The 72,089-nt window shown below is 43.5% G+C and overlaps 1 protein-coding gene across 7 annotated transcripts; it reads right to left on the reverse strand.

Annotated features, from left to right (window-relative positions):
• Positions 1–1,637: 1,637 nt before the first annotated feature.
• USP40 (ubiquitin specific peptidase 40) lies at positions 1,638–50,857 on the reverse strand. 7 transcript variants are annotated; one of them, XM_006263233.4, is made up of 32 exons: positions 50,759–50,857; positions 50,372–50,589; positions 48,024–48,091; positions 46,987–47,100; positions 45,831–45,995; positions 45,046–45,192; positions 42,479–42,622; positions 40,733–40,861; positions 40,094–40,195; positions 39,549–39,656; positions 36,569–36,893; positions 36,065–36,146; positions 34,734–34,905; positions 33,573–33,657; positions 32,233–32,303; positions 31,381–31,700; positions 28,653–28,779; positions 27,923–27,980; positions 27,182–27,235; positions 24,485–24,573; positions 22,916–23,002; positions 19,421–19,457; positions 17,067–17,131; positions 16,425–16,499; positions 14,736–14,862; positions 12,576–12,670; positions 11,297–11,415; positions 10,878–10,943; positions 10,406–10,616; positions 6,224–6,319; positions 5,109–5,203; positions 1,638–4,621 (listed from the first exon to the last, which is right to left on the reverse strand). In XM_006263233.4, the coding sequence occupies exons 2-32, from the start codon at positions 50,568–50,570 to the stop codon at positions 4,513–4,515; spliced, it is 3,741 nt and encodes a 1,246-aa protein (XP_006263295.2). In that variant the 5' UTR covers positions 50,571–50,589; positions 50,759–50,857; the 3' UTR covers positions 1,638–4,512. The 7 variants fall into 7 exon arrangements, 6 of the variants coding, with proteins under 6 accessions (XP_006263295.2, XP_059583144.1, XP_019347619.1 ...); XM_059727161.1 differs by having other exon boundaries at positions 50,432–50,589; positions 50,759–50,856; XM_019492074.2 differs by lacking the exon at positions 50,759–50,857 and having other exon boundaries at positions 49,855–50,462.
• Between the last annotated feature and the right edge of the window lie 21,232 nt (positions 50,858–72,089).

Raw genomic sequence — 72,089 nt, forward strand, 5'->3', positions numbered from 1 at the left:
AATAACATTTTTGAAAGTGATGAAAGAAGCACAATGGCTTGAGGCCATTTTTTTACTTTTTACGCGTTTTCCCAAATTAGAAAGGGAATTTTAGTAAAAGCAGGAGTTTACCCACTCCTGAGCACCATAGGAATATGGCCATTGAAACTAGTAAGTACCTCGAAAATCAGTTTAGGGTTCAGTTAAAATGTATTAAACAATGCCTTTCCCCCTGCGCCTACTCCAAAGAAGACCACCACCTTTAGGATATAGAAGGTTACATATTTGCTTTAAGTTTCTTGGCAAGAAAAAGCATTCTTGCAACTTATTTTCTAAGATGATCACAACTCTTTATGAAAGGATACCTAGAACATCTATTAAGTCATTTAATTTATGGGACAAATAGGGGGGCAAAGAGCAGTATACGCACAAGCTCCTTCTAGTTGAAATACCAGAACAAGACATGCTGCCCGTCTGTTTTGCAGATCTTTGACGGATAACTGTAATTTTTCCTTTTCTTTCACCTGTGCTCTGCCTGTAGAGTGACACTGGATAAGTATCACCATCCTTCCCTTGCTTTGATCAGAGAACATATGCTAACAAGTACGTTTCAGCATTACTTCTCAGTTAGAGCTGAAAGGAAGAAATGTCTTTAGAACTTCATTGACACACCCTGTCATGCTGTGTCCAGACACATGTTTAGGTGTCCCAAACAACTGAGACTGTGTTGCTTCCTTTGGAAAACTATTCCACAATCTGATAAGCCTCAGAATCAAATTCCTACTGAATCCAGCCTGAATTTGCCTTGTCAATGTTGCCACACTGTCCCAGTTATCCTCTGCTCTGCCCCCCAGCACTTCCTTACCTCAAATAAGTCAGTTCTTCCAAATCCTTAAACAAATTGGAAGGAGGTCTTAAAAACAACCTCAAACATTCCATAAGGTACTTCCTAGAGCTGAGCACAACATACTAGATAGGTTTTACTAGTGCTGCAATGGGATCAGGCAAACTACAAGACTAAGATTTATTCTTACAAATTAATGTTCTTTTGCTATAATGGATTCATTTTCCTCTGGATGTGTATTCTTACCAACAGAGAATATACAAAAGAAGCTAGATTCATGGGTAGTCAAGTTGATAGATCACATTTTTAGAAGTTTGGGAAACTGTAATATGGTACTTTTTGCTAGTATAACATGGCAACATAAACCCCAAGCCTGCAGTCAGATCTGTATGAGAAGACACTTCATGCATAAACGGTCACAAAAAAAACCCCAAACCCAAACAGTAAAGCTCTACACCTCAGTTCAGGCATTTCCCTACATGGACCAAGCTACATTACTGGAAAAAAAAAAAATCAGTCTGAAAACTTGGAGAGATGCTTATAACAATATCTAGACACTATCAACCTTGAAGTTTTAAGATGGTATGGTATTTCACTTAGTTAACTTCGGATTCAGTAGTTATTTTCAATCTCCCACCTCCTAATAGTATTTATATTACTTGTTGAAAAGCAGATTAAGAGGATCTTAGTTCTTCAGCCATTATTTTGGATCCTTCTTCAGTTTCTTCCTCATATTTGTTAGCTAGTTTTTTTGCTTGCTTAGCAAAGTAATCTAGTACATGCACTGTGTTAGAAAGAAAACAGGAGTGAAACATTTACTGTATATATAAACAATTATTTATTCAGTTTTTAAAGTACACTTGGAAAATAAAGATGAAAGCTTTTCCTCACGTCAGAACAGTGACAAACTGCAGAATCATGAAGACGCAGTTTAAAAAGGCATTATCCCCCTTAACAAAAAAAATCCCTCATTGTGGAATGGTCCACAATGACTTTAAGAGAAGTCTCTCAAACCAACATTAGAAATAATGAATCAAGATTAGTTCAGTGCTTTCATTGCTACATTACACTTCAATAAAGGCACATACTAAAATACCCACTTAAGTATTTGCAATCGGTATTGCAATTTCCAAGCCTCGTAACTTTTCAAAAGTACAGGCTTCAGTCATTAATTAAAGGAAGGTGGAAAAAAAGAAGAGCAAAACTTATCCAACATGGGAACAGAGTAATTAAAATGTCAGCAAATTAAACTGAACTAATGGAATTGCTTGCAAGCAGGTATGTTTACCAAGGTCTAGCCTTGGTGCTCATTACATGAAATAATTCCAGAAAATTGTGTGGCTTATAAAAATGCATGTTAAAATGAGAAACAGCTGAGAAAAACAGATCAGGGAATGCTAGGTCAGTTTGAGAAAAATAAAAGTTTTTTTGGCTTTAGCCAAGTCACTGAGAATTGGTTCCATAAATCTAGGATTACTTAATTCAACAGTATTCAACTCAGCTAAAACTTCAGACCAGAACCATTAGAAAATATTGAAAATCCTCCCTTTCTGACAAATGACCTAGTTTAGGAAAGCAGTTCAGAACCTGCTTAATTTTAGCCATGTGCAGAGAAGAGGACTAAGCACATGCTTTACAGTTAAGCAGGTGTGTAAGATTTTGCTGAATAAGTGCCTAGAGGGAAGCAGTCAGTTTTTAATTTTCAAACAGTAGAATCTTGCTAATCTACACATCTCAGCAAGTTGGATCTTCCATCTTCTCATTCAAAGTTTAAATAGTTGCTATAGTGAAGCAGTTTACTACTAAGACAGCTATATACACAAAATATTTACTACATTACTCTAACAATATATACACCGTGTTTATTCATTCTGACAATGATACTGTATTATAAAAAAAATTCACTTAAAAAAAAATGGCTTGAATACTTACTTACTAATTTACAACGCATTTTCCAACCATTGGTGTAGTTTAGCAAGGTTTTGCAGTATATTTGACAGTGGGCTTCACTGGCAGAGGAAAATCAAATTTCCCCAGACACCCAGAGAACGGTAATTTGTGGCAAACACTTTATTGTATGTACAGTATGTGGCAAACACTTTATTGTAATTCGGGTTAATGATATGCAGTTATTTTTAAAATGTATACTTCCTATTCTCACCACAGTACTTAATATGTAAAAACTCCAGTTTACAAATGATTCAAGCTCTGCTAAGTATTTTGGTTAATTCATTGGTTGGTTAAACCAATACTATTCATCTCCAAAGAAAATACTTAACCTGACTGCAAATCAAGTTATAGTGCATGTATTGTCAGGAAACATAAGTATTTAGCTGTCAGAAGCACAGAGATGTTCTAAATAAATGAGCTGAAAATGTTTCGATTTATCTGTAATGATGAGCCTGACTCCAAATCTGAGTGGTAGGAAAATGTGGTTTCATCATTCAGTTATCTACATGAGCCCTCAAGTACCAACAACTAAGATTACAGTCCTTCCACAGACATCTTATCAAATATAATACATAGGAGATTTTCACACAACTGTGCTTAGCTGGTATTAGAAGCATTCATCTATTGCTCCACCTATATATACATACCCAATTTATTATCACTTGGGGGGGGGTGTACAAATAGTTGTACAAAACCAGAAGAGAAATATTTTCCTGCTTTTTTCCTCCTTTACAATAAAGTTTTTTTTTCCTGAGTAAGTAAAGAAAGTACAGTATTCATTCAAACATTTTCCTGATTCTTTCTGGAAACAGAAAGGATGAGTCACCTAGAGGAGAACAGTACAGAAGCAATGCATTTTTCTCATGCAGCCATATCTCTCCTAGGGATTTCATGCTTTAGAGCTTTTACATGTTTTTTAAATACATTTTCTTCCTCCTTTGGCCAACTCAGTGTATTTATTTCAAATGCTGATTTCAGCATTCCCTTGATTTCTTTGTTTTCCCGACAAATAAAGAGAATTCCTTTATACAGCAAAACTAGAGTTCTGGCTTAAAGCTCAGTTGAGAATATTTCAGCATAACAGAGTAGCAAAAGTACTGAAATGTTGTGTGTGCTGAATATATCAGCTATCTTGACACAACTTGGAAACATAACTGTTTTAAAAATGTTGCTACTTGGCTACTGTCAAATCACTTTCCACCCCTACCACAACACAGCTGATGATGGCTGGAGATAGAAGAAAACAAGAGAAAAGAAAGCATGACCAAAATTTGATTTAAACGAATACAAGCTCAGGTTTATCAATCAGGTATTTGAATGAAATTTAAGATTGCCAATTATTCTAGTAGTCAAAGATGGAGCCAAAAAGTCTTCTTTCAGAAGTATGACTGCATGAGAAAATACTCTGTAGTGATGGTACAGGACGTCAGTGTCAGATAAAAATAAGTAAGGTTGTTAACAAGATACTTGCTGAAAGAATGTATTTGTTTGTTTCCCCCTTGATAAAGTGCAGTCACCTAGCCTGAGAATAAGTACCACATTGACAAAGGGACGATAAAGCACTTTGCCAAGTCTGATCATTTAAATAAAATTCTAGTGTAGTCTTGAATCCTATATCCAATTGTCTCAGAATCATGAGAGCACTTCAGGGAAGACCATCCCTCTGCTGGTCCAGTTGAGATACTCCATTCAAATTCTTGTCAGTGACAAGGTTGGTTCAGGCAGTCACTTGTGCGATGCTATCTGAAGACTCCTACATTGATTGAAAGAGCCACTTCTGGCTTACGATGTTTAGGAGCCACCTTTCCCTCAGAAAAAACATCATTCTGCAAATGCTCTGCTTGCCTGCTATAGAAAACATCAGATGGTAATATTAGTGGTAAGCTTTAGTACTAACATTAGTGCTATCTTAAGAAATGTATAAACAAGGCTGATTGGAATCTGATTACAACTTGTCCTGGGAAAGATGACATTGTACCTAGTTATTGTCTTTAAAAATGTGGTGTAGGTGATCACAGAGCTGATTTTCCCCTAGTCTGCATCTTGGGTAAGCAACCTAAGCAAAAAGACTCTGGCACAGAAGTCCAAGTGCAGGGAAAACCAGACATCATAGGTTGAAGTATCATGGTGTCCACAATACTGAAAAAACTTTTTCCATTGTTTTATATACTATGCACCCTGCATCTCTAATAGAACAGTGAACTAAAATGGATGTTGGCTTTCCTTAGTAACATCTCATGCCTCAGACAAAACAATAAGGTAAGAGAATCTATGAAAGGTGGCAAAATCACTTGCACGTTTGAGAACATAAAAAAAAATGCAAACAGTAGAATACCTTTTCTTTTTTTCTACAGCAAGTAGCCTCAGCTTCTCTTTTCCAATATCATCTCTCATGGTACTGAAGTCCTTACTGTCATCAAGTAAAAGATTCTGTTGCCAGAAAACAATAAGTTCACCAACGTATTTTAAGATTCTATAATACATCACAGTTCCAGATCAGATTGATAATTTATTTTTGTCCAATTTAATGAATCTGAAGGACTTAAGAAAAATGCACACCCACCCGCTTTTCAGTTGGCTTTCTAAATTTGACAGTGTACCAGTATAAGCACTTTTTCTTCACAGCTTACCACAATGACAAACATGGGCGTCATTATTCCTTGTTTTGGAAGCCTGACATTTATGTTACTTATTTATATTGCTTCCCCAAACAAACAAGTTTGCTCAGTTTACCTCCAAGTAATAATTTTCATTTTTTAAACTATGCAATTAACACAGTTTTAATACTTGCCCTGGAAAATGTGAAAGACTCGTTTAAATTTGAAATCAGATTTAATTTTTGAATGCACACCTCTTCCCTCCTAAGATTATTTCTCCAGTTCATAAGTTAATTAGTCCCCTGTCACGTTACATACATTATGCAATTAACTAGTTAATCTCACAATACATTTAGACCAGCTACACATGAAAAAGTAATTATCACACCATAAAAATGCCCATCCAGAACCAGTTACAAAGTTACTGCTTGAAAACATGCAACAACTTTATAGCTGGTTTCTACCTAGCTTTAATTTGAATGCATGGTAGGGCCTTTACAGAACAAGGTAGGACACGTCCATAAGTAAATAACAAATATTGGTTCAGTGTTAGTAAGGACAAATCTACTAAGTAGCCTCTAAGGAGTGCTTGTCAAATGCCAGTAACAGGACATGGATGAAAGCCTGTAGAGCTGAGACTATAGCAGTAGGTGTGAACTGAGAACAGAAGGGAAATGTCTCAGAGGATAAAAGGAAACTACTGCAGCAGGTACAAGATCATGGACAGGATAAGCAGGATCTCTACAGATGACAGGTTTTTAAGCTGGTGAAGAGATTAATGCTTATTTGGCACCATCAGAGGCTGTAAAACCCAAGTTACTTTAATCACCATGTTCATTCCAAAATAATTTACCTTCACACCAATAATATCTCCATCTTTCAGGTGATAGGGTGCCGACTGCAGACTCTCCTGTTTTTTCTTTCTTTTTCTCTTTGAAATTTGCTGGGTCTAAAAAAAACAAAAAAAACAAGCAGTGTTCATATGTCCAATACTCAAGATGGCTCAGGGAGATTCTTAAGTTGATCTTTCTTTATTGGGGGTTTCTCCTTCTAAAGGCATAACATTCCTGGCATTAACTGCCCTTAAACAATTTAGGACTTACTTTAAATATTCCCCCATATTTGTAATCTCTCTCCTCTTCACACACATGTACCCTTCATACCTTTTTGACCTTAAGAACAATTAGATGACACTGTATTTATAAGCAGTATTTTTTAAAGATCTTTAATTACAGGATATGTTTTACAGCAAGGTAAGAAATGTCTTCATCTCATGTTATCCATACAGAACTTTACATAATTTCCAGAATAAGCAAAAAACTTGCAGCTATGGTCTGGAAAAAAAGAAAAAGCAAACCACGCCTCCAGGATGTGATACATTTGGTTATCTAAACCCCTTTGGAAACTACTGCTGAAAAGCAGTTCAAATAGCTGAATTTATTCAGATGAGCATAGGTGCTCCAAATTTCTGTACAGTAAAGATATAAATAAGATCTTTACTTAAAAGTAAAGATGTAATATTGTATTAAATAAGTAACTTTAAAAAGAAAACAATTTATTACAAAATGCCAACAGTTCCAACTTAGCAAAAGAGGAAAAAAAATTCCATCCAGGTAACTGAGGATGTGTTGTATATAATAAGATGCCAACTGAGTTAGAATTAAGCATGGAATTGCATGCATGTCCTACAAAGCAGGGAAGCAGTTCAATCACACAAACAATTACTACAACATGATAGGTGGTTGATATGTTTATTATGCAATCAATACACGTTATCTACCTCAAAAGGCTTTACTGTGGCCCCTGGGAGACATTACATTTATAGCATAATTATAGGGTTAAGCATGTTATAAACTGCAATGTGCCACATGTTTAGCAAACTTATGTTGCCATAAAGTTACAAACCAGCCACATCTTATATAGCACATCTTTGGGGCTATTTTGTATGGTATCTTAAGTTGAACACATGACATGTGTTGCCTCAAGTCATGATGCTGACAAATCAATTGATTGTCAGCATGAGGCTGAGACAGCTCCAGGTCCAAAACTGGCCTGCCACTGTTACAGCTTTGCTCTGCATGCAAGGCAGGGCATTTAAAAGTTCACCCCCTGCCACCAGCATATTTGCAGCCACATACAGGGTGCAGGGAAAAGCTGCAAGTATGGCTGGTACAGGGGGAAACTTGCTGCTAGACTTGGGGAGGAAGGAGCCCCCACATTTAAGAGAGAGCTCCCCTGTTCAATTGGCAGGATTAGGTATAGCTGTGCTACATATACAGTGTTTAAAATCCCGGAGTAGGGGAACCTATGATCTCTCTGATTTCAGGTACTCAGCACTCTGGCTCTACAACATGCATGTAGCCCAGCTGGGAAGCAAATATGGTGTTTAAAAGGCTGGGCCAGGGAAACCCAAAAGTCTATCCTGTCTCTCACTGTCTCCTGCCCTAGGCTTTCAAACACAACACGTGCATCCCAGCTGGGCTGCACATATGGTTTTTAGATCTGGGGCTACCCTGTACCTGAACCCACAGCCCCCCTACCCAACCATGGGGATTTGGGCAGGGAGTGGTTTGTCCTGAACCTCAGAGTTACCCTGTGCCTAATTTCAACCATTGTGATAAATCATGGCCACAGCCCCAGAGTCAGGACGCAGATGTCTGCTGTTCAATCCACAAGGTTGGGATGGGATAAGGGCAGCTTTGGTCCTGGGTCTGGCCCAGAAGTGGTATGACTGGGCTTTGAAGAATTGTGCCCCACCCCACATGCATGCGTGGCATGGCAGGAGGCACAATATTTGGGGTGGAGCATAAAGTGCCTCAGATCACACCAATATTTTAATGTCTGCCAGAAGCTTCATTCACATTGCAGTACTTAAGGCTTCTAGTGGCTTAGGATCTGATTAAGTTCTCCCTGTCAATACCCTGACTTCAAATATAACTGATCAGCAGGGATCCGGGTTTTCCGTTTCCCACGGAAAAATGGAGAAAACCACAGATTCCCCGCTTTTAAATTGGAGAAAATGTGGATTTTCCTTTTTAGCGGATTCTCCGCTTTTGCAAAGAGCTCTTGCAGGCTGGCACAGCTCTGGCCTGCAAGAGCCGATTGCAGAAAGGGCAGGAAATCCCCCAGCCCTGCCCAGAGCGGGAGGGAGAGGGGGAAGGGCGGGACCTGAACCTCTGAGGCAGCCAAGGCTGGGCTCTGGCTCAGACTTGCCCTTCGCCCCTGGAGCCTAGAGGTAAGTGGGGCTTGGAGCAGGGCTGGGGAAATTGGTTGGGGGCTGAGGGAGCAGGGGGTGCTGCCAGCCCCAGGAGGCACACCACAGCTGGGAGCAGGGTCAAGGGTGAGGGCAGGGGTGCTCCCCTGCGGAGGGCTTTGTGGGCAAGTGATGCGGGGCACAGTGTGGTGTTGCCCGCCATGTGTGGGCCACACACATGCTACCTGGCCACCTGCCCAGGGGAGGGGGAGAAGGCGGCTTGCATGCGGCCACAGCACAGCTCTGGGGCCGGCTCTGCAGCTGCTGGGGGGGGGGGGGGAGCACAGTGGGCATGGCAGCTCTCACACAGCAGCCACTGCTGCCTACCTGGAGGGCTGTGTCAGCGGTGACAGCCGCTGCCTAAAAAACCTCCTACTGCCACTGCAGAGCCATGCCCGGAGCTGTGCAGCCAGCCGCTGGGTGGCAGTGGCAGTGTGGTGGTGGCCAGCTGGCACACAGCTCCCCACCACCATTTTATGCTGTGCTGCTGCTGCCAGCCACACAGCTCCGAGCACAGCTCCGCAGTGGCAGCGGGAGGTTTTGTACGCAGTGGCAGTCACCACTGGCATGGGCAGCCGCTGTTTCTTACCTGTGGGGCCGCCCGTGCCAGCAGTGACTGCTGCTGGATACAAAACCTCCCACTGCCGCCACAGAGCCATACTCCAAGCTGTGAGGCTGGCAGCAGTGGTGCAGTGCAGGATGGTGGTGGGGATGGCTGTGTGCTACCCGGCCACCACCTCGCTGCCACTGCTGCCCAGCAACTGGCCGCAAAGCCCCCGGCAGAAGGGTACCCCTGCCCTCACCCGCTGGCTCTGCTCCCAGCTGTGGTGTGCCACCTGGGGCCAACAGCACCCCCTGCTCCCTCAGCCCCCAACCATCTTCCCCAGCCCTGCCCCACAGCCCCCAAGCCCCACTTACCTCAAGGATCCAGGGACGAAGGGCATGGCTCCATGGTGGCAGTGCTTGCCCGCAAAACCCCCACAAGCCTGCATGCAGCTGCCACCACCCTGCACCACTGTGGAGCCATGCAGACAGTTGTGGGGCATGCTGCTGCATGCAAGCCCCTCATACCACCCCCAAGCTGGGTGGGGCACGTATGTGGCCCACACACAGTAGTTACCACTGCGCTGCCGCGCCCTGCACCACTTGCCCACAAAGCCGTGCAGTTGGCCCTGGGATGGTAGCGAAGGGTGCACTGGCAAAGTTGCAGTGGCAGCTTCCGTGTGCGAACCCCTTGTCAGGCTGGCCAGCATGTATGAGGCCCCCAGAGTGGCACCCCTGCCCTCAACCCCTGGGCCTGCTCCAAGGAGTGGGTACAGGGGAACACTCCCCCACTTCTTGATCTACCCCCCAGCACCTTCCCTTTCCCCTGCCCTGCCCCTTCCCCTCCACACACTTACCTGCTGGGGTGGGTGTCAGTGTCTGTGTGTCTGAGGGGCTGTTGCGAGGGGGATCAGGAGGGCTGTTGAGACGGGGGGGGGGGGGGGGGGGGGGGGGTGCGGCTTTAATTTTTAATCACGGATTTTGGGTTTTTAAATCAGAGAATGTGCAATTTTTAATCAGAGAAAACCAGGTTCCCTGCTGATCACGCTCTTAAAGAGTAAGCAGCATCATTCACTTTCCAAATCACCCTGATGGGAAACATTCATGTATCCAAATATATATTTGCTTCTTTTTTTTTTTTGTAATCCATAGCTATTGGACAACTAAAATACTTTCCTAACTACCCGTGGCTTCTGTCTTTGTGGTCCAAAACAGAATGTCTATCATTACAAAACTTACCCAGCTAGATATTGGCATCCACTCAAACTTCTCAGGGAAGTGTTTAGCAATTTCAATTTTATCCACGGGAAGAGAATAATGTGCAGCAAGTTGCTGCCTCAGTGCCAACGCTGTGCATTCCTTGGAGATATCCCACAGCAAATCCGCAGAGCAGTAATAATCCCTCTCCCCAGGTATGCCCATCTGTACTCGAAGCAGTAAGTCATTGGGGCTGTGATCAGGGGAAGAGGGGGAGGGGGGGAAAAATAAAGATCTTGAGTCACGCTTCCAGGACATTCCCAATTAGAAAATTTTAAAAACAGTTTTCAACTGGAAAACTAAATTAATTTGGATCTGAACTAAAAAGTCTCCTAACACACAATATTTCTGTCAGGATTGCAGCATCTAAAATGCTAGTTTAAGGACTGTGAGGTTGAGTTGCATCTTGTAATGCACAGCAACAGAATATATCAGTAGGTACTAGAGTACTTACCTAAGGCTCTCTTCTTTCTGTAAAGGTTCTATGCAAATTTCTGCTTTGCCTCCCAGTTTGTATTCACTGGGAAATAAAGAAATAAGATTTATTAAGATCACACACACAATTTTCATATTTTAAAATATGAGCTGCAATTCACAAATCTGCTATTTAATTTTACTGGTGACATTATGCACACACTACATTCCAACAACTCTGAAAAATAAGCACAACCCATAAACACTTGAAAGCAATCAGAAGACCTCAAGTTACTGAAAGAAACCACCTAATTTATTATAGTTACTCAACTCACAAAATTGAAATTACCAGGAATGGGTTTTCTGTTAACATTTGACTGAACTGATTTATTTCTCCACCAATCCATCTCATGTAGCGTTGTAACAGACTGAAGGTTGAGTGTTCAATGAGAAACCTACTTGAGTTGTTGCTGGTTGTTTCGTAAAAGTTTGCCTGGGCGCTTACTTTCCACTGTCCAGGCTCTGAGAAACTCTGGTGATGGGACACTGAACTCCTGGAAGGATGGCAAGGTCATGGCCTGAAAAACCAAACACCTCTTCAATAATTTTTAGCAGCCAGCCTTATTTCAAAAGCTTAGAAATGCCACATGGTGAGATCCATCTGACTTATTCTCCATGCATTCTTTAAGTAATAAGCAACACAGAGAGAACATTTAAGACAGACCTATATTACTGTCCATGTTATCTGACAAGTTGCCTCCCCAGTCTCTCTCAGTGTAAACACACAATTAGACATTCTTTGAAAAATATTTTGAAAACACTCCTGTTTCTATTCTGGTTTTACAACTGAATTTAATTAGACTGAAGAAATTGATCCAGCCAGGTACTGGAAAAGTTTCCTTTACTCTTTTGCAAAGGTGGATCAAATGCACACTATTTTTATTCCCAAGTGATTTGTCTCATGCTCATGTCATGTCACCTTCCACATAAGTAGGTCATAAGAGGCTTACTAAAGCTAAGACCAAGCTCTTCTGGTCTCACCTAAAATAGTGAGATTTAATATGGACCACAATTAAAGATAGTCACCTTTCCCCATGCAGTGAAAATGGAACAATCAATTGGCTGAATAATGCATTTCTAGAATTGAATTTTTATTTGTTAAAGTGTATTATTTATATTTTTTCATTTTCAAAAAGGCCATGATTACTAAAACATCAGAATAATTATACAAATGTGCCTCAGATTCCAGCCAATGGAGCCAATCCCAGCACCTTCTCAAATGACATAACCAGGTCTTCTTAGTATCAAAAAGCATTTCTTTAGTTGTTGAATTCAACATATGAAAACACAAAAACTAATACAGGAACAATGTGGAAATGGAAAGTGGTTCTTTTGGTAGTGTTTGTAGAGGTGCAATTCTCTTTATCACTTTTAAAGCAGCAAGAAAGTAGGCCTACAAGGCATAAGAATCAAATTTCAAATGAAGTACAGAATGGCTTTTTGCAGCTGGGGACATGTGATAGATAGAATGGCAACTGCACTAAACAAGTACTAAGGAAATGCGTGAGCTACATGCTCATGTCACCTATTTCGGTACTTACCACTGAACATGGCATATAAGCAAATGCCATATCAGAACATACTGGAGACAAGGGAAAAGGAAATAAAAATATGTATTAATATGGCTTACTTCTAGAAAGAACAGCAGCACTGTGACATACAAAGGATGACCACTAACCTGAATCTTCAGATCTGCCAAAGAAGCTTCTCCAGAGATTTCTATATCACCCATGTAACAAAGCCTCATGTCTGTTTGGATGTATGTTGGAGAAGCTTTAAATAAAACAGATATCATTAAAAGAAAACTTAGTTCAACTCCTTTCCCCACCCCCTATACAGCATCTGGATAAATCTTTTGTCAAGCTGGTGTTCAACAAATGCAGAGCTTTGCTTATATAATCAAGTCAGTCAAGGGCATGGCCCTGCACTTACTTCCTTAACCATCATCCTCAAGCATTTACATGCATTTGATACATTCTCTAATAAATTTGGTTATATACAAAACTGGAAAGAGTGCAGTCTACTATAATATTTCAAGTTTGACAGATTACTATGAGCCATAAGTGAAGACTTTGTAAAAACAATGCAAAAAATGCCAGAGGCACTGCTTAAACTAGTTACTTAAAACATGGAATGGGTAAGCTCCGTCTCCCATTTGCTTTACAAAAATATTTTCTTTGACAAATAGAAAAAAGATCATGGAAAATGATAAAATAAAATGACCTAGCCATTCAACTGCTGGATGTTAAAATCAGGTCCAAAATCAGAAAACAGGAGTCCAAAAATCTTCCAACATGAGGAAGAACCAGCAGCATACCTACAGGCTGGGGAACTTCCTTCTCAATAGTGCGGAGGCAGAAAAGGATCTTGGAGTCATTATTGATGCCAAAATGAATGTGGGCCAACAGTGTTGGGGCACGGTCAGGAAGGCCAACCATACGTTGTCATGCATCCACAGATGCATCTCAAGCAGGTCCTCCCCCTCTATGCGACACTGGTCAGGCCACAGTTGGAGTACTGCATCCAGTTCTGGGCGCTGCACTTCAGGAGGGATGTGGACAACATGGAGAAGGTCCAGAGGAGGGCCACCCACATCAGGGGTCAGCAGGACAGGCCCTACGAGGGGAGGCTAAGGGACCTGAACCTGTTCAGCCTCCACAAGAGAAGGCTGAGGGGGGATCTAGTGGCTGTTTACAAACTAGTCAGGGGGGACCAGCAGGCATTGGGAGAATTCCTGTTCCCCCAAGCACTACCAGGAGTGACAAGAAATAATGGTCACAAGCTGGCAGAGAGTAGATTCAGGCTGGATATCAGAAGGCACTATTCACTTGTCAGGGCGGCTAGGATCTGGAACCAACTTCCAAGAGAGGTGGGGCTGGCTCCTACCCTGGGGGTCTTTAAAAGGAGGCTGGATGAACACCTTGCCGGGGTCGTTTAACCCCAGTACTCTTTCCTGCCATGGCAGGGGGTCGGACTTGATGATCTGCTCAGGTCCCTTCCGACCCTACCAACTATGAAACTATGAAACATGGAATCCTCAGTGAAATTTCTTAACTGAACAAATTCTATGAAGTCTGCTACAGCTACATCTCTTATATAGGTAAGAGATGTGATGCTTATTAGCAATAGTAATTTGGAAGTGTAGAGTAGCAAGAACTATTGAAAGATACTTTGCCAATGCCCATGCACCTTCTTATACACCAAGCAAAAAATCCTAGGAGAAAAATGAATCTTAGACATAGTGCAAGCCAGTAACAAGAGTGACATTGAAGAGATAATCAAAAAGGAAAAAGGGATATTGCTCTGCACAAAAGTTCAGCACTGAGGGAAATTTTAGTTTAGAAGGAGCTTCAACAGAAGTTTGTTTTTTGGGGAAGTTACATTGTTTCCTGGTTTTATTTTATTTCTTCATCTCTGCCCTATTTGATTTTCCTACTTTAAATTATTTTGTCTGATTTTAACTATTTTAAAAGAGCAAATATTTTGTATAGATGAAAACAATGTAAGCATTACTATTAAAATCCATACCATGTTTGTGTCTCTCTCAACAGCTTATAGAGATTTATATTCAAGAGGTGACATATCGTAAGAAATTAAAGTTTTCAGAAGACAACCAGGACTGAGAAAGCCCTATGCCCTTCAAGTAAAACTCTAGCAAGTACTGATGCACATTTGATAAAAGGCAATCAGCTCTGCTCATTAAATTCTCAGAAACCTTTACGCCTAGACATTTATAGCTAGAAACATAGGAAAGGACTTCCTGGATAATTTAGTCCAGTCCTCCACACTCACAGGCAGGCCTTGCACATAGTCCCTTTCACAAAGTGATCATACTCACTTCCAGCTGAAGATACTTCCAAAGCCCCTATCTTACAGGTCACACCATTCACTTGGTTCTGAATAGGCTCTTGATGTCCGTAGTAAATCAAAGGCTCATACCACCAGATGGGTACTTTCAGGAAACCCTGCAAAAAAATGAGAGGAAAATGCTTAATACCCCACTTGTTATATGGAAAATGAGTGAAGTTCATTTGTTTTTCAACAGAAAGGGTGTAATTTTCCCTCCAAAATTTATTTGGGGTAAAAAGACTTGATTTATGATACCACCTTGCATCACCTCACATTCTGCCTGCATCAAAGCCACCTGAAAGGGTTGGTGAAGAAACAGTGGCAAGTATCTTCAGCATAACAAACCAGTCCTGTCTCTACCACTCTATATACTCCTGTGGAGGTGGACAGACAAAGAACTAACTTGCTGAGGCTTAATTCACATAACATGATGAAAAAGGATGAGATTTGACAAAGACCACATCTGTTCTTAAGACAAAGTGTTTCTATCTTTTGTGACAATGCTTTGCTTTTTGGGAACCTAACCAGAGGCTACCTAGTCTCAGATGATCAGGACGTGGTAGTAACTAGGACAAATTATCCCTTTTCACCATTGAGCAGGACCTTGCAATTACTTCTTTCAAAAGTAGACCTACTCCCTACATCTTTGTCATTGCAGAATTACAAAAAGCTCTACGCAACTGAAATGCATTTGAGAATAACCGGATACAAAATGTGGCCACATCTTCATTGAGAGATGTACTTCAATATGAGGTCTGAGATGTGAACTTGCTGCTTGTTGGCTTCCACATGGATTTTAAAGCCTGAAATGGGCAACACCCTTGGAGTCCACTTATCTCTAACTACGTATTCCCCAAGGGGGGCCTCAAGTTTGGAATTCCTCCCACCCTTAATATAAGACCTGATCTATAAAGACAAGCAGCAAAAGTCATCCACTTCCAGGGTTTTTAGGAGAAAAGAATAGGGTAAAGGTTTGTGCTTTTGGAACAGTTCCTAAATCTAGGGGTGCACCAATAAGAGTTTTTTGCGCCAATACCAGTGGCCAATTTTTAATGAGCCATAAATCGGCTGATACTGATCCAATTGCCGATATGCAGCCCAGCAGTGTGTAGAGCAGCATCTGGCTGCTAAGTCTATTGTGGCGTAAGAGGCGATGGGGGGAGGGGGAAGAGTCATTTGGAGAGCAGATTGAGGTCCCTGCAGCGAAGGAGGGAGTGGGGCTGGGGCTGAGGTAGTGCTGCACAGTGGCATGCACAGGGCATTTAAAATCAGCCACATCAGCCAAAAAGCCCCCCATTAACTGTCAATTTTCCCTATATCGGTGCCGATTTGATATGGGACCGATGTATCGGTGCACCTCTACCTAAATCTTTAGGTTAGGTTATTTTCCATTTGTTTTACATGTGAAGAGAATACCAATGGATTTCATTTAAATTTCTCACGGACTCATAAAAAAAAATCTATGCAAATGTCCTGAGGCAGATATGTCTGTAAGAGTCAAAAGAGTACATTCACTAAAAATGTTTCCAATGCTGAACTGAATAAACAGAACTATTTCAAAACTGAAAGTCAAATAAAGGATAACACTATCCCCTAAAATAATTTTAGACTGAGTAAGAAATTCTGAAAGTAGTAAACCACTAAAATAGCTCACCAAATGCTGCAGTTTGACTTTTACCTTTGGTGGAAGTTTCCCTTCAGTGATAACCAATGTATCGCCATTGCAGACATTGAGCTCTTTCAAAGTGGCATTCTGTGGGAGCACAAAGCATGTAATGTTTTATTAAGCAAGTTGGTTTTACTTTTGCAAAGCCTTTTTAGATATGCGCTGCTTACAACCATAGCACTTTGTTTTTCCACACAGGAGTGCACAAAGTTTTCTAAATTTCAGCCATTTTTTGTCAACCCACCTGAACTACTGTAAAAATCTTCCCTACTGACCTGAATTTCAAGGATACCATTACTGTGCGCTAATACTCTCTAGTTCTCATTTCCTCTGAAGCTTACATTAACTAAACATGCTCCCTGCTTTTCATCAGCACAACTCAAAGCTCTTGGTATGTATCAACCCTAGACTTCAAGAAAAAATTATATGGAAGACACTTAACAGTAGCCACTGAAAATAAAAGACATACAGATATGTTACTGTTTTATACATACCAGCATACCTATACTCTTGATACATCACCAAAGTAAAGGGCTGGTGGTCATTACCATATCACAGACCAAGAAACACTAGACATGCTTGCTCATATATAATGCCTCAAAAATAAAAAAATGATGTTTTTTGTTTTTAAAGTAAAAATATAGGTCCTCTTACTTCCTCACTTAATGCCTCTCCAGCTTCATAGCACCAGTCAATCCTTCTCAAATGCCAGCTGTCACCTGCAAAATCGGAACAATGAAAACATTCACCAAAAATATGATTACAAAATATGTAAACATATTCTTAGTAAGTTTTAATAATTCATATATTTTTCAGAACACTTGCAAACTCTTAGAGATTATAAGGGACAACAAGTTTTAAAGAAAGAAAATTAACTTTAGGTGTTACTTTTCTCCATTCTCTGCAATGTTTTTGCTGTTTTCAAAATAACTGTTATATTTAGACAATGAGAAGAGCATTTATAAGAACTGCCACTCCCACCTCTCCTAAATATGAAAAAGGAGATAGGTGTGGAGAGGAAACAGAACTGTCAGATTTACAAAATACTGTCAAACATGGAGAAAACAAAAAAAGCAACAGAGAAAGAAAATTTTCCACTGTGAAAATTTTAAAATGTTATTGCAGATAAGTTTGTTCTACACACGCATACAATTTAAGTCTCTTAAAATGACAGATCTGATGATATAAAAAAAATTATGGCCTCCAAGATTTGAAGAAGAATTTATACTAGATTGTGTCAGCATACAGTAGTTCTGTTACCATAATATGTTAATTATTGCTCTTGAATCAACAGAGGGTATGACTACAAAGATCAAGGGCGATCTTTGTCCTATTTAGATAAGAGTACAAAGTATGCATTTGATTTTAAAGTAGTCACAAAGGCTGAACTTTATCAGAGTGAGACTGTATGGAAGGGCTGGGCAATAGCGCTGTGCGAAACGGCACTGTTCTGTTTCAACTTGCATTTCGACGGAACAGTGTTTCGTTTTGAATTTCGTTTCAATTTGAAACTGCTGTTCTGTTTTGTTTCGTCGAAACAGTTTCGCTGTTTCGACGTTTCACCCATAGGCTATTGTGGGGAAGCTCAAAACAGCCTATAACTTTGTCATTTCTGGCCTGATTTGGATGAAACTTGCAGGAATGGTAGCCCCTTCTGAGGGCATGAGGTCTGCCAAGTTTCAAGGAGATAGGCGCAGGCGTTTCAGGGAAAACTACACCTCAAAATCTCGAAAGAAAAAACTTACGTCACATGTACGTGTTAAGCCACAGCAGAGTCAAAACTGCAGGCTTGCTAGGCCCCGCTGAGGCAACAAAGCCTGCCAAGTGTCAAGGAGATGGGTGCAGGGGCTTGGGGGAAACTGCACTGCAAGCTGGGGAGAAGCAAAACTCATGACATGGGCGACACTGTGTGTTAAGGCACAGAAGGATGAAAGCTGCAGGCCTGCTAGTCCCTGCTGAGGCCATGAAGCCTGCTAGCTTTCAAGGAGATAGGTGCAAGGGATTCTGGGTTCTGGGGCCCTGCACCTCTGGCTGCTGACAGGCAAAACTCATGACATGGGTGCTTGTGGGACTGTGTCTGTCTTGGGGCACAGGGTGGTGAAAACTGCAGGTCTGCTAGGCCCTTTTGCGGCCACAAAGCCTGCCAGCTGTCAAGGGAATAGGTGCAAGGGGAGTCTGGGTTCTGGGGCCCTGCACCTCTGGCTGCTGACAGGCAAAACTCATGACATGGGTGGGTGACACTGTGTGTATGTTAAGTTGTGCCCTCACTCCACTGACACCAAGGCAGGGCAGTTCAAACAATGCTGCCTTTTATGCAGTTTTTCCATCCCTCCCCCAGAACACTGACTGGAAGGGACCTCAGAGAAGGATGACAGTCACTGGCCAGCTACTTAGTCAATAATGAGAGCACTACTTCCCCCACCTTCCCCACTCCCTCTCCTTACTTTAATTTCTGTTTCCCTCCAGGCAAGCCCAGCTCAAGCTTTGAAACTCAAAACATTTTGAAAATTTTGAAATGATTTGACTTGCCTCATTTCGTTTTGATTTTGCTGTTTTGAGCTCGAAACGAGTCGAAACAGCATCGAAAAGAAACTGCTGGCGAAATTTCACACAGCCCTACTGGGCAACTCCTGGCACACATGCTAGAGTATGGCATGTGAAGGCACTTTGCTTGGCACTCGCACCTCAGGGAAGGGGCTAGGGCTGCGCTGCCAAAACAAGGATTGGGCCCCTCGCGGTTGCCCTGCCATCTGCCCCCGGCACACCAATATCTTACAAGTGGAGGTTGCAGGTGTTTTTGGCACTCTGCCCAAAAACATTGCCCACTCCTGTTGTATGGCTTCTTTCAATCTACACCTCACTCCCATAACCGCCCAGCAATTCTCAGCCATGTATCAATTCAGACTGCAACTATTTTTAGGCTGTTACACAGCCATGGAGAGTTTAAGGCTGCTGCTGGCCCCAGGCGGCAGTACTAAAAATATCCTTAGAACATACAGACAACTAACCTGGTAACCCAGATTTCTCCAGCATTAAGTTTAGGCACTGAAAGAAAAAAAAAAATCAAAACAAAACATGGTGAAAATTTCCTCTGTATGTAGCATGGGCAATTGTTTTGTTTACAAAACTAATCTGGTTCTTTGCTAGCGACTAGGACAGCACAATTATGTTATGAAGACTAACTGCTTGTAAAGTCTCTTCTGAGCTTTTTAAATATAAGAACTGTCTTCATTTAATGGAAAATGAGACATCTTAATTTACTCTTCTAAAACAGGCAGCTTTCATAAACAGTCAGGCAGAAACTAGAGCAGGGTGGCATCAGTTAGAACATGGGGGGTGGGGCAAAATATGGCCTGCAGGCTGAATCAGGCCCACAGAAGGACTTTCTCTGGTCCGTGGTAGGTCCCTTGGTCCCACCTGGCCCAGGCGCCATCACGCCTGTGGCGTGTCTCACCGTTCCTAGGCACACACCAGGGCTGGGGCGGTTCCATAGCTGGATTGCCTTTCTAGGCAGCCCAAGCAATGGCCCCTTCCAGCTGCTGCTGGCCCCAGCCCTGTGATACTGGTGGGGACTTTTGCACACAGGCCCGATCCTGGCCCACCTTGTGCCCACTCTGGATTCGACCCAGTGGAGCAGACCAGCTCTGACCCTGGCCCCAGCTCTGACCCTGGCCCACACCCAGCACACCCAGCTCTGACCCTGGCCCCACACCACGCCAGCTCCAGACTCACCCCGCCCACACTGAGCAGCAGCAGCAGCGGCAGCAGCCAGGCAGAAGCAGGGGAAAGGACTGTTGGGTCCTTCTTGATCCAGCCACCCTGAGTCCATGCCCAGGCTGTCCTGTGGCTCCTCCTTACTGCCACTGCTGCCTTGCTGGGTAGCCTAGAGGCAACGGTGACAGTGGTGGACGGGAGTCGCAGGGCAGCCCAGGCATGGGCAGCTGCAGCAGGAAGGGCCCAGCAGCAGCGAAGGGAAGGGGCTGCTTTTCCCTCACACAGAGCAGCAGCTTCTGCCTGGCCTTCTTCACTGCCACTGCTCAGTGAGGGCAGGTGGTCCGCAGCAGGTGCAGGGTGGGGCTTTGCGTATTGGTTCTGGCTGGTCCGCTCCAGCTAAGGCAAGTCCAGAGTGGGGCAGGCCAGGGCTGGGGCTGTGCACTGTTGGCAGTGGTGGGGAGGAGCCACAGGGCATGCGGGCTCCGGGTTTGGGGGCGGAAAAAAGAGGGGGATGCTGACCAGCCCACAGCAGCTCCCCAGAACTGTCTATGTGGCCCATGGGCTCAAATAATTGCCTGCCTCTGAGTTAGAGACTAAATAGCTCAAGCAGGTATGAGCTTACATAGGCCACAAATTACTTCATCAAATCCCCTACCTTCTCCCCAACTTCAGACAAATATAGTTAGCCATCTTTCTGTTCATGTAGCCTGTCAGAAAAATAGACCTGTACTGTCAGTTTGCCTCTTTACTGAAGTGACTTCTGCTTCATGAAGCTGACATTGTCCCTTTCTCCCAAACTTTTCTTTTCCTAAAAATTAAGCCAGTGATTTAAAGGCTCAGCCCCCTGCCCTAATTATTTTTAGACTGCTACTATAACAGTCAAAGTGGTTCTATGCTAGGGGTTTGTGCCCGTGTCAGAAGCAAAGCTTGTTTTTTTTTCCTTCCCTGACAATGCCAAATATATGACAACCCCAACCTTTATTGATCCATTTATATCCACTCAGAATGCCGCTTTAAAAAAAAAAAAGCCTTATTTTTGTCTGTCAACATGTCATCTCTTCCTTTGAATCCATGAACTAACTTCCCTTCCCCAACCCCATAAAAAAGCTAGTCGCCTTCATTCCAAGGCCCTTCCCAGCCTACTGCCTCTAATTCACTATCAAAATACTGATACTGGTTCATGGAGGCCAGGCTCTACTGGCCACTTTGGAGTTTCAAGTAAGCGTTTTTGTGTTTTCTCCCTTACTGACCCCTCATACTCTTGGGAAGAACTGCAAGACTACCTCATAAATACAAACCTGCTTAAAACATGTTTTTGCGATTTTCACAGAAACCATGAAAAACAGCAATCTCCATGAAAAATGGCACTGGTTGACAGTTCCCAGGAAAATCAACCAAAAAAAAAAAACTTCAAAAAAATAAAATGCTAGCTCCCCCGTGAGTGCCAGTGGTCCTTGCTGCAGCTGCAGACATGCAGCCTGCCTAGGGGGAAGGTGCCAGCTGCCAGGGTGGCATAAAAGGCAGCAGCTGCCCCCTTGTGCCAATCAGCACTGAAAAGTGGGGCCACCGTGAAATGCCCATGAAATCAGCTCTGTGCGCAGTAAGCAGGCCATGAAAACTGCTCTCTCTCACTGTAAGTTAGGTAGGTTCTTACCCATAAATATCTCCAGCGTCATCTCATTTTCCTCCTCCAAATCCCTCCTTTAAACTCTTGCTTGCCATGATGCCCACAAAAAAGCCTAAGTTCTTGAGTGTTAGAATCATAGAAAATTAGGATTGGATAGAACCTCAGGAGGTCACATCTAGTTCAACCCCCTGCTCAAAGCAGGACCAGCCCCAACTAGATCATCCCAGCCAAGGCTTTGCCTAACTGGGTCTTGAAAACCTTCAAGGACAGAGATTCCACCACCTCTCTGGGTAACCTGTTCCAGTGTTTCACCACCCTCCTAGTGAGAAAATTCTTTTTAATATGCAACCTAAACGTCCCTTGCTGAACTTGAGACGACTGCTCCTTGTTCTGTCATCTGCCACAACTGAGAACAATCTAGCTCCATCCTCTTTCGAACCCCACTTCAGGTAGTTGAAGGCTGCTATTAAATCCCCCCTCAGTCTTCTCTTGACTAAACAAGCCCAGTTCCCTCAGCCTCTCCTCGGAAGTCATGTGTCCCAGCCCCCTCACCATTTTTGTTGCCCTCCACTGGACTCTCTCCAACTGGTCCACATCCTTTCTGTAGTGGGGGGGCCCCAAAACTGAATGTGGTTCTCTAGATTTGGCCTCAACATTGCTGAATAAAGGGGAATAATCACTTCCCTTGACTTACTGGCAACACACCTACCAATGCACACCAGTATGTCATTAGCCTTCTCTGCAACAAGGGCACACTGCTGGCTCATATTCCACTTATTGTCCACTGTAACCACCAGGTCCTTTTCTGCAGAGCTGCTGCCCAGCCAGTCAGCCCCCAGCCTGTACTGGTGCATGGGATTGTTTTGTCCTAAGTGCAGGACTTTCCACTTGTCCTTGTTGAACCTCAAGCGCCGACCAGTGGTTGGTGACCACCCGCAGGCGCCACTGGTAGCGGTGGTAGCGTCCAACAGTGATCTGTGACCACCCGCAGGTGTCATCAGCAGTGCTGGTGGCAAGGGGTTGGGGGAGAGGCAAGCAGCAACTGTCCACAGGTGCCACTGGCAGCGTTGGCCAATTGCAGGGGGTTCACGTGCACCCAAGTGCACCCCCTATGTGTTGCCAATGGCCCCAGGCAATAAAGGAAAGGAACTTACGTACTCACCTCTTTCACAGTGGCAGTCTCTTCAACAACTATCTCCATTTCTGGGACTGCCTGTAGATCATTTCCAATAACAAAATACAAGAAGAGCTTTTGTTAAGGAAAAAAAGAAAAGAAAATTATTAGATGCATCATTCACCAAGCTGTGGAACATTATTGTGCATTTAGATACAAACCCAATGTATTCTCATAACCTTATTTTGGAGCTGAAGGATGAGACAGACTACTTTAGGTCAAGTACAAATAAGGAGACTCTATCATAGCTGCTCATCTAAACCAACCTTCAGATCATGTATTTCTGTTGATCTATCTAAGATAAACAGATTAAATCAACACAACTCTGTTTATCTCAGATAAATAGACTGTGTATTTAAATGTTGCCAATAGAATGATCTTTTCTACCTCCTCACCATCCATGAATACAAAACAGCATTCTGAAACACTTTGGTGCATTACACTTTGTAAGGCATAAATTGACTTTGAAAGTAATACATTTTGAAATAAGAAGAGATGCTGGACTAGTAACAGAAGTCCACTTCATTGGTATCAGAAGCAGACTGGCCAATTTCACCAATGACACCAAACTTTGGGGTAAAGCATCCACACCTGAGGATAGGAAGGTGATCCAGGCCGACCTAGACAGGCTCAGAAAGTGGGCGGATGAAAACCTGATGGTGTTCAACACTGAAAAATACCAGGTACTCCACTCTGGGGAAAAAAACCCCGCAGCACGCTTATAGGTTTGGCAGTGCTACACTTGCTAGCTCCGTGGCCAAAAGGGACTTGGGGGTCATGATTGACCACAAAATGAATATGAGCCACCAATGTGATGTTGCAGCTGGTAAAGCAAGCAAAACTCTGGCTTGCATCCATAGATGCTTCTCAAGCAAATCCCAGGATGTCATCCTCCCGTTGTACTTGGCCTTGATGATGCCGCAGCTGGAGTACTGCATCCACTTCTGGTCTCCACAATTCAAAAAGGATGCGGAGAAGCTTGAGAGAGTCCAGAGGAGAGCCATGCGTATGATAAGAGAGCAGGAGAACAGGCCCTATGATGAGAGACTGAGAGTTATGGGACTCTTCAGCCTGGAAAAGTGCAGGCTCAAGGGGGACCTGCTAGCTACCTATAAGTATATAAGGGGTGTACATCAAGATCTTGGAGAATGCCTGTTCACCAGAACGCCCCAAGGGACGACAAGTTCAAACGGTCACAAACGCCTCCCAAGACCATTTCAGGCTGGACATAAGGAAGAACTTCTTTGCTATCCAAGCCCCCAAGGCCTGGAACAGACTGCCTCCAGAGGTGGTGCAAGCACCTACTCTGGACTCCTTTAAGAGACATTTGGACATTTATCTTGCTGGGGTCCTTTTGACCCCAGCTGACTTCCTGCCTATGGGGCAGATGGATAGACTCGATCTTCCGAGGTCCCTCTCAGCCCTAATATCTATGAAATAACTGAAGCTCGTAGGTTTTCAAAACAAAAATTCACTACAAGAAGAAAACAAAGAAGTAGCCATGTAAATGCAAACCACAAAAAAGCTTTGTTATGTTGAGTATTCTTAAGGTTTTACCTGAGTGGAAGTTGGAGCTTTTCCATGGCACAGTCCCAGCAAGCTTCCCATCTTCAGCTCTGCTTCTTTGACAGTGTAATCCTCTGGCACTTCAGGGAGAAAAGAACAGGAAAAAGCACCATAAGAAAAGTTTCATTCCATAAAGTATCAGAGCTGTTGGCCTGTTCATTAAAAAGGTGACCAAAATGTACAGGTTTCCCTCACTTAATGCTGTACTTGCATTCCTGGAAAACAGCACGTTAAGTCAAATTTGCATAAAGGGAACCCACTTTACAATGCAACAAATAGGGATATGTTCCAAGACCTCGACTGTACTGACCCCCAAACTCATTTCTACCACTTTTACAAGACAATTTTGGTACTTACGAACAGCAGACAGTACATGCAAGCACAGGGCACAATCATAATGGGGATGGCAACTACAGAAATGTGCGCCGCAGACGAGCAAGGAGCACAGATCCGCACAGGAGACTGTATTTTGGTGTGCGTCACTCCCACAATGCACTGCACAAAGCAGCTGACTGCGGGCTTCTACCACACTGATTGCATAAGAATGAATTTACCTTGCATATAACAAATTTTTGGTATAAAAAGGCTCATTGCATAAGAGCGAATTCGCACATACGGAACCCACATGAAGCAAGGGAAACCTGTGCAGTGATAGATTCTGATAACTGCATTTTCACAGTAGTGCAATATGTTTGACTTAAAAAACAAGTAAACTGTCACTAAGGCAGGGATGAACCATATTTAATAGAGGTGCACCGATATAAAAAAATTGATTGCATCAGAAATCGGCCTGATATGGCTGATAAATGCATGTGCACACATCCAGCCACAGCGCAGCACGTAGGCAGCGAGGAGTATAGCACGGCAGCATGGACAGCTGCATGCAGGTGGTAAGTCTGATATGGTGGAAAGGGAAGGGGGAAGGAAGGGGATGGGGTGGGGAGGCAGGGCAGATCAAGGCCCTTGCAATGAGGGAGCAAGTGGGGCAGGGGCTGCCCAGCCAGGGTGGGGTGGCATAAGGCAGGGCGTGGGATGGAGTCACAGCTCATCTACGGGGTGTGGGGCAGCAGCTTCTGCTGCTGCACACATGCCCAGGAAGGCATTGGGGGGGGGGGGGGTGCCCTGGATCTGGACAGGGAAGGGGTGGAGAGTTGCAGCTGTGGGCTGGGGCCAGGCTCTTCCCAGTCTGTGGGGGCTGTGCTCAGGGTGAGCGGCGGCAGTGATGGAAGGGGGCTATAGCAAAATATGGGGTTGCTGCAGCCTCCCCCATAACCCTCCACTCCCAAGCACAGCTCCCATGTACCTGGAGCACAGCTCCGAGCACAGCCCCCACGTTCTGGGAAGAGCCCGGCTCCAGCCCACAGCTGCAGTCCCCCCCCACCCCGTGCCCTTCCAGGGTGTGCGTAGCAGCAGGAGCCGCCCCACCTGGACAAGCCATGGCTCTGTCCTGTACCTCACCCCGGGTGGGCAACACCTATCTCAGCTCCTGCCCCACTCCCTCCCTCACCGCAAGGGCCTTGATCTGCCCCCCATACCCCTTTCCCTTTGGTTGGGGCAGCACGCTTACCAGGCCTCTCCCATCATGTGGCACATTGGCTCAATGTGGAGCAGAAGGAGGGGAGGTGGCGAGTGGCTGGGCATGCACCAGAGCGGGGGGGGGGGGGGAGGAGAGGTGAAAGGGCCCAGCTGCCAGGCATGGAGCGGGCATGGCTGAACACAGTGTGCGGATGCAAGTCACCGGCTGGAGCCATGCCCCCCCATCTCTCTATCCACAGCAACAGCAGGTGGGGGGGCGCTGCTCCAGCTAGCAGGGGGCGTGGCTCCAGCCCAAAGTTCTATGGCACACCTGGACGTGCCTCACGGCACACCAGTGTCCTGCAGCACACCAGTTGGGAAACGCTGTCGTAAGTGTTTATCCAGACCAACAACTGGTACATACCACTGACTAGTTCCTCTCCTCTCAAGCACCAGAAATCCAGCACACAGTTCAAAGTGCATCATGCCATACTGGAGATAAAAGTTCCTTCACAATGCTAACAAGCATATTAGGTTCTGTAAATAGTAGGATTTGTTTCTCTCAAAACAGTTTTGGACTGAACAGCTTTCGCTACATTGTTCACGTTCCATTCTGTTCTAAAATGATGTGCTGTTTGTCAATGTATTTCAACGATTATCATTTAATTTGTAATGTTCTAATAATATTGTAAAGCCACAGATAGGGGCTGTACAAGTTTACAAGAAACATTCTAAAAGGGACAATGCACTTATGTTTTTAGTGAGATTAAAAAACTTCAGCTCATGTATGCATCTTTCTGAAAGCATTCTAATTGTTCCATGCAAAAAGCTATTCAGTAGCTTTTGTTACTTTCTGCAAAGATCCAGCATGTAGCTCTTGGCCAATAAACAACTGGAAGGACCATATGAAATATTACTGAATTCAGATGCAAACAATAAAAATCACAGTTGAATGTTTAGATTTAACTACTAGCCTGGCGGTGATAAACGAAGACATCAATATTGGAAAAAAATAATTCGTTTCAACTAAGTCTGGAAACACTATCCATGGATTCACAGAACACCCCAGACACGTAAAAACTCCTAAACAAGGAAAAGGAAAGCTAGGAATCTTTTATTTACGTTTTATTTAGACTTTGACAAAGTCCTACTTTCAGTTCTAGAAATACCTACCTGGAGACAGAAGCTTCCCATTTCTGTTAATAGGTTTGAGACACATATCATTCACTGTAATGGGAGAAAATGGGCAAAGGTGAACTACTAAACAGATTAAATCAGTGGAAGTTTAGTTTAGTTATATAGATTGAGAGAAGATGAAAAATTAACAAAAAAACTAACTGGCTAAACTAGTAAAAGGCCTCTCGCTATGCAGAACTCCTTGTCTCTTTGATGCAAGACTTTTGTGTGTTTTCTAGAGATCAAGAAAAATGTGGCTAGTCTCTTTTTCCTAGGATGGAACATTTTTCTCCCTGAGCAATAATAGCTTGATTACTATAGCCAGCTGTTTTCAACTTCAGGAAAAATTTCTATAAACATACCGGAAGAAGCTCCAACAGAAAAAATATGGAGGCAATTTATCAGTTTCAAGACTACTTCACAATTTGCAATATAATTTAAGTCTTTTAACAAGATGAAGAAAGGCCAAAATGGCTTCCAAGAAAAGTTAGTCTATGGATGTATGTAAGAGCTTCCTAGAACATTTTGTAACTGCAATCTGTTTGGTACAGGATGATATTTTTAGCTAGGTAGAGTTATTTTATTCTAAACTAGAAGCAGGTGAAAAACATTACATCCTATAGAGAAAAAAATTTAAACCTTAAGAGCACAGAATTCATCTCCTTTCCATAAAATATGAAACCTCCAGCAATATAGGAAATACTTTTATCTAAGAATAAAATAAATTAATCAATTTACCTAATTGCTCCTCTAACTGCAACTCCCGTATTGCTGTAATTTTGATGTCTGACATCACCTAAGAGAGAGATATTATTAGTGCCTGTAATATAACACACTGCGCAATATCAGAATAGGAAAGGCCTATATATACTTATACATATGGTTTTCAAATGATAATCTAAAGAAAAAACTTTTACTCTTCCCTTGAAAGGTGTACTCATTTGGATTGTTCTGTAATTATTCACAAAACTGAGAAAGCATCTCTAACAGATTACCAATTTACATAGAAACATTATGAGTTCTTTGAAACCACCAATCCAAAGCAAACCAAACAGAATAAAAATATGGATTTATCAACAGACTAAAGACTAAGTAAAAAAAGCACCAACCAAAAGAGTGGAAAATATAAAGGCCTCAGAGAAAAGTTCTTATACAAACTTTCTACAGTTGACTTCAGCAGGGATTAGTCTATTTTAGATTGTTTGGCATTATATTTTTTTGTACTGTACTGACACAGTATCTTATATAAGCCATTACAAATGACTGCAAACCTACTTCCTTTTCATATAAGGTAGCAAACTTTTTTAAGACTCGAGGTGAAATCTTGTACTCTTACAAGTCAATGACAGAATTTCTACCGACTTCCACAGAATCATAATGTCACTGGAAGTAATAAGTCAAGCTGTACTGAGACTGATCAGGCTAAGAGAACTGAGTTATATCTCTAAACAACAATACTTTTACTCACTGTTTCTATCGTTGCAGTAATTTTAACTAGTCTCTCTTCAGCCTCCAACCTGCAGAAATTTTTAACTTGTAGCCAGCTGATATCATGTGTAAAAGCAGTCAAATTGCCATCTACCACATTTACCAAGCTGCAAAGAAATATATGAGCACAGATTTAAACATTTCTGAAAATTTTCACATAATGTATAAATGACCTAAAGGACTTGCATACGCTGCAGCAACAACGCATCTCAGCTCAGCTGCTCCAATTCATCCCAACTCAGAAATATGTCAGTGAGGGCCCTCTGGAATCATCTCCAGCAGCCACTCTCTAGGACACTAGAGGCAGAGGTCTTGAGAGCAGTGACAGAGGGTACCCTCTGTCACATCTTCCCTGGCATGCTTCTGGGTTTGGAGCAGGCAATAGCCAGGCTGGTGTGGATAAGACCCCAAACCCATTTTCAAATGTGAATTAGGAAACTAGGAGGGTGCAAACAAGTGAAATGTTTACTACAGAGTAAAGTGACTCTATTTTGCAGGAAAAGTAAAGCAAAGACACAGCCTTACATCAATGCAAATCATCTACTTCATGGTAAAGTTAACTCTCAGAAAAGTGAGGAGTACACACGAGTGTCATTTATACTATGCATGTCTCACCTCCTATAGTTAATTTCTTCCCAAGGTAACGTCTTACTCAATGCATAGTCATCCTCGCCATGAAATGGCCAGGCCATATATAGTGCCATGTGCAGGCAACCACCTTGGGAAAGCTGGTTGTCTGTTCACTCCTTTCTCTAGAGTCTGTGGGCAGACAGGCCACCTTCAATGGCCTAACCTTCCACTTGAATTATTCAGGAAGGAAAGTCAAGTTTGGTGAGCTTACACCAGACTTGCCCTCGCTAGAAGGCCATCAATTAGTTTTCCTTGAATCAGAATTTCTTGATCAGAGACTGGCAGATGCTGCCATATCAGTAGCAATGCAACTTGAAACAATTTGTGAGGGGTGCTGCTAAGGGAAATGTGTTCATCTGCTGATTACATTTTTGTTTCTTGAAATGTTTGTTCTCTCTAGCTTTCCTGACATTAGAAGGACAGCCTTATGCTTTAAAGCACAGACGTGAGACACAAGACCACTAGGTCCAATTCCTGGACCTCCATCACAAACTTCCTGTGTTACCAGGGGTTCATCTCCCATTCCTTGGTTCAGTGCCCTGCCCATAACGATGACAGCATTAACTGCCTGTATCCTCTATGAAAACTGCAAAGTCTTTACGGTAGAAAAATTTATTACATCTACAGAGCATGCAGCAAAATGGGTCAGACTGTCATCAGACACAGTGTCTCATCATCAATTACAACATAGGCTTTATAATTAATTTAATTAATGACACAAAAAGACTTTATAATTAATCCAATTAGTATCTTAAATGGAGATATTATATGCATATACCAAGTGTTAGCTTGCGTTGTATGCAGTAGGATCCCTCATTTCATCACCTGCTTGAGGTTCAAGAAATATCCTCTTACAACTGAAATTTAAGTTTTGGTCCTTGGAAAGACTCCTGTCTCAGAAATTGTGTTTATACCAAATCACCAGGTGTTAATGTTTTCACTTCAACTAGGCACTAGTTATGACAGGCCTAGTCATTAGTTGTGACAAACTCATTTTTATTATAACCCATTTCCCCACCCCTGTAACTTAACATTTGTTCACCTGACATTTTCTTTACTTAATACCTGCCTCCAAGGCAAAATGTGATTATTTAAATGTTTAGGAAGACTCCTTTTAGGCATTTTAGTGAAGGGAATTGTAAAGAAACTTGCTTTTCCAATCGTAAAAATTATTCTAAATCATACTGAATAGCCTAAATTACTCTAATTTAGGAGTTGGTACAGCTCTACCTTTCAGTGGGGGACCCATTGCTGCACTTCATATTTTCATTCTTAAAAAAACCAAACAAACAAACAACACACCATAACTGGAAAGCCAAAATTAACATAATGGGTATTTTCCATTATGTCTACTATATGTGCCAATTATGCCTGTAGTTGTGCATTCAATATACGGGCTGAATATCTGAAAGCCCGAGCCCAATTGCATTTTTGCGTGCTTGCTGTTTACAATAAGCTGAAAGGCTCCACTGCTAAATAGTATAACTATAAGCTTCTCTTAAATCTCTACTTCCACCACATACTCATACCTTGGTCTCCCTTCTGTGAAGCTAACTGCAAATTAGTCTCCCAGACATGATACTCCATTAAATAAATCATGCACCCAGAAAATCCAGAATTTAATATTACTTCTGAACTGTAACCTCAGCCATGCTGCACACAAATGCCTAACTATTGCTTTTCCCTGCTTTTTAAACTTTGAACTTTAATATAGTCCTCTGTGTTTAATGTGGAACATAGCAAAGTGAGCAATGCTATAGCAGTCGAGACTTTTAGTACTTCCCTGTTTAAGTACTTAATTTCACAATCTTAAATACTACATTTACAGGATCGTAGTACAGTAGTGCTGGAAGAGACCTCAGGAAGTCATCTAGTTGAACCCCCTGATCTTCCCTGTCTAACCCATGTTAGACAAGTGTCTGTTTAACTGGCTTTTAAAACCTTCAAAGGATGAAGATTCCACACCCTCTTTTGGAAACTTATTCCTCATAATAGCAAATTTCTAGTAAAAGTAATAAGAATATCTAACCAAAGTAATTTTGTTTTTGTTAAACTAGAAATATAATTATGACAATTACCTTTGGTCATGGCTGTCTAAAACTAGGATTGAGCTTCCATCTGTCAAACCAGTTGTTTTGACTGTCTTCTTCATATTCTCTTCAGGAATGACCTTCCAGTTTTTAGCTTCATTGTCTGATCCTGAACTGTTCATTAAGATGATCCCTCTTGATGATGTTAAGGCTTTGCACAGAGTGCTCAGTTCTACGCTGCATGGAAAAATATGCTGCGATTCAGTGAAGTGCTGACCTTTTCCTCCTTTGTTATACCCCGCTAAACGAAGAACATTTAGAAGTACGGGCTCGTGGTCAAGGCCTGTCAGCACGTCGATGCCACCAACCTGTAGTAACAATGTGCAAGAATCACACATGAAAGGTGATCAGCAATATATCAAGTCATAACCAAGAGAAGCCTGCATAGTACTGACAACTTTTGTTTCTTAGTCATTCAAGACTTTTCTCTTCTCATTAGAACCAAGCCTTCAGTGACTGAATTTGCATGGAAACGTTTGCTAAGAAACCTTAAAGGTGGCAAAGAGTAGTGGGGTGTTAAAAAGATGGTGAGAGGCTGGGATTGCCATAACACTGAAATATGAAAAATACTGATGACAAAGGAAAATAAATTGGAAAGATAAGAGCCATTTTTATCTTTTTGTACAAAAATCCTAAGCAGACCTCTAGTGACAACACATTCTATGGCAAGCAAAGGGTACAGTCACATGTAGCGATAAGAGGAGCACCAGAAAGGCAGCAGGAATGGCACCCCAAAGCCAGCATTCCTCCAAAAACAATTTAAAACACCCAGAGTTATTTTTACAGACTAAAAATTAAATCCTAGGATTTACAAAATAGTTTCTTACCCTACTTTCTTACCTCCTTTCCATTCCACACAAAGATGTCTGCCCCATCAGCTAACCCAATGCCATCCAGAGTCAGCTCATCTCCTGAAAAAGAGATGATTTCATGGTGAAGTTCCCCCTCCCTGCCAGCCTCAAGAAAGGTAATCAAATGTCAGCTAGAAAGAGAAGACAAAAATGTAGCACACTATCATTATCTATCAAAATCAGAAGTTGCTAAGAAGAACACACACAGCGTTGAATTCAGGGCCCAGTCCTGTAAAGGAAACCTCTGTAGATCCATATGTCTATGAGAGTCAAGTTATCAGGAGTCCTGTTATTATAAGTTCAGGTGGCCCGATCTTTTTGCAGAACTGGAGATTCTGCAGAACTGACCCAGCATAAATACTCTTTCCCTCAGCATTGACTTTGGACTCTGGAATACACAGAACACTGGGCTAAAGGACCCATGGTCTCACTCAGTATGGCATTCCTTATGTTCTTATACATTTAAACTCTACTTAACAAATCTGCCTGTTTGGTCACTGTTTTCTGGATAAGGCTTAATACTAACAAGGATGCTGTATTTCCCAAGCTAATTCCTGAAGCATAAATGAGGCAAATGTTTAAATTTACCTGCAACTTATTTCCCTCTTCGTAACTCAGCCTAAATGGCAATTATGTTTTTAAATCTCAAAAGATTACAGAAAAATGTGCAAAACCACAACAGTTATGTCTGACTTCTGTTTCCTGATATTTCTGCTATGAAAAAGCATTGTGTATTTTCTGGCAGTAGCCTAATTTTATGAGGCAGGGCTCACAAACTAAAGAGAGGTAGGTATTAACTTACTCAGTAAATCAAGTTTAAAAAAAAGACAACCTTGTGTATTTAACATGACTATACATGGGTTAGGGCCAACAAAGCCAAACCTATATTTTTAACCAAGTTATTTATTGAATTATAAGAAGTCTCCTTTTCAAATTTTTTCTTCCACTAAAATTTATGTTGTGTAATCTATTTCTTTCATTGCTGCCCTGACTTCTCTGATCCAGAATCTTTTAAACTATGAAATACTACTGTAACGTAAATGTTTAAAAGACTATCATAGTTTAACCTCATTTATCTACAAATCTGATCTTTGCAATGAGACTTTGATTTTTACAGCAAAGATTCAAGATAAGGAGTTGCTGTAGAGATAATACAACGTCAACACACATTTTAATATTAAAGCTAGCTTTTAGACAAGTAGATCAGCTGGACATTGAAACAAATAGCATTCAATGCTATATTTTCCCAGTAAGATAATAAATGCACATTCCTCCAAATGCCTGTAACTTATAAATGATGAAGCCTTGTTTTGTGCAGACAGGTCTTACCATTAAGCGTCTGGTAAAGATGAAGTCCTGCTGGGAGAGACTTTGCAGTACTGAGAATCAGGTCTCCTTCCCAAAATTCCAACAGCTAGTGGGTATAATAAAAGTGGTTGTGAAAAGAAAGCAATAGCTGCCATTATTCAGAAAAATGTCAAGCTCACTGTAAAGGCTAAAAACCTGGCTGCAATGAAATCAGTGACAGGTTTGCAATCTATTTTGAGAAGGCTAGGATTTCAAGCTCAGTATTTGCAATCTCTCTAGGAAATAAACAGCATTGACTATATTTTGTTTTTTTACTTTGTTTTTCCTATTGGTTATTTGTATTGGTTGATTATCTAGGCCAGGGTGACCAACCCACAGCAGAGGGCAGGCAGCACAGTGGCAGATGGGTAGGGAGCAAAAAACAGAGATCAGACAGGGAGCAGAAGACAGGGTGAGCAAGGGACGAGAATCAGAGTGGCATGGTGCTAAACTCATGCCATACCTGCTAAAAAGGTTGGCCTCTACTGTTGATCACCTGTTTACCCCAGTCTAGAAAGAACACATGTATTGTTCTGTACCCTATAAGGAACAAGTCACTCCTGCCATCATGTTCTAATACAACACCATCTTTAAATTCCATGTTCTTATTTGTGGAACTAAAAACCTCACCTTTCTCTAGGACTCATAATGTTTCTTTGGTTTATTAGGGAATAAATATACATCTTTCAAATCTGACGGAGTCCTGTAAATTTTTTGTAACTTTTTTCAGTAGATTATCTTAACTTCTTGGTGTTTTCTTAAGTCTTTTTTCCAGCCTAAACGAACATACTGCTTCCAAGCATGTAGGCAATACATTAACAGTTATAAAGAGTCAAGAATAAAACTGTTTTACTAGACTTCAGTCCATACTTGTTTGTAGTGCCCAAGTCTTTAAGCCAGATATAAAGCTTAAATTTTCCACTACCTTGCTTTGTCAATTCCATGGCAATGCAGTGCAGGCTGTCTTTGAAAGAACAAAATTTCTATACACATAGATTCATACGATTTCTAACTTAAATGTGTCAAATTCTATAGAAAAATTACTCCTCTGTATGTAGGCATATGCACTTCTGCAAATCAGAAATTGGCTTTGTGACTCAAGTACAGACAAAACCTTTGGGTTGACTTTAAGACAACAAATACCTGAAATACAGATTGTCGCAGATCTCCTAGGGTTTTTCTTTTATCAATAGTCAGATCCAGCACACTTTCCTTCCGAGAAAGCGATGGGTGGAGAGCCCCATTGTAAAATTTATATCGAGAAGCCAAATGAAGATGCAAGTCAATGTTATTGTCTGCAGAGTCACATTCTGCCCTTTAAAAGCACAGCATAAATACACATCAATACCAAGATGCTAAAATGAAATGTTACATACTGGCAATTATTCCTTTAGGATCACTGCTGTGCATTCATATATATGGGTTTGGTACTTCAGGTATCAAGTTCACAGGTAAGTTCAGGGCCAGCATCACACCCACAGATGGACAAGCACAAAGACTCTCAGAGGAGCTAGTGATCCACATACCGTGTAGCACACAGTAAAGTGGCCCCTTACAAATATGCTAAAATACTCCTAGTCTGATTTTAAAGCTATTACATCAGCACCACTCTAACCATTCATTTATATTTAGTTGTTTTCAAGATGACCATGCTAATCAAAACTGAGAACTTTAACTGAACTGTACCAAGTAAGAGTGGGAGCTGTTTGGAAAATCAAAGACAGCTAAGCCAAATAAAATGCATCAGCACTCTCATTTAGTACCAACAGCTAGCTTTTACCTGCAGATTCCCAGGTAGCAAAAGCACATTTTATAAAAAAAAGTGAAATTCCCCTGTGCAGGGGGACTTCGCATGTGCTTATTTGCCTGCCATCTAACAGGACCTCACCAACAGGCCAAGTGTTATAGTTTACTCACCATCAAGCCAAAAAAAAATGTTTCTTGCTGAAATGTCCAAAGAACTAAGACAGATCTCAGCTATTTGGACAGCGGTCCTACATTCACACAGGGTGAATTTGCATGGCCCCTCATTTCCTGGAGCATGCTTAAGGCCTGAATGTTCGCTGGGCCCATACTATGAGTTTAAGCAGAACAAGTGATGCATCAGATCTCCATGGGCCCGCTACAAAAAGGCAATTTTTCACCAAATGTGAATACCAAAAGGTGGAATTTATTGCATATGAGTTTCTGACAGAGTACTATTCACCTGCTATTTTATGTGGGGTGGCTCCTTTTTTCTGCCATTGAGATGTCTTCATATAGCTACAAAAAATTCAACCTATACTCTCCCTAAAGCCGCAACAACTTACACAGAAGTCCAGCACATCCAATACTTGGATTCACCAGTGACCTGTTGTGTGATGTTAGGCAAGTAGCTTCATTTTCATGACTCAAACTAAAAACACTTTCCTTCCACCACAAAGCACAGTAAGAACTACTGATGAGTTCTATTCCATCTGACTTCATCCACATACCTCCTCTTCCGCAGTTCAGCGTTAGCAGCATTCATTTCATTCAAGAGGTGTTCAGGAATTCCGTATCTTGGATTTGCATGAGCTGTGATCAAAATAAGCTTGTAAATGAGCTAGGACAAGGTGCTCAAGGCCAGGCATACCAACATAGCAACCTTTTAAAGCCCTGAATGAAAAAGCTGGGTCCTCTTATAACTGAAGGTTAAATCACAAGTAGAAGCAACAAGCAGGTTTTATTTCTACTCACATTCGTATGACATTTATTGCATTTGTTTTTATACCATATTTTTTCTTAAAGTACTAAGGTAACTTTTGGTGTGTGTGTCAGATGCTGAAAAACATCTGTACCAACTCATTAAGTTGTCTACTAATCCTTTCTCCATTAAATATTGGGTGGACATCCATGCTTTCCAAACATAAGAGAAATATGAGACTCCAATCTTGTTTTCTTAAGGAAAGAACAGGAAACAGAAGACCCAAAGTGTCAAAGTTAATATATTTTTGTACCTTCAGATGGTCTTTTCAATCGGGATTTTCGATAAAACAGCATGTAGGCACTCTCTTTACCCTGAAATTGTTTCTCAATATCTTTCTCCTTAATTGGCTGGACTTTTGAATCATTCAAATCAAACCAGTGAGAACCAGAAGCGTCATCCTTTAACCTTGTGGACAGTTTTTCTGAAGTCCACTGGACATTGTTGTTCTGGGAAGGGCTCTGCAAATCTTGTCCTTGAGAATCTGACCCAAACTGGAGCTTGTGGTAGTTCTCTTTTAAACTAATCTTATTTCCATCAGGACTGAATAGAAATACCTGAGAATGACTCTGCAAATACTGAAAAGAAAGAAGATAGATGAAGGAAGAATTATAATAATGAAACATGCTAACAGCATTAAATGTGCCAGGGAAAGCTAACCATATTGTATGGCTTGCTCTCCCTCAATTCACAAGCAAAGCCTCTATCTGCTCCAATTTTAAGTATTGAAAATACCTCTCCTTTTGCCTGTTCAATCATCCTTTTGTTATTCTCCCTCCACAACTGCCTGTCCTTAGTACAAGACTCCCATTTTCGTATGACTAAAGTGACTAGCAGATTGCAAGCAAAACCACAGATCAAAAAGACAGCATTAACAATAAAATGCAACCCAAGTCAGGAATTTTAAACCTTATCAGCCTAAAATTACGTCTAGTGACTTTTGGCTGTCTCACCTTCTCTCTGAGAAGAAACCTAGGGAATCTCCCTCACCTAAGCAAAAAAAGAATAGGCTCTGCTCTATTATATCATTAGTGGTTCTCAACCAGGGTCCTGTACGAGCCCCTTTAGGGGTGCTTTGAGGCAGGTGTTGTAGCTATGGCATGCACTCTTGCTGCATTAGGGCTCTGATTAGCCGAAAGCAAGCAGGAACTGGCTGGTGCTGTATCCCTTACCAGTTTGGCCACTCCCTATACTTGTCCCAGACAGAGAGGTACAAAGGACAGTTATACCTGCATGGCTCTTTCTGAGAAGAGCATAGAGCAGGGAATTGGACCAAGAGCAGCTACACTGCACAAAACCACTTCTGCCTGTTTCAGGCTGATCAGCAAGCCAAAAGATAGAAGTACTATGCACATATGCTACAGCCCTTTCTGGGATGGCTGTGCAGCAGGCACGTGGGGTACCTGTACCTGGAAGCAGCAGAACTTGGTTGAGAAGAACTGAGGTAAGTTGAAGCAGTACTAACAGCAGTTTTCAACCAGGGATACTGCCACATTCAAAAAGAACAGTGAAGGGGGGCCCTGATCCTGAAAAAGTAAAGAACCACTGTATAAGATATGCTGTGGTTTTTAATGAACTTCATTCCTGGTCTCTCTTTCTACTTCTGCCACAGCACACTCAGATTTAAAAATCCTCAGAAATATGTACACTAAAAATTACTAAAAAACTTCAGGCACATTACAGGGTGGAGAAAAATAAATTAAGACTGGGAACTAACAGCCCAAGATTTTCTACTCCCTGAAATCACACCAGAAGCTGTGTGGGAAGCAGAACCAGCGAATACCTCTAAATGGGAGGAGCGCTGCATACTTAAGGTCACAGGACTAAACTGTTGCCTAAACATGAGATAGGGATAAAGGAGGGAAATATTTGTTCATTACTTCTTTTATACATTTCATATCACATATTAAGAATAAACCCTTGATGCAGGACTTCTGTTGAACTAACATATTTATTCCACAATTTAAGAGAAACTCCTGTTCTCTTGTCCTTACCAGACAAAGAGATTGACATGAGAGAGAGGTACGTGGCACTGTCATGACAAACAACCTTTACAGGACTAGCATATTAAAAAAGACGGAAGAGGTGTTTGGGGGGTGGGATAGTGGGGTACAAGGACAGGTAGGGGCAGGAGTGGGGACAAAAGATTAACAAGAACAATACAGATTTTAAAGAGATTATTTGCCATGACTGAAAGTCACCACTTTCTATCAGTCAACTATATTCATCTGAAATGATGAATTTAAAATTAAGTCACTGGCCCATAGGATTAGTGAACTTTTGGCACTGGTTTGTGCTCTTCTTTCAAAAGTATCCAGAGGCCCCAATTAGCTCATTTAGTGCTGATACAATATTTGAAGACAATCACTGTTCTAGAGAGTTTTACACACTAAAACACATTATACAACAAATCCAAATTTCAGGTAAGCTTCATTTTGGATCTCTAATAAAAGCACATTCTTGAAGAGGTTGTCCGTACGTGTGTTCATACGGTCATGTTGAAACAAACACAAAGAAACAAAAAACACTGATCAGAGCATGCTTTTGGGTAGATCTGTTTATAAATAGGTTTACTGATAAACATGATGCTTCCATTATGTTGAAAACACTTGGACGCTCAAATAATTAAAGAAAACAACACTACATTCACTATTTTTGTTCATATCTTATTGCTTATAGCACTTAACTGCTTACTTTCAAATTTAGAAAACCACCACATTTCTAATCAGTCCTTCAAATTTTTTTTAAATTATTGAAGAGGTGAATATCATTTTGCTGTTGTTTAGAAGAATAATTAAAACATTAAAATGAGTTCTCCCAAATACAGAATCCATACAAAGCAGAATGGGTTTTCTTCGCATTGTAGAAAACAATTCAATACTTAAACTGTCACAGCATACTACTATAATTTAAATGAAAATTTTCTGAACGTATTTCTGACTTACAAAAAATGGAAATTGGAACAAAAATCCCTTTCAACTATAAATACTGAATTACTAGATTGGCCTCAAGCATACTGTATTTGTAATCAACATTAAAAGCTATATATCTACTGGCATACACATACTCATGTCAATATTCACATATTAACCTGAATCACAGATGCAGTTTAAAGGAGAGTCAGTGTTTCTGGTATCAGTCTAACATTTGACCTTACATGAACATAACTTAGCATTTTTCTGTTTCTGGTTTGCAATAGGCTTTAATTAGAGTTTTGCCATACAATTCATTACCTTTCGTAATGGTCCAAATGGTTTCCGGTATTTCTTGTTCCAGGATATCCCTTTTTTCTCTAAAAATTTCTGCCCTAACTGATCCACAGGAATTTGTTTAGATTCTTCCTAAAGAAACAGAAGTAAAAAGACTAAGATAGTGAAGGCAAGCACAAAAAGAAATGTCAAGACCACAAAGAAACATACAAACAGAAATTCCATAAACAGGCAACAAAAGGGTGATTTAAATGAAAAAAACCCAAACTTTTGCAATACCATGTTTTGAGTTTAGTTAAGCTAATTAAATATGTAAACAAATATCCAGATGTCCCCTGGATGCCTATTTTTTTATATTAAAGCCACCTTAACATACACTTTCGTTTATGTTCCTTGATGAATTTCCAAGAAAGCTCTGTAATGTTATTGTAGGCCTGATGGTTTAGGAAATATGGGAGAAGCAGGATTTGTTTCTCATTCTTTTAACAAATCTATCCCCTGTGTACATCAAACCCTTCTTCTAAGACTATTGCTAAAATGGGAAACAAAGATCAGTTTACATACCATACCTGTGATAAGATCTCTTTCAGGTCTGTCAGTGGATTCTCATTTTCTTTGCCACTTTCATTATCTTTCACAAGCTTATCCTTAGTTAGTTTGTTTCCGTCCTCCTAAAAAGAGACCAGTGATAAGCTCCTTACTACACAGGATGGATACAAAGATTGTAAGTTAAATTATTTCCAACAAGACTAGTATCTTACAGGTAAGATTTCTAGCATAGGTTCTTTCCTTTTACAGGTTTATGTACACTTATTATGCTAAGCTGTGTAATTTTTTGTAGAAAAAAAGATTACAAAAATGTTGGCAATGACAAGACTGTAGACCTCACATCTGGCCATGCACACTAAAATGTTATACAGTTTCAAGGCTGCAGTCATGAGTTATATATCAAGATGAGGTATTAAAAAAATATTATTAAAGAAATCATACAGACTGATATTAAATTATGGTATGATATTAAACCATCCATACAGACTGGCCTCTTCATATCAGGTAAATACATCATAAATGCCAATAAAGGGACATTATTTTTAATGATAAAGAAGTGTACATCAGCCTCCAGCAGTAAAACAATTACTGAATTGCATGAAATTCAGAAGTGCAATGCAGCAAAAATAAACCAGACAAAGTGTCTTTTAAAAACTTACTTGCAATTGCCAGTTTCCTAATTCATCAACATCCTTGATAAAAACATGATAATGTCCTCCATAGCAGCCACCTTTGTGTATAATAACAGAAAAGAGGTCGAACATGTACTCCAAATCATCCAACTCGGTCTTAAAAAAACAAAACAATAAATGGAAATTAATATAACCAACACAACGGCAAAACTGGAAGAATTTTATACCATGAACAATGTTTTGTATATTTTAGTAGGAGAATAAATATCAATTAAATGTTGTACTCCAGTATTAGGCATACATAAATATGAACAAAACCAAAAATGCATTTAGCAATGTGGTAAATACCATAACAGTTTGAAGATTCAAAAATAACAAGTAAGGTAGTTGATTACGGCATTGAAATCCTTATGCTTGGAAACAAAAAGAAGTGCTTCCACACATTAGTCCTAAAAATGCATGACATTTTCTAGAAACTTACAAGTAAATAGCCCAGGAGCTGTAACACGTTTAGAGTAGCTCCTTTTGAAATTTTAAGGCTACTTTTTCTGACTCCTTCAAAATTACAAAAAGGTCTCTTAATACCTAAAAATTTTATCTGGATTTAAACAAAACTCTATAAAGTAGGCCGTCTTGTAAAATAATAAGAAATTAAATAAAAGCCTACTCAAGTTTATCAAAAAAGTGTTCTCTCAAATGCAAACATCGGAGGTTATGTAATGTTTTAAGATAAAAAAAACCAGGCTTGATTCAAAGAAGTATGTTTGTGTATGAGGAATATATATTTTTTAAAAACACACATTAAGGACCATATGTGATTATTAAAGACATTATGTAAAGATCCAAGGAGTTTCTTAGAAACCATATTCTAATGACTATTCAAATGTGTTGATTTTAAACATGCATGAATGTAAAATTGGTAGGCATCAGCATAATACTGAATTTCTGTATTATGCTGGTAGATAATACCAACAGAAGAACTAACAATGTGAACATTTTACTTTTTTACATAATCTGATCCTTGTTAGAAATAATATATGTTTTACTAGCCAGCTGCCTGCCAAGAATGACGGATTTCAAAGGAGTGTTTACATGGCCAGCTCCGAAGGGTGAGTGGAGGGCCAACTGGGGTGGCCATGTAGACACTCCCTCCACTGCCGCCACCTCCTCCTCCAGCCTCCAGTGCAGGAGCTCCCTTCCCCTGCCTCCATCCTCCTCAAAGCAGCGGGGCTTCCCCCCACCTCCATGCCTCCCCTCCCTCCTTCCCTGCTGGCTGTTGGTGTTGTAATAAAAGTTGTGGGGTGCATGTGTCTGCCAGGCATGGGGGAGGCATCTGGGCTGGAGGGGTAGGGGGGGAAAACTGTCATGACCTCCCCCGTTCACCTCCCCCCATCCTGCGCCCGCCCAAGCCCACCCAGCCAATCACCGCCCTCTAGGCGTTGCTGGCACAGTTGACAAAGAACACTATGGACAGAGACACACACACAGATTAAGCCCTTTACATATACAGAATGCAATTGACTGATTTTACCATTTTCCAACTAAAAACTCTTCTAAGTAAGAGAGGGTTACAACCCATTTTCAATCACAATTTAAAAAAAGAACTCTTATAGAGGACAACTAGATTGTGGACAGCAGAGAAACCCCAGTTTCTTAAGCATCCAGGCTTATAACTTGCTCCAAAGTAAGAAAAAAAAGAATAGGGTCTATTTTGGAGGAGATTATACAGTCAGAGAAGAGCAAACAACATTTAGAACATGAAAGTGTGCAAACCTGCTCACAAAAAGGCCTGAGGTTTATCCGGAAAGGGAATGTATAGCAGCTCGTTTCCTTGTATCGTTCACACTTCTCGAAATCAAAGTTAAACCTCAGGAGGGAGATAGTGAGAAATGGAGGCAACTTGCGTAGTTTGGCAGACTAACAAAATCAATAAAGAGAATTTTATCAGGAATTTACTAGAGAAACAGCATCTCTATTATTTTATGAGTAACAGGCTGAGACTGTAAAGATAAGACCCCCTGCCCCAATCATACTTAGAAACCAATTACCCATCACATGAACTGGAAAGGGACTTCTCCACTTGGGAGTTCATCACCGTACTTACATATATATTCAGCTTCTCTTATTCACTCTCTCTGGCCCCAAGAATCACATATTCCTTCCTGCATAGTGGCTCAACTTAGAAGGAATAATGGAGAAAGTCTTGCTTCTACCACAGTGATTAGGGTGCACCCGAGTCAGTGATTCTCAACCAGGGTACTTTGGCACCCTGGTGTGCCTTGAAACCTTTTCAAGGCTGCCAGAGGAAACCACACAATGTTAGCACCAGTAGGTATGCCAACATGATTCACAAAATAAACCCAGACATTTCAAATAGGAATCTGTAGGGTTACAAACATTCTGACATGATGTGGGCTTTGAGTTCTTTTCATTAAAAAAATTACTCTATTTTTCATTAGTAAAAAAAAAAAAAAGTGAAAAAACAAAAAACTGGAATTTTCCAAGGGGTGCTCTGAGTCTAAATAGGTTGTGGTGGGGCATGTAGGTCTAAATCTCCTCTGACTGGCAAAAACTTGAACAGCATTTAAAGGATCATTAAGAAGACCATTTAAAGGGCAAGTGCCTTACCCATGGGTGCTTGTACATGTGAAGAAAATTGGCCATTTTTGCGGTTTAATTACGTCATGCTGTACACGTGTGGGGTTTTGTTTTTATGATTTAAATGAGTTTGTTACATTGCAAACTAAACCACAGACACATATAGTTGTTTCCAACATAGCTATTTGTAACACTGCAGCCTTTTGACAGCTCGTTGACCCACCCCCCAAGCCGCAGGAAAGGCAGGCTGAAGGCAAAAACAGCGAGGGGCCCAATTCTTTTTATCTTTCCATCTCACAGAGCCTGCCTGGGTCACCCAAGGCCAAGGTGCGAGCTGTTGGTGGGACAAGTGGTCCCTGGTCCTTTCTTCTGTGGCAGTGGCACCCCCTGGGGTCATCCAGGTGGGCAGCTAGTGGGCAGGTGCTACCCCAGCTTGCGTTTAGGGAACAGTTGGATCAGGCTGGGTGCTGCCTCTAAGCTGGGGCAGCACCCACCCACTAGCTGCCCATACGGGCAGCCCCAGGAAGCACCGCTGCCACAGAGGAAAGAACCGGGACACCCTTGCAGCTCAGGGCCTGCGAGCAACTTGCCCCCCAGCTGCGAGAAAGGTGGGCAGGCTCCACAGGAGGGGAGGATCAGGCCCCTCGCTGCTTTCCCATCCCCGTCCCACCACCCTGCTTCCCAAGCGGAGCCTGCCTGCATGAGCTGATGCTGGGCTATGCAGCCACTGAGCTGCAGGGGGGCCTGATCCTTACCTCTGTGGTTACAGTGACCCCCAGGTGGGGTGCTAGCTGCACAGGTACTGCCCTAGCCAGCAGGCAGCACCTGCTAGATCCAAGTTTTCCCTGAGCCAGCCCAGGGAGCAGCACCCAGCTGGCTTCCAGCGCACAGACTCAGTTAAGAGTTGGATTTGGCAGGTGCTGCCTGACAGAAGGAAGGACTGCCTCCCCTTCAGTTCAGGGGCCACTCAGCCCGCTGGCAGTTCACACCCCACCTGGCGTGGGAGACGTGGGCAGGCTCCATTGGCCGGGGGGGGGGGTGTTGGGTTGGGTTGGGTTGGGAGAGGATCAGGCCCCTCACCATAACAGTGACGGAACCCCCTATATTGAAACAGTGGGTTTTTAATAGTCGCAATTAAAAACCTGCTATTTCAATTTAGGGGACTAAACCCCCATCACGTGTACAAGTGCCTTATTAAGCTATTACATAAAATATCAATACTATTACCAGCCACATGTGAAAAAGAAAACAGAGAGAGTCAGTTTATGCCATGTAAATGAAGGGATGAATCTGGACATCTAAATTTGGACAGGGGTTTCAGGCTTTGAATCCCAGTCTCATAAAAGGTACCTACCTCAGTGTTGCAATTAGATACCAAAATTTGACACAGCACTATGATTTCAGACATATCTTTCTCCTTAGTGTCTCACATTAGCTGAGTTTTAGGTGTGCCAAGAACTATGACTCCTGTCTCACTGCCTAATTCTGACCATGTGAAGTACAGGGAAATTATGTGTCCATTTTCCGTTTGTAAATTTCACTTTTGGATCTAGTGCTCAACAACACCATGCTTAGAGGGCTTTCATGAATCTTGTCCCAAGTGTCAACAGTGATCCCTTGATCACTCGGTTTCTCCAAATGATATTTTACAGTATCAATTGCAACCCATATTCTGTTGTTCTATTCTAATCCCTTCCTCAATAGCTATCAAACTGAACACTATGAACTATGTAACAAATTACCTTTGATGCTTCAACCAGTTTATTGCACGCTCCACATCGATATAAATTATCATTTTCAAAATATTCCTCTTCTACATACATGTTACACAGGGCCTCCTCCAAGCCAGATACATCCTTTACAGCCACTGTTAGGTCTAAGAAATCTTCCTACATAATAGCAGAAAGTTAAGTAAATAAGTTCTGGAAATAAGCACAAATTTAATATCACAGAATACTACAGCACCTTTATATAAAAGGTATAATAGATACAAAGGTAAATCATGAACCTGGATTAAGGAAACTGTAATACTTATAATATAATAATAAAGGAGTAGGATTAAGTATAATCTTATGAAATAGGAATTGACTCTTAAAAGGAAATCCTGGTTATTAAAAAAAGCACACAATCAGAATAGTTAGAATAAATAAAATATAAAATATTTAATAAGGTGCGAGTAAACAGAGATAATTTTACCACTGCAACATAATTACTTATTTCTCTGCTAAACTTATCTACTGTAGGTGATACTGTAGCAATATGGCAGTTTCTATTCGACTCTCAGTGGGTTCTCCCTCTCTCCCCCCCGCCATGACCCATATCCACACTGCAGGCCAGTTAGAAAATGCCAGCTAGGATGCAATGTGAATAGATGTCATGATTTTTCCTCAATTTTCATACTTTTTAAATGTTGCAGAGTCCTAGAAAACCTAAGATCTTCAATAAACTAACCTGCTAAAAAAGTCACCAAATATAGTAAGCTACTAAAAATAAACAACACTATTCTGGAACATGCGTAGGAATTTACCTGTCTCTCGCTAATGTTCTTGCATTCTTTACAAACAATCTGGTTAACAACAGTTCCATGGTACAGGCGATTAATAAGGTCATGGCCAGAAGTACCCACAAGAGAAGTTTCCAAAGCACTGAACAGAATCCGATTTAACTCCTGCACATCATGTTGTCTCACTTCCTGCAAAAAGAGAGGACAAATTTGACAAAACAAAAAAAATAGTGCATTCTAATTTTCCTATTATTATACATGTCACATTCAACTCTAGAACTGAAAACACCCACAACATACAGAGGTATTTGATTTGATTTGGGGTATGTGTCAGGTAGCCAGTAATGCTGATAAAAGAACGATGGAAGAAAAAAAAATGGTGCTTTAGAGCCTTTTCTAAGACTAGACGAAACTGCACTGGACTGGATTTATGGCTAAGAAAACTGTTAAAGAAGGAAAGCAAGTAGCTTACAACCCTTTAAGCGAGATATTCTGTTCAGTGTAACAGTACACACATACTGAGTTTATAAGGCTGACAGGGAGATAAAGAACATGTTAACAACTGAGCTAAGTAAACTCTACTTGTCAGAACCCTCTCTCCAGATATATAGTGGTAGGACCTTTTTATTTCTGTAACAGCTGCCATGCTTATTGCTGTTCCATGCATAAAAAAATGTGGGCATGTCTACATGAGATGCTTAACATGCAGAAGACTAATTCTACTGTGCATTTGTGCGGCAGGCAAAACCCATGCTAATGCGCAGTAGAATAAGACTATTGAGCATTAACATCACCACATTGCTAATGCACAGTAGCGGTGATTACAGCGCACTTACCTGTCATTACAGGTACTAAACTTAATGTGCCATAATTACGGTGCATTAATGAACGTGTAGATGCACCCTGCATTTATTGTTATAAACAATCAAAGGTTAAATAAAACTGGCTCTAGTTTTGTGTCTTCTTCAAATTTCTCCCCCTTAAAACCTACCATAATGCCTTCATCCAAATCTTCTGGGATAACATATCTAACCACTCAAAGAAAGAACAAGATGAAAGCTTTATAAAGGAAGCACACAGGTAGTCAGTCATGTTAACCTGAACTCATGGAGAAAGAATAGACTCAGTCCACTCCTAGCAAAAAATCTTGTACAAGGTACTGCACACTAGTGTTCTGTACCTCATTGCTGTTCCATCCAAAGCTGTCAGTGAGGTCTGTTGTAGATGCAGCTTGCTGATCTAAGAGCAAAAGCTGAGCAAACAACCGTTGCAACTGTAATGGAATTATCCGAACCTAAATGCAAAATAGGGAGAACGGGGAGAGGGAGAGGAGGAATTAGAAGAGAAAAAAAAAAAAAAAAAAAAATCACACAATATAAAATTAATTAGGATTTAGCACACAAATCATAATTCTATAAAACACAAACAAATCTCTTGTAGCTTACAATGGTTAATCTTATTCAGTCAAGCATCTCTGAAAAACATTGGTAAAAACTCATCTACACAGAAGAGAAAAATGATAAGCTTAAATCTAATCTATGTTATAAGCAGTAGCTTTCCATTAGAATTTTTAAGTTTCATTTTTTCCAGTACTGAAACAACCATAAAAATTAAAACAAAGAATTATTATTAGTAACCTTTGTTACAGAAAAGGCTTTTTATGCCCGCACTCTAGAAAACACTATTATTTTTGTTCCAATTTACAAAAAGAGTTCAGTTGATAAGCAGGCTACTTATAGCATTCCTAGGGGAAAACAAATAATAGCAAAATCTCTTTTCCAAAGCTAGTAAGCATTTTCAAAATACAAATCAGACTTAAATCCTGTGACTTCTTATGCGTGGGGAGAGAACTTAATTTTTAAAGAAGCACATTGCAATCAATGGAATATTCTAGTCACTGTCCAGAAGTCATATGTCAAAGCCTCAAATAGACAGTAATACAGGAAATCTGGAAGAGTACAGTAAAACAGTTTGGGCCTGTTTTTACCTGTACTCACGTCAAAAGAAGTTTTGCCAACTGATTCACAAAGATTGGAATCAAATCCCCAAATTTATTTTAAAAGGTATTGTTGCAAGGGTTTAGATCAGAGCATAAAACAGGATATTGGCTAATGAAACTCTTGACTTTTTACAGAAGACATATTTTCCACTAGCAGCTGAAGTGTTATTTCCCCTTAGATCAAACTCCAGCAAACAATAATTAAAAGATCTGAACACCTTTGCATCTGGTTTATTGTTATCTTCCAGAGAACCAAGTTCTTCAGGGCCTAGAGAAAACAGTGCCTCTGTAATTGAAAAGGAAAATGACATAAAAAGTTTTACATATATTTGTCTATTTGTATGAAATGCTAACATGCTGTTCTGCTCAGCAAACAAGACACCAGAAAATTAAGTACATTAAGAAGTTTATTCCTGAATGACATTTATATGTATTTTGTACCAGTAGTTCTCAGCCTTTTTAGACCCAAGGGCCCCATTTGGTAAGTGCCAGCTTTTAGATCTACTCATTTTTTGATTACAGAAAAATAAGAGTACCGTATTTAGCCAAATACCAGATGATCTTGAATGTAAGACAACCCCCATAATTAGATTCTATACACTGAACCTTTTTAAATTGATTATAATTTTCTATGTATGGAATCTAATAATTTCAGAATCATTTTAAATTGGTCCCCCCCCCCACTACTGCAGGCAGTGGGGGGGGGAGGGAGGTGATGAGGGGAGCAATAAGGGGGCAGGCAGTGGAGAGAGAGAGAGTGGGGGGTAGGAAATAGTGGGGCACATAGTAGGGCAGGCAGTGGAGGGAATAGTGGGGGACAGGCAGTAGGTGGAAGGGGGGCAGGCAGTGTGAAGTCGGGGTGGCACGCAGTGAGAGGCAGGCAGCTTGCTCCCTGTCACCTGTTCCCCACATTGTGCCTACCACCCAGCAACCTCAGACTGCCCCAATCCTCCTTCCCCTGCTCTCCCACTGCTAGATTACATGCTGCATCTACAGCTTCAGATCTCTACCCCCTCTTCTTCTGGTCTCCTCCCCACCCCCCTCGAAGTCTCTTCCCTAACCTGCCTGCCACCTGCTCCTCCACCCTTCCCCCCCCCCCCCGGCTTACCTTTGCTCTGAGCCAGCAGGCTTGGTCCCTCTTGCAGCCCAGGGAACAGAGCATGGCTCCAGGCTTGTGTGGAGTTGGTACTGCTGCTACAGCACTGGGTTGGAGCATGTGCGCTGTGCTCCATCCTCCAGGCTGCAGCAAGGACGGAGCCTGCTGGCACGAAGCAAAGGTAAGAAGAAGTGCAGCAGAAAGGCAGAAGTGGTGTAGGGGGGAGACTGGGGCCTGTGGAGAGAAAAGGGGTGGGGTGTCCATGGGACAGAAGACAGCTGCAGCTCCTGCCCTGGTTGCAACCCTGAGCTGGGGCCAGACCCACGAGAGTTGCCTGTCCTTCTCCACCGCCTTATACTTAAATGTAAGATAAGAGACTACCCCTCTCCACATCGTGTGTCCATCCTCCCCGCCCAAGTTAAATGGGGAGAAAAGCTCATCTTCTAACTGAGTAGCTATGGTAATTCTTTTGTTGCAAAGAACTCAGAAAGACTAACAGTTCAGAGTGCTTTTAATGGTACGGATTCCTATCTGAAATTTCTGGGTGGAAACAAATTCCCATGTTTGCACAACTAACAGTGCTAATATTGTGGAATCCTTGAAAAGGCCTCAAGACGCCCCAGGGTGCTGCATCACCCTGGCTGAAAATCACTGCTTTTATACCCTTTTTACTTTCACTCCTATACTCCATGCTACATACTAAAAGCATACAGGTATTTAAAAATCTTGAAGAACTTCTACATGAACTCCAGTAGTGATGTGAAAAGTGAATGAGAGAAAACAGACAAGGAAAATATATTATTTAATTATTTAAGTAAGGGCCCTGCTACACCTTGAAATTAAAGCTAGATAGAAACCAGTTATACAGTTGTTATATATTTTCAAGCAAAAGAAATTGGTAACGGTCGTCAGCACTGAATTTCCAGAGTTGCCAGTAAGAACCATCAACTTACCTTTAAGGAGTGACCGTACCTTGCTGACCTTGTGGCAGATGACACAACAAGGAGCAAGGGTCTTAAGTTGCAGCAAGGGAAGCGTAGGTTGGATATTAAGAAAAACTCTCATGAGGAAGGTGGTGAAGGCTATAACAGGACTATAACAGGCTACCCAGAGCAGTGGTGGACTCGCCATCCTTGGAGGTTTTTAAGACCCAGCTAGTCAAAGCCTTGCCTGGGATGATCTTGTTGGGGATGGTCTTGCTTTGAGCAGGGGGTTGGACTTGATGACCTCCTGAGGTCCCCCCCAACCCTCAATTTTCTATGATTCTATTTGGAGGGAAGTCAGTCATTCACTCACTCGCATCAATTTATTTATTGAATGGTGTCGGTCAGTATTTTGTATTCTTTTTAATTTTATGGCATGGGATGGCCCTGTTCAGAGCAGCGGGGTGCCCTAGATGCAACCTCCCAAGGTCCCTTCCAACCCTAGTTTTCCACAACTCTGTACCAAAGAGGAGCCCAACCCCGGTACCTCTAAACTCTGGCGTGAAAAGCAGAGTTTGCAGCAGGGAGTTGAGGTAGCAGGTCCCACCCTGGTTCTTAATCCCGCTTAAATGGGTGACCTCCCTCGGGGCCGGCGGCTCCGCGTCCCGGGGCTTGGCCTTCTTCCCGGAGCCACAAGGGAGGCCAGGCGCAAGGGACGGCTCCTCCTCGAACAGGTCCCCGAACATCGCGACACCGCCTCCGTCCCTGGGAGTCAGGTCAAGAGAAACGGGCGCCCGTGAGAAACGGGCTCCAGCCGACGGGGCCGCCGCGCGCAGCTTGTCCCCGCCGGGAGAACAGGCCCGCGCCTGCCCCCGCCTCCCAGGCCGCGCGGGACAGCCGTGGGGAGAGGCAGTCCTCGCTTCCCTCCACTCACCCCTCACGGCCGAGACCCGACGCCAACCTCGTCCCGGCTCCGGCCCCCCACAGCCGCCGCCGCCATGTTTGTTGTGACGGGACGCGGCCGCGGGGCGCGCTGGGAGCGGTAGTCCTCGACCTCCGGGCTCGCAGCCGCCGCCTGCGCGCTCAGACTACCGCTCCCACAATGCCGCTGGCCCAGGCGGGCGGGAGACGTCACTACATGTCCCGTTTCTTCCTTTCGGCGGGCACGCGCTGGGAGAGAAGCCTGCTGGGAGGGCGCCGCCGCAGGGCTTTCTGGGAGTTGTAGGCTGCTGGCAGGCCCTAGCGCCCCACTTTCCCCGTTGTGGGAGTTGTGGTTGGCTGGGCAGCCCCCTGAGCGTGCTCACTGAACCACTAGGCAGCGCGTTCGGAGAGGCTTAACCCCGCCCCCGGGGGACCAAAAAGTTGAATGGCCCTGGGAGCTGCGCTGGTGCCTGAGTCTTGTGGTGGAGCTGAGGTCACCAGGCTTTCCCGCTGCAGCAGGGGGCGCCTGAGCCTGTGACAAGCGTGGCGAGGCCTCAGTGCCCCCCTAGCCTGTGCCAGCCCCCAGTGCAGGTGTGGGCAACAGCTGGTCATGGTCTCAGCATGTGTTCCCCCCACTGCTGCAAGCAGATGTGGCTGGGGGGGAACCTGACCCTGTGGGGCAGCAATCTGGGGCAGGGCCAAGCAGTGTAAAAAGCAGCCTCCACTTCAACCCCCGCCAGGTGGGGAGGGCCCTGGCATTGAGCAAGCAGACACCCCTTCCCCTAAGCTGTGTTGCCAAGTGCAATGAGTTTGGGTTGTGCCATGTTTAGGGGCAACTGGAGCGTGACGAGGGGAGGGGCGTCTTGACTCGCTGTGGCGGTGTTGTGCACAGTGCGAGCACAGGGAAGGCTTCACAATGCGGGCAGGTGGAAAGGCCTAAGCAACAGGGCGCAAAACGCTTCTGCTACGCCTCTGGGGCTGAGCTCAAGTCTTCCAGACAGTATTTGGAGCCGTTCTGCATTAGGCTTGCGGTGGAAACTTTCCTGGGGACGTAGAGGCCACATTCGCGGAGGAGATCAAATTATGGGGCAAAGCAGATTCAGGCACATTTGGACAAGCTGGAAAAAAAGGGCCAAAAACATTAGAAAGCAGTTTAACAAGGATAAGTGCAGAGTACTGTACCACGGGAGAAGGAATCACCAACACATACAGATTGGGGGATGACTTTCTAAGCAGCACAGCAGCAGAAAGGGATCTTGGAGTCATGGTTGATTGGAAGACGAACATGAGTCGACAACGTGACAAAATGACCAATAGAGCTAACCACAGTCTATCACACGTTAGCACGTGCATCACAAACAGGTCTAGAGAGGTGATACTTCACCTATATGCGGCACTGGTAAGGCAGCTGGAGTACTGTTCAGTTTTGGGTGCCGTACTACAAGAGGGATGTGGATAACCTTGAGAGGGTCCAGAGGAGGGCTACTCGTATAGGGGCCTGCAGGATAGGCCCTATGAGGAGAGGTTGAGGGACCTGGATCTCTTCAGCCTCCGTAAGAGAAGGCTAAGAGGGGATTTGGTGGCCACCTACAAATTTGTTGGGGGAGCAGGAGGGGGTAGTAAGGAATAGGAGATACTCTATTTACCAAGACGCCCCTTGGAGAAACTAGAAACAATGGCCACAAACTGACAGAGATCAGATTTAGATTTAGCAGGAAGAACTTTTTTATGGGAAGGGTTACTAGAATCTGGAATGGGCTTCCAAGGGAGGCGGTGCTCTCCCCTACTTTGGAGATCTTTAAGAAGGGACTGGACAAACACCTGGTTGAGGTCATCTGACCCCAGCGCTCTTTTCTGCCCAGGGCAAGGGGTCAGACTTGATGATCTGCTGAGGTCCCTCTGACCCTGAAAATGAATGAAATCTATGAAATCTGTTAGCACCTCTGCTTCCTCAGACCTATAGGCAAGGGCATAGCAAGGGAGCAGTGGTGCGTGGGGCAGCACAGCTTCTGGTGGCCGGCTACAGCAGCATGGCGGCTGTTATAGTTGTGCCCCGCTCCCTAAGTCGGCGTCTGGGCTCTCCTCTCCCCACTCTTAGTTATGCTACTGCCTGAAGAAGAGTACTTGTTCATGCAAACTTATCTAAAATTCCTCCCAACCATGCACTTGGTCCAATAAAATATATCCCCTGTTCTCCCCCACAAAATATCCTTGCTTCTCACACATTTCTTGGAGTACCACAGCTACGCTATCATTCCAACACAATCAGAAATAATCATGGCAGCCATGACCAATGCCTGAGGGAGGCGTCATGGAGATGGCTTAGGTGTCCCTATGCACGTGTAACCCGGGTACACCCAAGGGTGCATCCCATTCTCAATTGAATGGGATGGGTAGGCAGGAGGGGGTGCTGTGAGAGGGATGCCAGAATTTCAAGCAGATCCCTCTTTCCTCTCTACAGTTAACCTAAGCCCAAAGTTGTTAACTATATACAATTTATTAAGTTATAATATACATAAACATAAAACTAAATATCACATATATATATATTTACACAGTGAACACTAACCAATAAGCAAGGTCAAACCCTAAATAACACTACTTACAACATCACAATACAACATTTCAATTACAAAATATAAGGTGCAAACCTGAACAACCTTAATAACATCTATTCCTTAATATAGTCCCTGACCCATGGCAAGAGATAGTCCTCCTTCCAACCGGGTCCCTTGTGGGGGGTGTCCAGGAAGCACCAGGGGCCCTCCCCTTAGGGCCTTGACTAGGTGGGGGGCTGCTCACCCAGCCCTTTCTCTGGGTTTGCCCGCCCCAAAAGTCTATCCCTTGTGGGACCCAAGGGCCCCATGACTCACGCGTCCTCAGGTGGCGGTGGTCAGGGCACAGCTCGATGGGGTTTCCTCTGCTGGAGTGCCTCTCCAGGCCTCTCCTGTGCTGCTGGGCTCCTCCCCACCCTGTGCCCCGCTCTGAGTACTGAGGGCTCAGCTCCTCTCAGCTGCTGCGCCACTGCTGCTGGCTCCTGGGCCTCACGCTGCAGCAGTACCGTTTCCCCGTGCCCTGTCTCGGCGCTGAGGGCTCTCTTAGCACAGGTCAGGCCCTTCAGGCTCTGGCTGGCCGTCCTCACACTGGGTGGCTAACCCAAGCAGCCTATGCTGCTCCCTGGCTCCCAAGGCTCAGGCCCGTGCACCACCCTGCACACTGTGGGACCTGGCTACTTGCCAGGAGATGGGGCCTGAAATTACTGCAGCACACATCCTTAGTCTTCAGGGTTTGGGAGACTGGTCCCCTTAACAGATTTCACCTACTCCCTGCTGGGTGGATGATGGTTTGTGTTTTTCCAGGCGGAGGGGTACCAGGTACAGGCAGGTCAGGGACAGGATGCCTTGAGATTAGTCATAATATTTTTGGGGCGCAGCCTTCATAATATGGTTGGGTGGTTGTGGGCTTTCATTGGTAATTCTTGCAGAGGGTGTCCTGTTAAAATATTTCAAGAATGACTGTTTTTAAAATGTTTAAAAGTAGCCGAACACCTCATGGGAGCTTTCTTTTTCTCTTGTACACAGCAACCCCTACTACTGCAGCTGTGGTTCCTGGATCATCAAGAGCAGCTGTTAACATTCAATGTCAATGCAATTATAGAACAAATCAAAGAACAACTAAAGAAAATATCCTTCAGATACTGGCAGAAGCGTCCCAAAACATACCTATGTTCACTGACCGAATGACATCCGAAATTCAGGATATCTTCAATAGGTTAATGAGGAGGGACGAAGCAAATTTCTATCTTATGGAAACCAGGACTAATGAAATGTTAGAATGTTTTAAGGAATTCAGTAAGAAGGTTGATCGTAGTTTGCGGCTAGAGCAAAGGTTTAGACAGGAGCTTCTAAACGCAGTTGCACGATTGGAACAGTACTGAGAGAAGCGTTGACAATCGGCCACCCCAACCAACTGTTCATTCTCTTCCAAAAGCGAGCCATGCCTCCTGTAGCCACAAGAGGAGGGCTCCAAGATAGTTCAGGAATGAAGGACAAGAGGATACTGAGCAGCCCCGGGCGCGATCCAAGAGGGGGGCATCTCGTGTGGCACCAGGTTCTTGTGCCTAAAACATGAGCGTACAAAAAGCTGGTTGACATCCTACTAGAATTCCCATTCAACAGGCAGCCCTCAGCGATCAAGTTGTAACTAATGAATGCATGTATTTTTTTCTCAATTTCAGTTAGATAGGCTTTTAAGACACAAGAGGGATGATGGGATGCTCTATTACCCTCTATGGTGGTGTGCTTCTTAGGCAATGCTCCCTCATCTGCTGATTGTGGGGGCACTGAGACAAGGGCCAGCGGCACTTTGGGGTTTGCTGCTGGCACTTCTGCTGGTGGCAGCGATCAGCCACTGGGGGGACCCACTCCCAGTCAGCGACTGGCCACTGGTGCCCCCGCAAATGCAGGAGGCACCAGGCGCCCATGAGGACAGCTCCTTCAATCATTTGCCTTAATAAATGTGCTTTAACCAAAGCAGATAGGTTAAAGTCATAAAACAGCTGAGAAACCCTCCCTAAATGGAGTACAGGCACTCCTCACTTAACGACCGAGTTCCGTTCCTGCGACTAGGTCGTTAAGCGAATTGGTCGATAAGCGAGGAGCCGCCCCTTGATACTGCGTGCCTTGGCTTGAGACGCCGCGCTGCCGTTTCCACAATACGTTTCGTACAATACCGACTGCTCGGAGAGCTGGTCGTAAGTCCGCGCAGTCGTTAAACAGGTAGGTTGTTAAGTGAGGAGTACCTGTATAGAGCAAATTCATTCCTAGTTGAACTCTGCTAAACTCCTAGTTGAACTCTGCTGAACTCCTAGTTGAACTCTGCTGAACTTAACTCAGAAAAAAGCAGTGAGAGCTAGTTTTCTCTAACCATTAGATAAAATGTTGAAATTAGAGCACCCTTACACCTGCAAACTTTAAAATCTTCATTTCAAGAATCTCAGTTTAAACAAAAGTTGTAAACCATTAACTAGAAGATAGTGTAATCTGGCAGCACCCAACTGTTAGACCTTTATACTTGCTTCAAAAGCTCATCTTTAAAAGCTGAAAACAGATCTTTCTTTAGGATTGAAGTTCTAGCAGGAAGATGGCACCTGTCCTTCTACTCCGCTCTCAGCTTGCTGCACTGTTTCTCTTTATGATGGCTGGATTTTTAGAAGGTGGGAAGGTGCTGGTGGTGCCTATGGATGGAAGCCACTGGCTCAGCATGAGGACGCTAGTGGAAAATCTCAGCCAGAGAGGACACCAAGTGGTAGTTGTTATACCAGAAATAAGTTGGCAAATGGGAACAGCATTGGGCTATACCGTGCAAATGTATCCAGTATCTTATACAAAGGAAGAGCTAGATGCTGGCTTACATGAATTTGTTGATGCTCATTTAATAGCACAACCTTTTCCATTGAATATAATATCCAAATATATAACTGGAATATCCTCTTTCAACTTGATATTTTCTCATTGCAAGAGCTTGTTCAACAACAAGGAACTGATGCAGTATCTGAAACAGAATGATTTTGATGTTCTCCTCACTGATCCTGTCAGTGTGTGTGGACCAATAGTTGCTAATTATTTTTCAGTCCCGTTTGTGCTTTTTATGCGAGGATTGCCATGTAGTTTACATTACCAGGTAGCTCAGTGTCCAAATCCCCTGTCTTACATTCCAAGAATTTTTACAGAGAACTCAGACTACATGTCATTTTCTCAGCGACTAAAAAATGTATGGGTTGACTTCTTAGAACTTTTTTACTGTGATGGTTTCTATGCAGAAGCTACCAGCTTTGCCAGTGAAATTCTTCAAAGAAAGGTGACAATGTTGGACCTTCTGAATCCTGCATCCATTTTGTTACTGAGATATGACTTTGTGTTCGAGTATCCCAGACCAGTGATGCCCAACATGGTCTTCATTGGAGGCATAAACTGTGCTGGAAAAAAAGCACTATCTGAGGTATGTTTTGTTTTTCTTTCTCCCCACATTAAACATTGAAATATGAAGCTCTTAAGTGAAAATTCAATGTGTATAAATAGTTCATGACATTTAGTTTCATTGGATGCTTTTTGAGTATTATTTAATTCAACTCATCTTGGGCACAATCCTACCACAGACTGACATGGAATTCATATTTCTCTGGATACAAGCATCTAACTGCCATGTCAATCAATGGGAATTCTCTGTGTAGATTGGGGAGAAAGAAAACTCTGCCCATCTGCAAGCTCAAACACCAGCTTACAGCCCTCAGTATATTCTGTATGTTGTTTGCTAACTCAAATATAGCTCTGATTTAATGTGCAGTATATCTCTGTTTAAAAATAGTCTACACATACCATTTGATAATCCCTTCTTGTTTTCATTCTTGTTCACAAACTTTAAATAGGGTGGATGGGTGAAAAACTCAAAACAGACCCTTGGGTCATTCCAGCTGACATAACAAGTTTATTAATCAATTGACAAAGCAAGATTAATCGCAAAGCATGATCTTACATGATGTGTCTTGGCTACCACCAGGTGAAGCTAGCCTGGCTCTCCGTCTCTGTCACTAGGGGGTCCTCCAGACGGCTCCGCAGGTGTTGCATAAAAGTTCCCCAAACCCTCTCCAGCTGGTGCTCAATATTTATAGATGGCTGATTGTAATATCCTAATGAATTCTCTTGGGTTCTGTTTAAATTAGTTTCATTGAAACTTTTGGAATGGGATTAAACTAGATTTCTTGTGGACCTGGAGGGTGTCATTTAGTTAGGATTTATATCCTAGACAAAGCAAAGGAGCAATAGGGAGGATTTCTTATCTCCTTCCCTTCCTACTGTGGACTGATGTGGCTGCTTTGTTTTTATAGACTCCTTTAGACCTTGTGTTCTATTTGAATATGTCTACTTATGGGGCTCATCTCCACACCCAAAGATGTCTGTTTGCCATAGTGCAAATTGTGCCCCAGGGCATGCTGCTGCATGCGCACTCTGACACATGCCAAACTGTTCCAGGCACACACCAATTGTTCTGTGCTGGCCCCAGCAGTCTTACATGGGGTTCTGGGGGCCTCCCAAGGCAGAAGTGGTGCTGATCTGGCCACACAGAGCCTAGCCGGCAGCTAGAGCATGGCTGTGGATAGCCAGGCTCCATTTCTGGTGACACATGCTGCTGCTATGTGTACCATACCATTTTTTGCAGTGTTTTTTGTTTTTTTTTTCAATACCAGTAGTCTTCTCAGCACCCAAGGGTCACCTTCCTTTGATAAAGGCATTACTGGCAGTGCTGCTGCATGGCCCACATTAAATAAGGTGTTTGGCTACCAGGCTAAAAAAGCCTTGCTGTTATATAGCCCTCATTTGATTTCTCCACCTCCAGACTGACAAGTACAATTCATAAAAGTACCATCCATATCATTACTATAATTTGAACCACCAAAATGATCACGATGGGGTGTATTATAAGATTTAACAGACCTGTTTCAGTTGGAGACCAGCCAAGCTATTCCTCCCACCAATGGTGCTCCCCTGATGTTTTTACTTTTTGAAGTACAGAAATGATGTCTTTGCCATTATGCTGTATCAAGACCATTACCTGGTGTGTACATTCAACATTTCTGGTTAACAGTTTTTGCATGTTTTAGCAGCTGCTATAATAAATGCAAATTCATTCCTGTAGGGACAGATTTAACATAATACAAAGTTGAATTATGCAGCAACAAATTAATAGTAAATGCCAGAGTAGTAAAGTTAAAATTGGGTTCATACATTTGCATTACATTGCATGCGCAGAAGCTACTATTGACAGAAGACACAGAGTAATTCAACTTTTGACTACTAACTACATAACTACACAATGTATATACATAGATATATCTTTAGCCTACATAGACCACCATGAAATGGTTGTGGTGGACCACATCCACTACTACATGTAACAGGCTGGCCTTTCAGGCCCGGGTCTCAGTGCCAGGCACGCGCCTGTTCAGGGCTAACCCCCCACCTCACTCGTCTTCCATGCCTTGATGAAAATAATATGAATGGTATTTCTAAGGTGGGAGGCCGCCTATTGCTCAACATCGTGATAAAAACGGCCTAAGTACATGCTTCAACCTACCCTTATACATGCCCCATGCCTCGCAGCTGTTTCTTTGTCACATCCAGTATTTCCATATTGTCAATTCCAGTATTTTTGTCACATCCAGTATTTCCATATTATCCCATCCAATATTTCTGTTTCTCTAGGTCAGTGGTTCTGCCCCCACTTGGGTCACTCATCTTTACCACTCTTGGAGTAGTGTATCTTTTACTTGCTTGACTGCTTAAGATTGCTCTGGCCCCTATTCTCAAGGCATTCCATTTTTGAGGAATTTATACAATGGAACTGTGTTTTCAGCATATCCCTCTTTAAATTCTCTAGAAACCCAGTTAAGTCAAGGTAAGATCGTAAGGCAGTAATATAACTAGGGGCAGGGAGTTTACACATCAACACCACCCTTTCTTTTTGAGGTGTCCATCCTAATTGACTCAATTCTATCCCCAGCTATCTCACGAGCTTTGCACCAGCTGAGCCTTTTGTGGGTTTATCTTAAACCTAGGCTATTCTTTAATTTTCAACACTTTGTCTGTTCTGTCCCCAAACTCATTTTCTGTGGGACCAGTCACCACATATGATATCACTTGTTTTTTGATCATTGGGATCTAAATGGTCCCACATTTTTATCACATGGTTGTGACATTATTGGGGCTTGATTGATTAAACCCTTGTGGCACCCAAGTAAAGGTATACTATCGACCACGAAAAGTAAAAGCAAATTTATACTAGGTGTGATGATGGAGGTCTTATGTCTGGTGTTACCCGTTGGTGAGGTAGCCCCTCCCCTCGTCCCACCTGCCACAACTTTGCTAGTAAATTCTTATGAGAGGGTTCCAGTGGAGTTCTTCTCAGAGGGGTTCCCCGCCACGGGTGTACTCACAGTTGTTGCGTGCATTGTTCCACAGGGCTCCGCCACCCCTACACCCCGTCCACTCACCAACCAATCCTGTACAGGTGGGATGGTGATCTTTGGCCCTCTGTGGGCGTGCCTGCCATCAGTTTCACAAATGCAGGGGCACGGATGCGGCTGCACCGCTCCACCAGCCCATCCTCTTTTCTCTCTATATCTTTCGTCTCTTCTTGTATTTTTTTCATGTCCTTCCTCCCTAGCTTCTCTAGAAATATTATTCCCTTTGGGCAGAGAGGGTCATGGAGCTGCCTTTCCTTACCCAGTGGCTCCCAGGGGATTCCATACCCGTACCTGGCTCTATTTCCCCTGGGGAAAGTGCTGGTAGCTGCAGGATGCCTCAGTGTTCCCCTTGCTTCCCACCTCCAAAGGGGAGTACTGACCTCTCCTCTTTTGCTCTTTCTCATGAGATAGGAGGTTTCCCCTTGCCTGCCTCCGCTAGAGGCTTAAAGTCTTTCCCTACCTCCTGCGCTGGTACGGCGCAGCCTAGCTTGTGCCTCTCCCCGGCAGGAGCCTCAGCACGCCAGACATGCTGCCTGCTCTCTCTTTCTCCTTCTGGCTCCCTCACCCCCACCGCGCGGGTGCTGTTGGGGTTTTTAAACTTTCCCGCAGTGGCCACGTCGACCGCCACAATTGGCCCGGCTGTCTCCCTCACTGGGAACAGCTGCTTAAATAGCCGGCGTAATGCCGGCTTGTGCGGCTGTAGCTGTGGCTGTGGCTGTCGCTGCAGCTGCAGTCTAGGCTCCTGCACTGCCGGGTCTCCCGGAGGTGTTACCCTCTTCGGGGTTCTGTTCTGGGGTTTTGTATGCCCCGCAGCCTTCTCTCGCCTCTTCTCGTGCCCATGGTGGCGCGCTGCCATCACGCTAGGAATCAGGGTGTAGTGGTATGGCAAATAATGCATTAGATAGATCAGAAACTGAGAACTACTTTGCCCCTCCTGAATAGCTGCCATGACTTCTAGATATTTGGCCATTAATGTAACTGGTTATCAGTGTAACCATATTCAGGGTCTGACAGTCAATAATTAATCTCCAGGTTTTTCTATCAGCCTTTTTCACAAACCATATTGGGCTATTATTAGTACTAGGCATTTCAATTAATACCCCTTACTGTTTCAAAGCCTGAATAGTTTTTGCTATGCTTGCTTCCACTTCCTGCAGAAATTTGTACTATCACTGCAGAGGCAGGTCTGGCCCCTCAATTAAAATCTCCTTGTCAGTTTTTCCACATAATAATTTTATTCTGTGCCCAGCCTGTTGGGCTTCACTTATCTATTTCTATAATTGTGGGGGCCACGGGGACAAGATTAACGCTTCTTTTGCCTTTATAGCAACACACTTGTACCCCACAACAATAACAGTTATCATATTTGAACAAATCACTCTGTCCATGTTCCCCTGCCCCACTTGTATCAATAGCTGTCCATTCACTAGATCCACAATGGCATTTTATTCTTTAAGAGCATCCACTCCTAAAATCCCAGTTCCTCCTCACAACCAAATGACAAATAGCAAACTGGCAATGCAGTAGACTTATGAACCCAAAATCTTAACATCTTACTAGATGTACTCAACTTTCTTTTTTACTAAAACCTTCTAAAATTGTAATCTTCGGGGGGGGGGGGTTCACTACTTATTATTAAAAATGAAGTATCACTATCTAGATGCATATTTTGTTGCTATGGTGTCCCTTTTACTGGTTCCTGAATGACAACTGGGTTTCTCAGCTGTCCCCATTTATCATATGTGATTGTTAGAGGGTGGATTGCTATTCTAAGGCACTCAACAATGCTGTTGGGGTGATAGGTCCATTTTCATCTTCACGTTTAGCCAGTTGCTAATGAATCTTTCTTTGGGACACAGCACTTTTGGATCAGACAAAGAAGGAAAGTATCCTACTTACCAGTGGTGATGCATAGGGGGTACACAGAGGTGCAGGTGCATCCCCTGAGAGCACTGGTGTCCCCCCTGCAAGCACCAGCTGATTGCTGCAGCTACTCACAGAAGTGACCGCAGCCACTCCGGGAAGCAGCTGCAGTGATCAGCTGCAGCGATCAGCCATTGTTTGATCGGCCACAGGGGGACACCCTGCCCCAGACAGCAAGATCGGCTGTGGAGGAACCCCGCCCCCCAGTCAGTGGGACTGGTCTCAAGGGAGGGGGGCATGTGCCCCCCCCCAGAGCGCCTCCCCTGACTAAGGTGGCACCAGTTGCCCATGCTTCTGACACTTCATCTTCTTAGGTCTAAAAGCATGGATCTTTTGAAATTTTGGGTTTGAAGAGGTCCTTCTTTTGCTGAATGACCCCCAATCCAGACCTTTGAGAAGTTACAAATAAGCATTTTTAAGAAAGATTTCAACTTGACTCACAGGACACTTTTACATGTGCTCTGACATGGTCTGATTAGAACATCCATGTTTTGTTGTGCAACACTCCATCACTGACTATTGTGCTTTGCTCTAAAATCCCAATTCAAATGATTTTTTACTCTGTTATATAAATACAGCAGCAAACTAGAAATCATATTCTATTACAAACAACACTTAAATCCCCTGTACCTCTCTATTACCTTCTACTGCAGCAATAATGTCAGTAATTCTGGGGCCTGATATCAGGGGCAGATATGGAGGGGGTGCAACAGTGTGTCTGCACCCCATTTTTGGGCAACTGTATGGGTGCAGCATCAGAGAACCTTTATAAGTCCTGAATCAGGTAAGAATTTCCCCCTCTCTTTCTCTTTCATGCACAGTGGCATGTCCCCTCCCCTCCCACATATATTTTTCATTATATTATTTTTGGAATCCTCTCTTCCAGAGTAAGGAATAGAGTCCAGATTTCCTGATCTCTAACACATACCTGCATGGATTTTTGTCTTGGACACATGAAATTATAAGATAGAGAACACATATTCTGTAGGTTCATGAACTTTGTAGGATCAGTTCAGTTAAGGTAATTAATTAACTATTTCAACTGAAATGAACTCGGGTAGATGATTATGAATGATTAAAAGTTAAAAAACCAATGAACTTTACACAGCAGGGGTTTGGCTTTAATCAATGTTCTCTGCATTTTCAGTTTATTGAAAATTTAAAAATAAACTTATACAGATATTGCAAAATTTGGCCAGAGTAGACTGTAAAACACCATTTCTCAGGAGGAATAAACACCACATTTGCAAAGGGACAATACAGAAATCATATGTTGCAAGTTAAGTAATACAAATTGGCTAAATCCTCAGCTGGTACATTAGAATAGTTCCACTGAAGTCTACAGCAGTGGTTTCCAACCTTTTTTATTCTGTGGACCGGCAAACTCACTCAAAGAATTTTCGTGGATTGGGTATAGAAACAATCTAATTTACACATTTATGTGAGTGGTGCCTTAGGCAGAAGGCAAGAGAGCTACAGGAGGAGATGGCGAGGCTCTGAAGCATCCTCTTACCTGAGGACTTCATTGATTCAGTGCTGAAGAAGACCTCGAGGACTGCAGAGGAAGGACTGCCAGAGGCAGAGGATACCCACAAAAATTATTTATAAGTTAAATATTTGCCAGAGAAGCCAATAAGATTCTTCCAAATAGCGGGGTCCAAAAAACCGAGTCAGATGCACCAGATTAATCAAGTTCACTCTGCATGCGAGCTGGCATGCACAGCTCTGTGTTGCTCACACTTCTATAAGCAGCAAAAAGCATGTCACACTTCCCCACTACCAGACATTCCTTAATTGGAGAATACCTCTGTCTGGAATACCTACTAGACTACCTACTTTGAATAGCTATTTCATCTCAATTAAGGATGTTCATAAAAAGCTAATGCTTCTCTGATTAAGTAGACTACATGCGTTTTACAGGTTTTAATGATTTGGCCCACAAAGTTCATGAGCTGGAAAGTCTTTCTTGTGTTGAGACAAAGAAGCTGTCTCAAGTATGTATATTGTCTGTCCTGTATCAATACTGAGCCAATCATGACATGGGCATGCAGGGGATGTGGGCTCCAGTCAAGCTTCCTGCATCCTGGGGTGGGAAGTTATTTCAGCTATGTACTGCAACAGTATCACCCAACATGCCTGGTGGAGCAGCAAGAACTTCCTGACTAAAAACCTTAAAAACATAAGTGCCATAGTGGTTCAGACCAAGGTCCATCTAGTGAGGCATCCTGTCTCTGACTGGCAGGAGTGGATACTTTAAAGCAGTAGTTCCCACCCCTTTTTTTCTGCACCCCGCTGCTGGGAGTGGATGCGGCGGTGGCAGTGGCCTGATGGTGGGGGCGGTGGAGCTCCCACCATGCAGTGCAGCTCATCTTTTCTGTGTGGTGCCACCGGCATTGCCCACATGACCCTCATTTGGGTCGTGACCCAGGGTTGGGAACCGCTGCTTTACAGGGAAAGCATTGAACTGGACATATCTCAAGCAGGGGTGAGAAATGATTTTGGCTGGAGGGACACTTCAGGGATTTTGGTGAGCTGTTGTAGGCTGCGGTGGAGAGCAAGGTGCTGACCTGGTCCAGCACAGTGCAGTGTGGGTGTGTGTGCGTGGGGGAGGGTGCTCCCCTGGCCCTGGGTGCTGACCTGGCCCAGTGGAGTGGGGTGGAGTGGGGGGAAGGGAACAATTGAAGCTATCTGACCCAAGCTCATCCACCCTGCACCCATCACCAGGGTTGCCACTTGGAGGGGATGACTAGGGTTTCTATGGAGACTGGCTGGGACCCCTGCAGGCAGGGCCTGCTTGGCTGGGCTGATGGGATTGGGTCGCAGGTGGGCGAGGAGCAGTGTCTAGGAATGGGATGGGTGGGTGGGGGCCGGGGTTGGGGCCAGGATCTAAGGGAGGTGAGAGCATGGAGCTGGAGCCTGGAGCAGAGCTGCGATCCACTCCCCACACATCACTGCCCTGTGATCCCAGGCCCAGCCCTGGCCATCCCACTCCCAGACACCGCTCCCTGTCCACCCATGGCCCCTTCCCATCTGCCTGGCCAAGTGTGCCCTACCTGCGGAGGTCGCAGGCCAGTCTCCAAGCAGACACGGCCTGCTCACTTACCTACTTTGTCTGGCACCCCTGGTGGTGAGTGCAGGGTGGACAGGCTGGGGTGCCTGGGCAGTGGGGCTGAGTCCAGCGGTGGTGGAGTCACTGCTGCAGAGACTGACGGGAAGCAGAGTCCAGCCACCTTACCACTCGTGCCCCTCCGCATGCCTTGGGGCAGACCCGGGTTGTCCCCCACGCCTGGGCTGAGCGGGGCTGAGGGACCCAGCGTGGACCGGATAGATTCCCTTGGCAGGTTGATTCTGGCCCGTGGGCCATATTTTTCCCAACCCTGATCTAGAGTGCCCTACATATTACCCTGGCATCCATTGTTATTGGTTTAGAAATGCCAAAGGAAATATCTTCAGCTCTTCTGTCCAACAGTTAGTAATAGGTCTATCATCCATGAATTTTTCTAGTCCCTGTTTGAACCAGGCTATGCTATCTGCCTCTACCATCTCCTGTGGCAACAAATTCCCCAAATTAACAAGAGAAAGTGCTTTTTTATGCATCATGTAGTTAATTTTAAACCTATCTCTTTCAAATTGCATTGGGTGCCCCCTAGTTCAATAATTCTGGGATTTGGTGAATAACTGTTCATTTGCCATTTTTTTGCCCCTCACTTAGCTTGATGAGATTTACTTTGCAGCTCTTCTTCATCAGCTTGGGATCTCACTACCTGGATAAGTCTGGCATCATTTGAAAATTTGGAGATTTCACTGTGCACCTCCAGATCATGGATGAAAATGTTGAACAAAATTGGGAATAGCACAGTTCTCTGCAAGACCCCACTTTTGATCTCCCTCAATCCCGAGGACTGACCATTTAGCGCTACAGTTTGCTTCCTATTTTGCAACCAGATCCCAGTCCCAGAAAAATCTTCCCTCCAATCCTATGACAGCCCAGTTTTTTTAAAAGCCTTTGGTGGAAAACCTTGTTGAAAGCTTTTGGGAAGTCAGAATACACAATGTCAACTAGATCCCCCTTGTCCATGTAGCACCCTCAACAAGCAGATTAATGAGGCAGAATTTCTATGCTGACCATGCTGACTCTTCCCAGCAGACCACATTTGGGCATGTTACTTCTGATTTTATTCTTTATTATAGATTCTACCAATTTGCCAGGGATGAAAGTGACTCACACTGGTATGCAGTTCCTGAAACAGGGGTGGGGAAAATATGGTCTCCAGGCTGGATCTGGCCTGACAACAGATTTTTTCTGGTCCACAGCAGGTCCCTTGCCCCTGCCTGACCCAGGTGCAGGGGGCAGCCTGGGCCATGTTGTGTGCAGCTGGTCCTACCATGCCTGGGTGTGCAGAGGGGCTAGGATGGTGTGGCAGATGGACTTGCTTCTCAACAGCCCCCACAATGGTGGCTTCTTCCAGCTGCTGCTGCTAGTCCCCGCTGCCAGCCCCAGCCCTGTTGCCTGGGAACCCTGACCCAACTGCCCCACACCCATTGCCGGGGGTGCTGGACAGAGTGGTGAACAGGGTTTCCATGGAGACTGGTCCAGGATCTGTATACAGCCGGGTGGATGGGATGGGTCCAGGGCTGGGGCTGGGATTGGGTTTGAGATTGCAGGGTGGTGACAGCATGGGGCCAGGCCATAGGACAGAGCCACAATCTGCTGCCCACATGTCCTTGTGATGTGACAGGCACTGGTTCCATCAATAAGCAGGGGCATGCCAGGAACAGGTCATGGCTTTGCCCTGGGCCCTAGCCCCATGCTCTTTTGGCCCTATGATCCCAAACCTTACCCACCTCTCCTGCTCCCAGATGCCACTCTGTACCTGCTCACAGCTCTAGTCCACCTGCCTGGCCATGAGTTTTGGTGAACTGTTTTTTGGTGGTTTTTTTGGAGGTGGGGGTGATAACCTGGCATAGTGGGGAGGGGGGGGAAAGGGAGGGATGCTGACCCAGCCTGTGACAGCCCACCAAAACTCCTGAAGTGGAGCCCTTTTTGAAGATGGGCATTATGTTGGCAAGCCTCCATTGCTCTCGCACAGAGGTCACCTATAATGATAGGTTCTGTACTATTACCAACAGTTCTGCAAATTTAACCTTTGGGTTACTTCAGAACTTGGGTGAATGGCATCTGGCCCTGGTAACTTATTAGTATTTAGTTAATTGATTTGTTCTAAAACGTCTTCTGTTGTCACTTAAATGAGGTCCAGCTCTTCAGACCTATCTACTGGGATGGATTGATCAGGCATGGGCATTAGGGCTGTGCAAAATTTCACCACTAGTTTTGTTTCAACGCTGTTTCGAGCCGTTTCGAGGCTAAAATAGCAAAATCAAAACGCAACAGATATGGTTGAAACAGCCTCGAAACAAAATGAGGCAAGTCAAAACATTTTGCCATTTCGACACTGTTTCGACGTTTCGCCCGTAAGCTATAATGGGGAAGGTTGAAACAGCCTATAACTTGGTCATTGCAGGAATGGTAGCCTCTTTTGAGGGCATGAAGCGTGCCAAGTTTCAAGAAGATAGGTGCAGGGGGTTCGGAGAAACTGCACCCTGAAGTCCTGAGAGCCAAACTTGTGTCATGTGTATGTGTTAAGCCACAGTGGGGTCAAAACTGAAGACATGCTAGCCCCTGTGGACGCCACAAAGCCTGCTAAGTTTCAAGGAGTTAGGTGCAGAGTTTCAGGGAACTGTACCACAAAATCTTGAAAGCGAAGTTCATGTCGTGTGTATGTGTTACACCACAGCAGGGTCAAAACTGCAGGCATGCTAGCCCCTGCTGAGGCCATGAAGCCTGCCAAGTTTCAAGAAGATAGGTGCAGGGGTTTGGGGGAAACCACACCTCAAGCTGCAGACAAGCAAAACTCGCGACGTGGGTGACACTGTGTGTGTTAAGGCGCAGCCGGGTGAAAGCTGTAGGGACAGTGGCCCCTGCTGCGGCCACAAAGCCTGCCAGATGTTAAGGAGATAGGCGCAGGGAGGTTCTGGGACCCTGCACCCCTAGCTGCTGACAGGCAAAACTCGTGACATGGGTGCTTGTGGACTGAAGATCCATCACTTGCCACCACAGACCTGGGGGTAATACTAGACCTCAGTATGAACATGAGCTAGCAGTGCACTGCTGTAGTCAGCAGGGCCAACAATATGCTGACATGCATCAATTGATGCATCTCCAGCAAAACCATTGCAAAGAAGTGATTCTCGGGCCCTACTCAGCATTGGTGAGACCGCAACTGGAGTACTGCATCCAGTTCTGGGCTCCTCACAAGGACGTGGAAAACTAGGTGTAATGGTCACAGTCTGGACACCCTAGTTGTGAAGTAGTTTTTCCTAATGTTGAGCCTGAAATGATCTTCCCAGAGTTTGTGACCATTACTCCTAGTTTTCCCCAAGGCTGCCCTGGTGAACAGTTGTTCACCGAGCCCTAGATGTACGCTTCTGATGTAGCAGTAAGCTGCTATCAAGTCCCTTCTCAGCCTTCTCTTTTTCAGGCTAAAGAGGCTCTGGTCCCTCAGCCTTTCCTCATATGGCTTGCCATGCAAGTCTCTTATCATATGGGTAGCCCTTCTCTGGACTCTCTCAAGCTTTACCACGTCCTTGTTGAAGTGCAGAGGCCAGAACTGGACACAGTACTCCAGCTGTGGTCTCACCAATGCCGAGTAGAGCCAAGTAGAGCAGAAAAATCACTTCTTTGCAATGGTTTTCCTGGAGATGCATCAATTGATGCATGCCAGGGTATTGTTGGCCCTGCTGGCTACAGCACTGCACTGCTGGCTCATGTTCATACTGTGGCCAATTATTACCCCCAGATCTTGGTGGCAAGTGATGGGGAATCTTCAGTTCTGTTGCCTGATGAGAGGCAGCAGTTGCACAAGCACCCGTCATGAGTTTTGCCTGTGAGCAGCTAGGGATACAGGGCCCCAGGCCCCCCCTGCACCTATCTCCTTAACAGCTGGCAGTCTTTGTGGCTACAGCAAGGCCTAGCAGAGGCCTAGCAGAGGTTATTCAGTGAGACTTCCTTCTCCTCAATTCTGCAAGAAAAAATATCAGATCATAGGTTCCAAAAACATAGATGGAGCTAGGACAGTTTCAAAATCTAGGTTTCTTCTGGTCAAAATTGGACTGTTGCAAAGAATGATCATTTGAATGAACTTTTCAGCACTGGAAGCAGAATATAGGTAGGATGTGAGGAGAGGCACAGTAGGAAACATAAACTATGACCATATAAATAATTGTATTATTATTTAGGATATAGACACAACCAATACTAGGGATCATTACTTGGGATCAAAATCAACACTCTCATTTTCCCTATTTATAAAGTAGCATCAGAACCATTCTCACAGGAAGGTTTTAAGACTTGATCACTGCTTGTTAAACAATCTTTTGAGATTATCTGATTGTCAGAAACACTTAGATGAAGAGTACTGTCAAAGTACCAGTTATTTTTTTAAATCAAAAGCTAGGATAGAAAAGAACACTTCTAGTATTATGATTTTTTGTGAGGGAGTTAAACATTATTTTTCTTTCAAATGCCTGTGGGATTCAAAGCAACTCTGATCTTCCTGGTTGCAAGGTGAAACAGAATGATGTAAATTGCATCTTCCTGTGCTCCAGGGGAGATTTTCCCTGAGAGTAAAACCCAGGCGGGGTTGCCATCTAATATATGCTGCAAATTACAATGAATACAGGTTTTGAACTTTCATTTTTTTTGCTTATAAATCCTTGGAATTGCCAGCTCGGATCAAACCAATTGTTCTTCTAATCCAGTGGCCAGATGAGCCACAACAGACATCATTTTTGGTATTGTATCTCGTTGCCATGTTGTAGTGTTGGCCCAGGGTTGGAGGAACCTTTTGTTTGGGAGCAGATGCTCGTATTTTTGTTTGTGTTGAAGGAGGACCAGATTGTAGGTCTAGGGGTGGAGGAGGCCACTGAGAAGGGTGCCAGGGGTACCCCCAGGTCCTAAACCATTCTAGAAGAAGTGGAGGGAGCACTGCAGTCAGCAGAAGGACTGTGGTCTCAGACAGAAAACACTGGGGCTGAGGGCCTGGAAGCCTATAAAGGATGGGGCTGGGGCTCAGGGGCTCAGGAGCTGAGGGCCCTGGGACAGTGGACCTTGAGCAGAGGAGCCCAGCCAAGTAAAGTGGGCCAAGGCTAGGTATCCTTAGGCCAGACAAGGACCGAAGACCTGAAGCAAGAACCCCCTGCCCTCTAGGGGCAGCCCCCATGTCCAATTATAATACCAAAGTGTGGCAAGTGAGACAACAGGGTGACTGTGTCAAAAGTGCCTCCTAGAGTTTCCTTTCTGAAGTTTGCAGTTCTGTCAGTCAAGTGTTCAGCTGGCAGCAGCACTTTTTCTGGTGGATGGATCTCTGTCTCCATCTTCTGGAGAACACTCTTTTCTCTTGTTTGTACTCCCTGATGTCCAAAAGGAATGACCTTCACTACTGTTTGATCTTTTCCTCATCCAGCAGGTTGGAAAAATTAGAGGGGTTATTTTTTTCTTTTTTTTAAACTGATTTTTCAGCTTCAAAGTCTTAAAATTTTTTCACAACTCTTATGAAATCTTTCAATTACACTCCACATATGTACATAAAAGAAAGATGCCTCATCTTTCTGCTGCTTTCCTATGACGGAAATGGTGCTTTTCCCAAGGGACATCATTACACCCATTTGAAGGGCTTTGTTGAGCCGTTGACAGTCCTTTCTGTGCATGTACTCCATCCTAAGCATGTCCTGTCCCCTTCTAGAGTCTCTGGCCTTTTATATGTAGCAGCATGAGGATGTAAATTGTTCTGTGTATTGAGACTGAAACAGAGGAGTTCTGTTCAGAAACTGGACTCGGATGTCTTGGCCTCAGCCATATGTTCTGGGTCATGGTAAAGATAAAGAATAATAACAGCTGTCAGGTGATGGGATGCAGTGTCTGCTGACTCGAGTGGTTATCATTTTATATATGGCATCTGTACAAGCTTGGCATATTGAAGCCATCCAGAAATTTCACTGGAAACAGCTCAGATTTGATAAATTTTCACTGAACCTAGTTTGTTGCAAGAAACCTTGTCTGAATAGCTGATGGGTCTTTCCCTGGAGTCAGGCCCCCAATAGCCAGCTGTGCATGCCACGCAGAACTGCCCCAGAATCAGGGCTGGATTAACACATTGGCAAACTAGGCATATGCCCGGGGCCCTGAGCTGTGGGGTGTCCAGTCGTTCCCCACTGTGGTGGTGGCGCGAATGGCCCCATCTACATCCCTTGTGTGCCCCTCCCCTCCCCTCTGCTGGCTTCACTGCTGCAGCAGCTGCTTCCTAGCAGTGGCTCCGAGCCCCGCTCCCCGCAGGTGGCAGTGCCAGGATGGGGAGGGGCGTCTTGCTCGACTGGCCTGGGGTCCACTAAGGGGTTAATTGAGCCCTGCCCAGAAATGGTGACACTGGGGCCTTTGGGACACCCTCTCTGATGCAGATACCACTGGAAAATCTGCCTGGGGCCTGGGAATCTGGAAACTGTGAAGCGTTTTGTCCCACAAAACTGCACGTTCCTTGGTACCAGAACAAGCCCCTGACAAATCTGCTCCAGAGCAATGGAGCACACATTTCTCCCAACCCCACCAAACTGCCCAATGAAACCGATCCCCCTGCAGCTATCCAGTAAAATAGACAAGGATGTCTATTGTACCCTCCAGCTTCCCCTTCTCTGGAAAAATGTTCAAAATTTGATAATGGGTGCTGGGTGGGTCTGGACCAAAACCAAAAATGAAATTCCCTGAGAATGAAAATGTGGTTTCCAACCAGCTCTACTCTCAATCTATTCTCATCATCTGCTCCACGCACTGGTGTACTGACCCAGAGTACTTACAGAAGATAGGACACAAGTTTTCCTTTAACCTCTGTGCTCAGTTTCTGTATCTATAAAAGAGTGGTGTTCTTTCCCTGCTTTCTGGAGGTGGCGTGCAAAATAGTATTTGGATCTTAGAGAAGGGTTTGGATGTCAATTCAGTTCAGTTTCAGGGAATGATTTGGGTCAATTCTCCTAAGCCACAAATTGATTTTTGTCTTTCCCTGCTATATATCTTCACCTTTTATTTCTGTTAATGGTAAAAAAAATTCCGAAAAGGTAAATCACTGCATGCTTTGCAAGTCTAATGATTAACATATGTTGCAAGAACAGGAGGGTAATATTCTATGAAGTTCACACAAGTGCAGCAAGCAGCCCAGCTGGTTGGTGATGCGAATGGCTTATAAAAGCATTTGTACATTTAACACAGTCTTATTCTATTCACTGTCATGGCTTTCCCAGTTCATGAACTTTACCTGTTTGGTGCTGGGGTTCTCCTTTTCTTACCTTTGCT

This window comes from Alligator mississippiensis, chromosome 4 (assembly GCF_030867095.1).
Source record: "Alligator mississippiensis isolate rAllMis1 chromosome 4, rAllMis1, whole genome shotgun sequence".
Taxonomy (NCBI): domain Eukaryota; kingdom Metazoa; phylum Chordata; order Crocodylia; family Alligatoridae; genus Alligator; species Alligator mississippiensis.

Bases quoted from the DNA above. Each gene is read 5' to 3' on its own strand.
- USP40 (XM_006263233.4), bottom strand. From the start codon at position 50,570: ATGTTCGGGGACCTGTTCGAGGAGGAGCCGTCCCTTGCGCCTGGCCTC. The intron at 48,092-50,371 runs GTACCGGGGTTG...TTTCAATTACAG, and splicing joins TTTCACGCCAGAGTTTAGAG to AGGCACTGTTTTCTCTAGGC. The intron at 32,304-33,572 runs GTAAGACCTGTC...TCTCTTTTTCAG, and splicing joins TCTTTACCAGACGCTTAATG to GAGATGAGCTGACTCTGGAT.